The sequence below is a fragment of the Prunus avium genome, chromosome 3, assembly GCF_965620075.1.
Source record: "Prunus avium chromosome 3, drPruAviu1.hap1.1, whole genome shotgun sequence".
NCBI classification, from domain to species: Eukaryota; Viridiplantae; Streptophyta; class Magnoliopsida; order Rosales; family Rosaceae; genus Prunus; species Prunus avium.
In genome coordinates this window covers 29040709-29098068 of record NC_142286.1, presented here as the reverse complement: position 1 = coordinate 29098068, position 57360 = coordinate 29040709, and the positions used below count along the sequence as shown (strand labels likewise).

Below are 57360 nucleotides of genomic sequence, written 5' to 3'. Positions count from 1 at the left end.
GCTTATGGAGTAAAATTTGCTCCCACATTTATTCATATCATAAGCAGTGGTGTCTTTATTGTTGTGATGCCTTTGTAGAAGAACCACTTCCTTTGTCTTATATTATCCGATGTCTTTATGATATTTCGCATTAGTTCTTTTGGTCCATTGTAGTGTCTAATTGTTAAGGGCATCGTTTTATACATATTTTCGATGCCTTTTAACAAGATTTACTTCACTAATTATATATTTCCCCCACTTTACTAATGGTGATGCCATATGTGTAATACACTTAAGTTGAATCTAGGTTTTTGATGTCTCACATTTTGAAAGCATCAGTTTTAAGAATTATACGTATTCATTTGTCCAAACTAGCATAAACTTTTAAGGCATCAATTTTAAGAATTATAGACAAATTAAATCAAGCAATGTACCAAATGCATATTTTTGTTCCCCTGCAAGTAATCTCTTGGAATCCTAAATAAAAATAAAAATAAGTCATCGTATTTCAAAATAAAGCATTACATAATACTTCATTTGTAGTAATAACTACATGATAGAAATAAGGAAATTGCCGCACATTAAAAGCTGGAAAAGAAAGAGCATATAGGCTAGAACACCAACATTGATAAGCTCAGCATAGACGAGTATATTTTGAGGTCCAACAACACTTGATCAATCCATTTGGTTTAGCATAAACTCTCCCCATTTATTTCGCACCACATCGATTTGTTCCTGGGTGTAATATGATTTCTTATTTGTTGCATACTGAAATTTACAGAAAGCTAGCATCAAACTTTGCACACCAAAACAACCCATCAAAATTTAAAAGAGACAACAAACACTTATTAGAATAGCTCACAACCAAATGAGCAAAGAAATACATAAAAATTAAAAGCACCAAACAACCAACAAACACTTATTATTCATTCCTTACAACCAAATGAGAACACAAGAGTAATTCAAGAGAAAAGAAGTAACAACATATTTAACAACCAAATGAGAACACAACATTGAACCAAACTCCTAAGAAATTTGCCAACGTAACAACAATTTATACTAATTGCCACATCAAAAATTCACATCAGCAGATTTCTAAAAGCATACTAATATTTATAATGTAACAAATAAAAACAGTACCTTAGTGCGGAATGAAGGGGTCGTATCTTCAATGATGTCCCTCATGTATCACATGACATAATACCCATATTCAACACCTCCTTCTTGTCTCGGAGTGCCTTACAAACATGAAAATTATAAGATTGCATAGATAGGTAATACAATAATCCTTTGATAATTAAATATGAGCATAGATATGACATAAGAGTATTTGTAGCACTTTCTACTGCGGTACTCTATTTCTTTGTCTACCAATTTTATTATTATATGATTTAATCCCACTTGAACACTCCAAACAACACATAGATAGGTTATCAAATCATTCATTGAAAATTAAAAATAACGTGTTAAACATATTAGGATAGAACAACTTACTTCATGACATCACTTTTCCAATCTTGATCACAAAAAAAAGATCCAAGAGGATCCATGATATATAACATCTTTATCCTCATTCATAATTGTGCGAATCCAGTGGCGACTGCATATTAGCATGTAGGAGTCATATATTCTTTTCAATGTATATATATAATTGATTTTGTCTAAAATATTGTTTATAATATTAACTCACCCAAGATTAAGCAAAAAAAATAAAATTCAAAATTGACCTTTTGAAATGAGAAGATGGGTACACAAACAGAAAACGGAATGAAACTATTAGGGGGAAAAAAGAGTGGATTTCACTAATAAATCTATTTTACCATGACATAATATATAAAAGCCCTTATCGAGCCAATTTTGAGTGAAAAACTCAAAACTAGCCACTTGTTATTTTCTAATTAGTTCTTATAAATTTTAACACACTAAAAACCAATTAGAAAATAACAAGTGGCTAATTTTGGGTTTTTTCTCTCCAAATAGGCTCTATATGAGTTTTTATATAATATGTCACCTAAGAGCACTTCCACTCATTTGCCGTGGCAAAGGGTAAGGGGAGGCAAGGGCTGTTACTATTCATGTGAATAGTGATAGCCCTTGCAAAAGGCTTGTGGTGTTTACATCCATTGCAATGGCAACCACTATTCATATGAGATGTGAGGAGATGAATTTGTATAGAGTTTTGGTGTGGGAAGTGAAGAATATGACTAAGTATTTATTAAAAAAATTCTTAAATTTTTAGTATTTTTTCAGATTTTTTATAAAAAAAATTTAATTTTTTTTTCTTTACTGACATCAGCAAACCCAGTCAACAGCCCAGGCTAGTATTGCCTTTGGGCTGGCCTGATTTACTGAGACCCACAAGCTGCCAGGGCTGTAGAAGTCCGCTGGAACGTCAAATGAGGGCTTGGGCCCTGTCCTGCCCGGACTGGAGGCAACGGTGGAATAGCTACCGGGAGTATTGTAATTTGGCTTTTTTTATAAAAATCACCAAGGACCACATCCGAAATGAGACTATTCGTAATCCGCTAGCTCTGGTGTTTCTCTGCCACTAATAATACCCTTCTTCTTCTTCTACTTCGCTAAAGTCCTAGCAGGGTTTATGCTTATCATCATTCACTCACTGGAATTTTCGACCTCAAAAGAGTTTCTATCAAAACGATGATTCTCCAAACGACCTTCCCTGGCCACTCTCTCTGGTCATCGTGCTCCGCTCACAGGCTCCATTCTTTTCTCTTATCCAAACGTCGTCGCAGTAGTCTCTCCTACTGGCATTTCAATCGTCTTAGGCCTAGGCTCTTCGCAGGTGATTATTCTCTTCTCATTCTTCCAAGTCTTTGTTTGGTTGCTGAGAAAACTCAGAAATAGCTTCGCTTTCATGTATCAATTGGAAGTATTGAGAATTGAACTTAATAAATCAAATAAGTGAACATTAACATATTTGAATTAATTAAAGTTTTTTCATTCTAGTTGGGTTTATAAAACTGTCTGTTTTATTTCACTTCCAATTTTTCAAAACCATTCTAGTCGCAGTTAGGTCACATTGTGATGAAGGCGGTGAATGCATTTATCATTTCTTGTTATGTTTCAGTTGCCGCCTCCGAGAATGGTGTTTTCACTTCTCCAGAGATTGCAAAGACCTTTGATTTTACCTCAGAAGAAGGGATATACAATTGGTACATTATTCTGGACAGAGCCCTTAATCATTATTATGTTGTCTGATACAATGCTATCGTTCTACTGTAAATTTTGATTGTAGAGGCTTGTTGTATGTTTGACGGACTGCTGCTTCTCTGCTGTTGTATTGCTTCTTTGTTCGTATTAATAACCTTATTTTGTTTCTTATCCTAAAAACAAAAAATATATCAGCCCCCCTGAGAATTTAGATAATATTTCAAAATATCTTTTGGTCTTTGACTTCCTCTAATCCAATAAAATTATTCTGGAAGAATACTATGGTATTGTACTCCTTATTTCGTAAATTCCATTCATGTGAAAAATGATCTAAAAATTTGAAACTGAAGTTTTTTGTTGGTGGGATCAGAGATGAGTTTTCCCATTTGTTGAACTGGAGTGTTTGTTTCCGGGATAATATTTGGGTTGGAGTCCACATTTGTCATCTTTCTTGAAGTGATCACATTACCAATCTTTCTTGAGGTGATACTAGTGCAGTGCACCAGACATCTTTTTCAAACTATTTCCATATTGAAGCTTCCCTAAACCAAGGCTTAAAGAAAAAGAAGTATCCCCTAAAAACAAGGTCTCTCGTCTGCACTTTCAGTGGTTAGTTTTCAAGTTTTCTAGTGATGCTTTGAAGTGCATTATGCAGGGCTGGTCCTGAGACTTATGAAGGTTCAAAGTTTATGTCAATTCTTTTGATTGTTTTTTCTTTTGTGTACTTCAGTGTATAAAACAAATGGCTAGTTTTCCAATCTACACTTTTAACTCCACACGCCCCTTATTGATGCCGTATCAGTGTGTACAAATCTCTCTGGCAGTGTAATCATGATTAGAGCTTATTATTGAATTTTGGTTCCTATGAAAATCCACAAACCCTATGTGTCCAGAGTATATGGGTCTCTTGTGGCCCAATTTTTCTTAATTACCTTTTAGTATGTTCCTAGTTAGAATTGGTTTAGATTATTGTTCCACACTAGAACTAAAGATTAAGTCCCTCGGTGATAAAAATTTCACTTTCATGCTGCATTGGCCTATACAAAATGGTATTTGCATCTGCACCTATTAAATGTAGTGTTTGTCATTCTTTAAAAAGAAATTGTATTGCTTCATGCACGTGTTCTTAATTCTTGTTTTGCCTGCATTTTCACATGCCAGTTTGCAGATTTGATCAAGTAGTGCTTACTATCTATTTGTTATGTAAAATCATTGCATATTATTTATGAACTCATGTGATTGTTAGGTGGGAGTCTCAAGGGTATTTTAGGCCAAACCTTGACCGAGGAAGTGATCCTTTTGTGATTTCAATGCCGCCTCCAAATGTTACTGGTTCCTTGCACATGGGACACGCGATGTTTGTGACTCTTGAGGTTGTGAAAGGTGTTCTTATGAATTGGTATTTTATCATGTGGATGAACCCAGACCTAAACTGTAACTCAACTGCTGCTTATGTCTTGTATTCATTTTCCATTAATTACTGCTGTAGGACATTATGGTTAGATACCATCGTATGAAGGGAAGACCCACACTTTGGCTTCCTGGGACTGATCATGCTGGTATAGCAACTCAGGTTTGTCTCTGTACCATAAGCCGATGTTTCCAGATAAGTGTTTCCACTGATTTCACATTTTTATTGCTATGCCTCGCACCATCTTCATTTCCAATTTTCAGTGATCTACAACTGCTTTCATTATTACAACTTCCTTTATAATTCTTGAAGAGTTGAAACGGCTTTGATCTGATTCCTTTTTTTTTTTTTTTGAGTTTATGATTGGGATTTGATCTTCTTAATGATAACTTTGTATGTCAATTTCTGATTCTATATTTGTTCATTGGCTTTGATTTTGTCTTACTTTGTACTTTTGGTATGACTTGGTACTAAAATTGTAACTTGCTTATCTTAGTTTGATATTTTTTTTTGGCTCATACTACTATTACTCTTTTCCTACCAGCTGGTTGTAGAAAAAATGCTTGCATCTGAAGGAATTAAAAGGGTTGAATTGGGTCGAGATGAGTTTGTGAATCGAGTTTGGGAGTGGAAAGAGAAGTATATATGCTTATCTATCTTACATTGTTTATCCTTTCTACCTTTGATTATGAGTTCTGTATTGTCGTTAACTTGTGCATGCTCATATTTTTTACATCATGAAAGAAAAATTGTTGTTTCCTTGTTGCAACACATTGAATTCTTTGTACCGGTTGTTATGCCCTTTATAAAGCAATTTTGGTTGAAAACCATATTTCGACCTGGACGTTTTCGAGATGGCCCTAGTACACTGAATCACTAATAAATAGATACTTTCGTCTATGGCACATCTCCTGAACTTATTAGTTTTCTCTTGCGGTTTTATGCATCATCTCTTCTAAATATCTAGTTATTTCTTTATTTTAGAGATGACTTTTTGGAGAGTGGGCACTTCATGAAAAATGCTAAAAGCAAGCTAGGATTGTATGGAAGTCTCATTTCACAAGTTAACATTAGGTTGGGCAAAAAATGGAGTGACTTATGAAGAACTCTGGAATAGAGTAAAATTTTGGGCTTCTGTTTGGGCATCTGTCACCGAACATTTTAAGGATTACCATTATCCTATTATCTTGAGAGATATGAGAGCTGTCTTAAGATAAGTATACTTAAGAGGTTTGTTCTAGCCTTTTTTAGGGTGGTGTAGCTTCAGTGGTTTTCTCTTCTCTCTTCAGATTGTGGATTCCTCATCCACTCTTTGTGATTAGCTTTTCTACATTAATAAATTGCCGTTTCTCTTCAAAATACCTCCCTTGCAATCAAGCAATGTAGAAAAAGAATGATCACCTTACTCTTACTATTTATACATGCAGCGTGAATCAATGACCATGATCATGATATTCTGCTTCTGAAGATTATTCACAGTTAAAGATTTTACCGAAAAGTACCTTAAATCAGTCATTCATGCCAAAGGCATGTGTATATTTGAAGAATTAACTTGAATCAAAATCTTGTAGCAGTTATGATTCTATTGTTCTGAATCCTCTCTCATATATTCAAACATTTACAGAACCATATAAGAGTAGATTTGCAATTTACTAATCTATACTACATATAATTTCCAGAAAAAAGGTGAACTGCATTTATTTATGTTTAACTGAAAATTGTTATTTCCAATTATACTTGTTATTTCTTAACAGATTATTTATTTATTATATCAGGTACGGTGGAACCATTACAAATCAGATCAAAAGACTTGGCGCATCTTGTGATTGGAACAGAGAGCATTTCACCCTTGATGAACAGCTAAGTCGTAAGGCATTTTTCTATCTGGTTGAACTCTTGTCAATCAACAAAGTATGTATGAGATAGTTTACAACATTGTCATCGGGGTGGGGTGTATGTCATGCAGAACAAAAGATTTAATGATGCCTAGGGAAGTGTTTCAGAATGAGTCAAAGAGTCAGAAAAGTCTAGTTCCTATGATTAGTAACTACGGGATAAGGTAATTAATGAATTATCTAGGGAAGTATGCAAACGTTTGTTTGTTCATAGGGACCAATGTTTTAAAAGGCAAGGCTTAAGCCTTTTGAATATGAATTATGTATACTTTTTTAAAATAATATGGAAATTATAAAATTGTATAAGAAGTATTAGAAGCTGAGTTATTGTAGAGCCAAAGAGATGGAAAGTGAGAAATATAGGTCTTCATGAACTTAAACTACAGTGTTCTTTAAAATCTATGAGCCTTTAGTGAATGGTGAGTTTTGTTTAAAGGGGAAAAAAGACAACTTGAACAGATGCCCTCGTTTGTCTTGAAAGCAAAAGTTAGGGCACACAGGATTCATCTTTTTCGGGAGGTATTCTTCAGCTGCCATGGCGTCACTTCAGTTGCAAAGCTGTACACCTTGCACTGCCTTGCGCTGGACACATACACCTTCTGTGCAATCTGCTAAACCACTCTACCCCTTGCCGGTGCCTCACCTTAATGCACTGCCACAAGGCACACCTCAAAAACGCTTTTCAAAACCTTGCTAAAGACTAAGTAAAGGGGTAGTTAAGCTTTAAAGGTCGCTAATGTTGTAATAAGCTAGTAAATATTTGTATTCTCATTTTTATTATTTTCTCCGAAAAGATTGAAACTTTATATGAAAAGAAAAGGCTTATTTGGTCAAGGCTCATATCCTTTTACTCCTTGCAGGAGCTGTCATTGAGGCCTTTGTCAGACTTCATGAGAAAGGCTTAATCTATCAAGGTATAGCCCCGAGTTCCTCTTAAAGTTGTTCCATAATCCTAGCTCCTGAAGAGGTTTGTTGTGGCCTGGTCCTTTTTTAATGGAGTTCAGTAGGTGGGTTTGTTTTGCTACTGAATCCCCTAGTAAATAGTTTTTGTTATTATGCACTTTAGTTTGTGACAACTATTGTTATTATTTGAAGTCCTTCGCTTTAAGTTATCATAACGTGTGGGGGATGCCTGGTTGTCTACCATAAGCTGCAGTATATTTAGTTGAGTTTTGCTGTTAAATGATCCTTTTTCTTTAATTCTATGTGGGGTGACCATTTCAGGAAATATATGGTGACATCTTTGTACTGCAAATATACTACTAGCATAGTGTTGCATAGGTTTTTGTGTTTACGAAAATTTGAGAGGATTGCATTAATTGAGGATTTTTACATATTAATCCGAGACGAAACTGGTAAGTCAGAATTTCTGTTCAAATATTGTATGTTGAAGTCTACAGTTATGAACTTATGAACAACTTGACGGTTCTTCTCTTATGAACAAGAGCAAAAGTAAAGATGTAAAGAACTAGCTTTCTTCTGTCTACAACAGTTATGTTGCTACGGTGACAGAATCAAGCATTTCTAGTAATAACAGTTGAAGTGATGTTCAGCTTATTTTTATACTTTTTGTTTTTTTCCTGAAATTTTCCCTCTATGTTTTGAGTTGATTGTGGAGAGTCACCTGTAGCTTTATCATTGACCAGCAAGTGTGACTAGCAGCCAAGTAAAACTGATGCATATTTTTTCCCTCAAGGGTCTTACATGGTGAACTGGTCTCCTAGTCTACAAACTGCCGTTTCTGACTTGGTAAGTTACTTCTGGTTTCATGTAGATGTTACTTTTTAATCTTGATAGCTTATGCTTTAAAATGCAATATTTGACGTGGTTCTTTGATATATTTGATCAGGAAGTAGAATATCATGAAGAATCTGGTACTCTCTATTATATTAAGTATCGTGTTGCTGGAGGCTCAAAGTAATTCCCAGCTTACCATTTCTGATCCCCTTATGAAATGTGTTCTTAATCTTTCAGTCTACTAGAATTTAGAAGCAAGTGCTTTCTCTTGTACTATTACTGTATGCTGATTCAAAATATTCAGTACACATATCATTGCTAGTGTTATAATTTACAAGGTAATCAGATCTAATGTTAATCTTCTCAACAACTTTATCTCTCAACAGAAGAAAACTTATTGACACAATAACTGTGACTTCTCAGAGATCAAACCTTGCTAGTTTATTTTGTGATTTGACAATCAACTAATAAAAGAACGAAAAAATGATTGTTCTTTACATGATTTTAGAAGATTTTTAGGAGCCCTTAGGTCTGACTATGTGTGGTGTGTGTCTATGAGTGATATGTTCTAACAATTTTCAGAGGGTATATTATGCACTCTGATTGGTACCTTCCTGTACTCAGGTCTGACTATCTGACAATAGCAACAACACGCCCAGAGACTTTATTTGGTGATGTAGCTATTGCTGTGCATCCTGAGGTGGGTTAAATTTCTTTTCCTGGTATCCTGTAGGAGTTTAGTTATGGATCAACCAGGTGATGACAATTTTTTCTGGTAAGTAATGCTTAAGCAATTTAGACAGGTGATAGGTTCGCAACTTCAGACATCACTTTTGATTTTTGGGATCAACATCTATTTACCTAATCTTTTATATAAATTCCAAACCTAGGCTTTGTTGCGAAGAGCTACATTAATGAATAGTGCTTAGTATAGTTATAAATTCCAAAACAGTTTCCTCCTTCAACACACCTTAAATCTAGTGAGTTATCCAATCCTAGGCACCAAATGAGCCCTCTATGTTGAAAGCAAGCGCAACCTACTCCAAATATGTGGCCCAAAAGGACAATGTTGGAACATATGTTTGGATGATTCACTCGCTGCTTTGTTCCACATACACCAATGAGAAAAAGAAGAATAGGGCCTCCTTTATGGATCATTTTGGCTGTTATTCCCTTGAACAATGTTGGTCTCTATAATATTTGGCTATGTTCTTTTTCCATGCTTTGAAATAATGGAGTTCTCCTTATCCCATTTCATAGTTTTTCTTTCTTTTCCTTTTAGCCAAAGGACAGTAACTTGCATGTTTCTGAACTCCAATCGCTATCATAGCTGTTAGTCTGAATGAAATATTTTATTTTGATTTTGATTTATTCTTGGTAATATCCAATGTTTGACAATGTCATGCAGGATGATCGATATTCTAAATATATTAATAGAATGGCTATAGTTCCTTTGACATATGGCCGTCATGTCCCTATCATCTCTGACAAGGTAAAGTACCTTGGACTACTTTTCTATATCATCATTGTATTTGATGTTGTTATTTTATCGTTAGTATGATGCCAATTAGTCCTGATGTGGGATCTTTGACTAGATATTGTGCTGTAATAGTATTGTCTAGGGACATTTAGAAGCAGAAAGTTAATATAAGAGTGAATTTATTAATGGAAGCCTCATTAAATGGGGCTGGATCTGTGTGCATTTCTTTGCATTAATTAATAATTATGATAGAAAACGAGTGCAAGGTTAGAACTCAAAAAAAGTAGTGATGAGGGTTTAGGGTTTAGGGTTTACATTAATTTTTTTCCCCTTGATACTGAATATTTTCAGTTTTTTCACTTGCTGTAAAGTTCAACTTGGCAGAATAAGCTTTCAATATTCTCCCTGCTAAGGAAAAGAAACACGAGTAATTTTTGTGGTTATGTCCTTGCAGCAGTGAGTTTGTCTTTAATTAGAATCCTGTGCGCATGAAAAGTAAAAAGGAATAATGTTTTCATTAAAGGAGATGAAGATTGATTTCTACTCTTGCTATGTTTTTGCTTTATGCTCCGGGGAAGGTTTTGGGTTTGTAGCTTGCTGTACTCTAATTTTGTCTCACCCATGAACTGGAGTGTGAAGGGCCTTCATAATGTCTGCTGTGTTCTGCCCCATGTTATGTGCTTCAAATTGACATATCTCCCCTTGGGAAAATTCTATCTGATATGCTAACTGAATTCAGGATTTTATGCAAATTACGCCATATTAAATTATACTGCAGACGTTGGGCCAATGGCCTGGAGTCCTGGACTATATTGCTTTACTTCTTTTATAAGCCATCATCTGTAATCAGAAAAAAAAAAACAAAAACAAAAACATCCCCGGAAGATAGATATTTGTTTTTGTTGATAATTGTACTTTGCTATTTGTTGAATCATTACCCTTTAGCTAACTGCCTGCTTCTCATACAAGTCCAGGTAAATAACTTGATATGTGGAACATTAATTGTTTTTCATCTGGCAGCATGTTGATAAAGACTTTGGCACTGGTGTGTTGAAGATAAGCCCTGGACATGATCATAATGATTACAATCTTGCAAGAAAGCTTGGTCTTCCAATACTTAATGTCATGAACAAGGATGCAACTCTAAACAAGGTTGCCGGACTGTACTGGTAAATTCTGTTTCAGTTTTCTTAGATTGTTGAACTTGAATTCACTGGCGAAATTTTTTAATCTTATATCTTTTATTTGGTAATGAAACCTATGATTCTGTTAGTGGACTTGATCGGTTTGAGGCCCGCAAGAAACTTTGGGCAGATCTGGAGGAGACTGGTTTGGCTGTAAAGAAAGAACCACACACTTTACGAGTTCCCAGATCTCAGCGTGGTGGAGAAGTGAGTTGATTGTTTTTCACGTTTGGTATTTCAACTTCCAAATTCTGAAAAGATTAATATAAATTCTCTATGAAGATTTTGTTCTTAATTATATATACTTTTCTCCTTCTTTTGGATATCAGGTTATAGAGCCACTAGTAAGCAAGCAGTGGTTTGTAACGATGGAGCCCTTAGCTGAGAAAGCCCTTCGTGCTGTTGAAAAAGGAGATTTGAAAATCATACCTGAAAGATTTGAAAAGGTATGCAGTATTTGACCTCATTTGTTACTGTAGAAAGAGAAAAGTTAGTCAGTGGGAGAGAGAAGTTAAGTATGAATAGTGAGTTAATTTACTGAATTATCCTTAATTTTTAAATCTTATTATTAATCTTAAGGAACTTAAGGGCGACATAATTGACATTTTGTACTCTTCAGTTGAAAAATAGGGTTTTCTTAAATAACATATAGTTCAATTAAGCATGTGATGGAAGTCACTAGTTCTATGCTCGAAGGGTCTGATATTCAATTCCCAGCACGAGTACAGATATATGTGATGTGCCATGTGCTGGTTTGTTTTACACCTCTAATTCTTTGTATTGCATCATGAATTGAGTACTTTATGGCATTAATGCAATGAGTGTTCAACCCCATTAACTTGTAATTGGTAGTGGCTTACCCAGAAAGATTTGCTAGATTGTTTTACTCACACCTGCGCCTTCTTTAAAATAACAGATTTATAATCACTGGCTATCAAATATTAAGGATTGGTGCATAAGCAGACAACTGTGGTGGGGACATCGAATACCAGTTTGGTACATTGTGGGTAAAGACTGTGAAGAAGAATATATTGTTGCAAGGAGTGACGATGAAGCTCTTCGGAAAGCTCAAAAGAAGTATGGAAGAGATACAAAAATATATCAGGATCCGGATGTTCTTGACACATGGTTTTCAAGGTCTGTTGTTCACAAGATTGCCACTTATTGAAATGTATTTTCTAGAAACTATGAAAGGTCCCACTTTATTCTTTTACAATTATAAAAACTGTCGAATTTTTCAGTAGGTCCTGAAAAAATTATCATGTTGTGTGCTATGTAGAATATAAAAAGATTTTAGGACTAGATTTTAGGGCTGGCCCAAGTGGTGAGCGGAGGTAGGAGAAAGTCAGGACTAATGGAGTTATAAGTTCAACCTGATCTTGTTAGCAAAGACAACAACTGAATATTTCAAATTTACCCAATAGAATGCTTATGCTCCATCATGCTCAATGAAATTAAGAAGCTTCTCTGCAATAGAATTCAAGTTTTAAGTTCATGTATGTGTTGATGGCAGTGGCACACACTATTTTCATCCATTTTATCGTATCTCATGAATTTTACATGTTTAATCGATGCATTATTAATTGGTTTAGCATTTCCTAATGTTTCATACAAATTTTCTTGCTTTGAAATCAAATTCCATTTATTTCCATAAATCCAAATTACCAATATTTTCATGGAGACTGACATTTTCATCCTTGGTAAGGACTTTACTATTTTCTGTTTATATCATATACCTTAAACTTTGAGGACTCCAGCCAGCACTTCCAGGATTTGAGATTTAACGTGCCCTATTTAGATGCTATGTAATTTGACTAAATAAATCTTTTCCTTTTCACAGTGCACTGTGGCCTTTCAGTACTCTTGGGTGGCCAGATGAGCCAATCGAGGATTTTAAGCGGTTTTATCCTACTACAATGCTTGAAACAGGGTATGTGCATCCCTTGCTAGTATTTTCTTGCCATCTTTTCTTGTTTTCTCATCTATTGCTGCAACTCTATCATAATTTGGTCAAATAAGTAGTCCAGTGTATCTCTCTCTCTCTCTCTCTCTCTCTCTCTCTCAACTCCAGTATATCAGGCCTTCTACAGAACCCCACTTTGTCTGCCTCTCAGCCTTCAAATACCTCTCCTTCTGGACCTAACTTCTAGACCGCTACTTCCTCAGCTGGTCTAACACTAGCTTTCCCACAGTTCTCTCACCTGCCCTTCCTTTGCCTGCCAAGTCTAACCATCTTCTGCCCTCGATGATGTGGTGGCTGGATGATGAGGTCTCTCCCATTTGTACGCTGTTATGCTGTTAAATGAGAGAATTGAGGACTGATATGATGTTGTGGAGGTTGAACAAGATGGGAGTGTTTGCCGCAAAGTATTTTTTTCTGGCATTCTTGGGGTGTGAGCAATGGGTTTTTTCCTTGCATTGCAGTTTGGCGTGCTAATCCATCTCCTAGGAAAAAATTGGCAAATATTCTCTCTGATTACCAATGAAATAATGAATGAAATAATTTACACCGCCACAATTAGCCTTCTTCGGCGCAGAATAGGAGTTAAATCTGTTTTTGAGGAACCATATGGTAATGGAACTGCTTTTGGGTGCTGCAAGTTTGGTTTTCAGGGTCATGATTTATATTTTTATTCGTAATAAGATAGTGTCCATGTCACCTTTTCTTTTCTTTTCTTTTCTTTTTGGTAATTTGATAATTAGTTTAATAACACCTTTTATTTTCAGTGGTAGATTTATTATGGTTAGGTTATTGCAAAAGTTTGGAAGGTTTGTTAACTTTATTAGTACTATTAAACTTGCTTACTTGAAAAGTTGTGGAAGTTGATATTGTTGCTTGCATGTTTGAACAGGCATGACATACTATTCTTTTGGGTTGCGAGGATGGTCATGATGGGAATTGAGTTTACAGGGACAGTTCCATTTAAATATGTTTATCTGCATGGTCTCATCCGGGATTCACAAGTGAGTAGAAATTGCATGATAAATACTACTACTTCAATGTTGATATTGTATTTAATTTTGTCATTTTAACTAGTCATTGTTTCTTGAGTGTAGAATTATTTATTCCCATACTCTCCCTTGCGTCCCTACTGTGAGGATCCTCCAAATTCTTTGTTGAAGAAGTTCCTAATTATTTGAATGCCATTAATTTATTGGTTACATTATTTTTATGATATGTTGGGTATTCCCCTTTGGATTGCAGATTTTCTTTTACTCTTCTATGTTCCAGATTGTCTCCAACCAAATTTCTGAGAAGACACTAATTGGTTTTCACAATTCATGCAAGATTGATTCTTAAATAATGAGTGTTTACGCAAAATGGTGTTTTGCAAGTGGTGGACCAATCTATAAACCACTGTTTCTTGCATTCTTTAATGGAATAGGAGTTGTGGATTTTTATTTATTTATTCTTGCAATGTCTTGGCATGTCTACATGAAGTTTGTTTAAAAGAGTACTCAATTAATTTGGAGCGCTGTTCTCCTTGGGTGATCTGGTGCTCATGTATGGAAAGACTTTATCAGACTGTTAAGGATTGAAGCATTGCTTGTTTGATATTTAGGCTAATATGTGGAGATTACTTTCCATGTGGATGACTAGTTTTAGTGTCGTCTGAGCTTTTATTTTTGTACTTGGTTTTACTTGTTACTTACATTTGTATACTATTCGTGTAAATTGGTTACACAAATAGTAGACAGCAAAAAAGAATGTGGATGGTCAAACATTTCTTTGTTGCAACCTTGTTTGTTCCTTCTTGTTTACAGCATTAATTCTCTAATGCATTTGTAGTCTACTCTTATGTTAATTTTGGTATTCTGATGTATTAAACAATTTGTGTAATTATTATTTCAGGGTCGAAAGATGTCTAAAACATTGGGGAATGTCATAGATCCTTTAGATACAATCAAGGAATATGGCACAGATGCTTTAAGATTTACAATTGCTCTAGGGACTGCTGGTCAGGTTTGTTTTGTTCTGACTTCACTTATGCATCAATTCTGCATGTCACTTATACAGACATTGTTGCTTTAAAATATATATATATATATATATATATATATATATATATATATATATATATATTTTACTTCACTTGCTGACCAGAAATATATGTATGCAGTCTTCCACTTTTGCATGTTAATGGTTCTTAGCTTGTACCAATTACCTATCTGGCTGATTTAGTATTCTTTTCTTTCAGGACCTTAATTTATCCACTGAGAGGTTGACATCAAATAAGGCCTTCACTAACAAACTATGGAATGCTGGAAAGTTTGTATTGCAGAATTTACCCAGTCAAAATGATGCATCAGCTTGGGAAAATATACTTTCTTACAAGGTTTGTTTTGTTCTCTCAATTTGTACTGTTATCGTGAAAATTATGCGCTAATGCTTTGCTTGTGGAAAATTGTACTTTTGGTTTTAGTGAATGATGGTATTGGTATGTCTGCATGTATCAGTCCTTTACTTGTGAATTACTTTTCAATTAACCACAGAGAATGATGGCATATGTCTTCATTTGTGAATGTCTGTGCCTGCTTGTGTTTTACTGAACAAAAGTGAAAAAAGCAAATGCTTGAAATACTGCAGCCTTAATGAGCAATTCTTGTTTGTATTCCTTTCTGTATTCTTGCATTAGCTAAAAGCTTTCCTTAGACCCTTATAGCTTAAAAACAATTTCCTTGAAACTGCTCCTGCTTAGAAAGAGATAAATTACAATTTCAGCCTTCGTGGGTGCACTAGAATATGCTGAGGTCATACTCAATTCTTTGCTTTTCACGGTGAAACTTTTTTTTCTTTCTTTTTATCGTTTCCTACATGGATTAAGGAATGGATGGGAGAGGCTAAATGAAAACAGAACTCAATCTCAAGTCATACCAGAAAACTCAAATTGCATACTTTTGCCTGCTTAGCAATGGATGTTTACTCTCTTTTTAAGGATTCACCAGAAAATGCGCCACCTGTGATTAGTTTCTTGTTATGGTGAAAGGTTCTTGTATCACAAAATTAGCCCCAATCTCATATATGTATCTGTAAAGTTATAACTTCCTCTTTAAAGATTCACAAGAACTTAACTTGACCTGATATCTCTAAAGTTAGCTCCAATCTCATATATGTGTTACAAACTTGTCTGCTAATAATTTGAACAGTGGCACATCATGTCTGAATGTGTCTGAATGAATTTACGAATTCTCAATTACCAAAGCAAATGGGTAGAAGTGTATTGTTGGTGTTTGATGCAACTATTTTATAATTAAAAATTCATGAAATGATTTCTGAACACTACTTATCTTCCAAGTTGTTTAGAAGTTACCTCACTTGCTGTCCTCATAATCTTTCTTTAAGTCATAATATCTTTCCACTTTTCTAACTCTCTGGATCTTTCTATAAAATGTATTAAATACGCCAATAGCACGCTGGCTGGTTGTCTCATGGAATGGGAACTAAATAGATTATCCGTACACATGTCTTAGTCACTCAATCTCTCCATGTTCCATGAGATGGGAAATTATTGCAATTACCTGGTGCTATATCAGATCATGGCCCATCATTGTATCTTGTATTTCTCTATTAAATATTGGAAATTTTGATCTTATTCTACTTTAACCGTCATTACACTAATATTATAGAATGATAATCATTACTTGTATTGCTTCTTAAATCAAGACATGCTCTTTCAGTTTGATGAAGTGGAACTCTTGGGCAAGTTACCTTTGCCAGAATGTTGGGTGGTAAGATAATTGTCATGTTAAGTTTTTGAATTGCCTGTTGATTTTACTTCTTTGTGTAATCACTCACTTTTCTTCCTTTTTCAGATCTCAAAACTTCATTTGCTTATTGACACAGTCACCGCAAGCTATGACAAATTTTTCTTTGGAGATGTAGGAAGAGATACATATGAATTTTTTTGGGGTGATTTTGCTGATTGGTAAGTTTGCAATTTTTATTCAAATATTTTACATCAGAAAATAATCAAAAGCTTTATGTTATGTTCCTACATAGAAAATTAAAACTGTAGGAATACAATGCCAAAGGCATTTATTGAGAATAATATACAATGTTTTGGGACTATCCGCCCAATTCCAATTGGTTTTAGGTTGGATACTTGGTTGGATACTCTAACTTTAACATGATATTCATGGAAAATCCGTGTGTCAGGTCCAACGCCTGCTTGTGCTCCACATCTCCCACCACATGTGAGGGGGTTCGTTGATAATATAGAATCCCATATCAGGAATTCTAAGTGTTGCATGACAATATACAATATTGATTGGATAAGGTGAACTGGTTTTGTGTTGGATACTACTTTGACAACATTCATTGGATATGGTGAACGACTACCTTGTGTTTCTGCTTGTGGACCACTTGTCCTGTTAGACAAAGATGTTGGGTTTCACTTTATTCTAATAAAGTCTTGGTATCTTGTCCAAAATAAAAACTTGCCTGACTGGGCATGATCAGTTTTTATATATTCCTTTATGTAAGAGTAATCCAATCTCTTATATGTCTTAAAGGATTTTGAACCTCCCCAAAGAAAACTTTGAATCATAGAAGGCCCAATTTATGTTTGTGGTCAGAGTCTTTTCTGAAAGTTTGCCTTTATTGGTTACTGTGGCTGACAACAATGCAGATTGGTTTTATGGTTAGGAATTTTTCTGGCATGTTGATTTTGTGACAAGAAAATCTCTACTAGGTCAGCTAACCAGCTGGGCCTAAATTTGTATGCCAACTTATAACGTTTCTATGTCTGGTATGATATGAGGATGATAATTACAGGATATTCTTACCAAAAGCGTATATTAAAAAATCCAAAAAGGGAGAAACTATTTGCTGGGATTTGTTTGGATCTTTATATTTGTTTCAAGAAGTTCAAACTCTTAATATTTGTGGCAGCAAGGGATGTGGAGGTGGGTCTTTTGTGGGATGAGTTCATTTTTCAGGTTCCCTTTGGGCTTCGGTTCTTAAGAGTTTAACTATCAGTCTATATTTTATGATTGGAGTAGTTGTCTGCTGTCATGACATATTATGAGGTCTAGCTCTATTTTGCATAGCCTAGCTAGACTAGTGGACAACTTGTCCCCTGTAGTGTACTGTTCTATTTTATCATTGGAAGTGTGATTCTTATTAGACAAAGAAAGGAAAAAAGAATTTTAGCCCCTTTTTTTTAATTTTTTTTTAATACCTTCTGCTAACTCAAATGCACTGATGTTCCTGTTTGCGAACTGTTAATTTCTTTCACTTATGTAGGTATATTGAAGCCAGTAAAGCTCGTCTTTACCACTCCGGTGGTGATTCAGTTGCTTCTGTCACACAGGCAGTTCTATTGTATGTTTTTGAAAACATACTTAAATTGCTACACCCCTTCATGCCATTTGTGACTGAGGAGCTCTGGCAGGTAAATTGATTTACTGTATTCAACACTTGTGTGGAACTCAACTTCTCTACCTAAAAGGTCCTTATTGGTTTCTTTAGGCTCATTTGTTAAAGGAAAAAATATATATTTCTCCTTGAACCATGTAAAGATTTCTACCGAGAAGGAATGGAGATAATTGTCTTAGGTTATTCTTCTCCTTAAGATTACGTACAAGGAAAATTGCCTAGGAAGAATTCGTAATTACATGCAGAATAATATAGTAAAGAGAATAATCATATATGATATACCTAATATGTAGGATTCTTGGTGTCTCTGAAGTCCTCAGAAATTCATTTCTCAGGATTATTTTTCCTTTTCTCATTTAGTAAAACTGGTTGTTGCGAATTGGAATAGATTTAGGTTTTCGGAAGATGTTTGGTTCGCAGAGTTGTCATTTCTATCTTATTTCTCAGCTTATATGACATATCCTTGAAACATTATGTTGTCATCTCTTCCATAATATCTCATTCTCCTTCTAGGATCTCTCTTGGGATTTTACAATTTAGAAGGAATTTGAATGACTTAGAGCTCGAAGATTTATCATATTTGCTGTCTCAAATAAATTATGGTTCTCTGAATCAGAGCCAGTGCGGCAATATATCTTGGTCCAGACATTCTTTGGGTAATTTTTCGTGAAAATGGTTGATAAATAATCCATTGGACCTCACATTTAAGCCAATTAAGATGATCGGAAGGCTGGTGTTCCCACTAAGTTGCAAGTTTTCACTTGTTTAATATTTCATGGGAATTTAAATAGCTGTTAATTGCTACGAAGAAAGTCCCTTGAATGCTTATCTCCACATTGGTGTGTTCTGTGCTAAATAGAGGGGGAAAGTGGATCACGTCTTTAACATTGCCTGTTCACAAGACAAATTTAGGCATGGTTTTGTTTTTATTCATGTGGATAGATTCTCTTTTAGCTTCATTTTGCTACGATAGTTAACTCTTAAGTGTATGCTTTCAATTTAGGTTTCTCTGTTTTCACCTCCATTGTACTGTTATCTATAATGTTTCTCTATTTTCCATTATAAAATGAATGGTTGATTTAATATAGGCACTCCCATATCGAAAAGAAGCTCTTATAATATCTCCATGGCCACTGACTTCACTTCCAAGGAAGAGCAACTCAATTAAGAAGTTTGAAAATTTACAGGCTCTGGTGAGTAAATCTTTCTTCCTGTTTCTCCTTTATTGGCTCCACATCCAAGTCTAGCTGGCACTTTTAGATCTCTTGTATCTTTTCCTTGTAGTCAGTCACGTGGATAATTAAATCACTCAAGTTTGCTTCTTTGTGTTTCTTAGACTAGAGCCATCCGGAATGCTCGAGCAGAATATTCTGTTGAGCCTGTAAAGCGTATATCAGCCTCAATAGTTGCTAACGAAGAAGTCACTGAGTACATAGTGGTACGTATCCATTTCTCCAGCCATGATTTTGCATAAGATTAAAATGTAAGAGCTGATGAGGTGCTTTTCAAGTTTGTTCCTGTATTATTTTGCACTTTTGTGAGAACGAAATGAATAAACTCAGGGTGTAACGAATTGGTGGATCATTGTTCGAACCTTCAGTGAGTGTAGGGCCATAGACTGAATCATTCTTGAGATGTGTGTCCTGGGCCAGATTAGTTTGAGTTCACTGATGCCAGCATCAGAAATCATATCATAAAGCTGTCCATGCCCCCACTAGACTACTATGGGCCAGGTTTTGCTGGCCCAAGCATGGCCCTGCTAGAGCAAAAAGAGTCGGGCTTGGTTTTAATTTTTAAGCATTAAGTTTTGCATATAATCTTGGAGAGTTCGTGCGTCTGAAGTCTCATCAGCAACAAAAGGAAAGGCATGCGGATGAGCTCGGATTTCAATTTTTACAGGAAAACCCTTAGTTTAGAGAAAAAGAAATCGAGATGACTAGTTGTTCTGTCTTTTCTTTTGATAAGTTTATTATTTCAATTCATATATGTTTTTCTTGTATATTCCGTGCATACTTGCTGTCGCAGGGCCATGTCCAACAATTTTAACTTGGGTTGACTCAACTATTTATACAATTATTTGGTTTGGACATAATTATCATTAGCACTAGCTAACTTAAATATTCTATTTTGATGCAGAAAGAAAAGGAGGTTTTAGCACTTCTCTCCAGGCTAGATTTGCAAAACATCCATTTTACAGATTCTCCTCCAGGCACATTTCTTTATGGATTATTTTCCATTTGGCCAAGGGACAGAAATATTCGTGTTTATTTTCATTTATCAATGGCTTTTTCTATGATCTGATGTTGAGCCATATATTTTGGTGGATTTCATGTATTTTACTTCAGGGAATGCGGATCAATCAGTCCACCTTGTAGCTGGTGAAGGACTAGAGGCATATCTCCCTCTTGCTGATATGATTGACATTACTGCCGAAATCCAACGCCTATCTAAGAGACTTTCCAAGATGCAGACAGAATATGATGGACTTAAAGCTCGGCTCAGTTCTCCTAAGGTATGAATTCTGTTTACTAATGTTTAAGCACTTGGGTTTGGTATGCAGGGGGGGAGTACTTTACATGTCTAATTCTCTAAGGATCCATTCAGCTAAACGATTGGATTTAGATTTGATAATAGGGGTAATTTGTTAAAAATTAACAAAAATTAAATATAACCTAAAGCATTAGGTAAGATGTATTTGGAATAACTAGATATGAAAAGCTACCTATACAATGGTTCTCTTAAGAGGATAACTGTAACTTATGGAAAAATGCAGACATCAATAAAGTAGGTTGGAGTTGGCTTCTTAGTTAAATTTTTTGCTTCAAATGTTGAAAAAAGAAACACTAAAACTGAGTTGTGATCTTTCTTGTTATGATGCATGCATGTACTCTTGAGTCCTTTCTTTCTTTTTCATAGTACCTTGGCATGCACATATCTCATGTACCTCTCACGATATCGTCTTTGCTCATGCAGTTTGTAGAGAAAGCTCCAGAGGATATTGTCCGTGGAGTCCAAGAAAAGGCGGCAGAAACAGAAGAGAAGATTACTCTCACCAAAAACCGTTTAGCTTTACTCAAATCAACAGTTGTGGTTACATAATCAGACCATTTGTGATCCCATGCTCCATTTTTTGATTGGATATATCCCATGATCCATATGGGATTTGCATCTTCTGCACTGTGCAGTACTGAGGTTGGCCAACATTATTTTGACAGCAATCTATTACCATCTAAAGGATCAATGTGCAGTAAACTTGGCTTCAAATTAACTAGTCTGGAGATAGCCTTTTTTTTTCTTGTAGCACCGAAGCGTCCAATAGATGCTTGGCCATTAATTTTTTTTTCCCTTGTAAATTTTATATGCTACTCAGGTTGTTTGTAATATGCCATTTTTCTTACAATGTAGGTTAATATAGTTGAGGCTCTAGCCATTTTTGTCCTCTTCACAACTTAAACCAGAGATTGGAGGTGATCTTCCCAAATTTCAGCTGTTGTGAAAATAATCTAAAAACTTGGGCTGATAAATGTGCGCCTAGAGTTCAACGTTATTAAGGGATTTTCAATAAAGCAAAACATTTATATAAAAAAAAAAAAACTCTGGCGATTAATGTTAGGCACTTCAAATCTTATGCTCTTGTTGATCTTCACTGTTGTTAGCGTTAAACACATGAAAGCATAATCACTTAAACTACAAGTTCTGTGGCGTTTACTTTATCTTTAAAAGGTATACAGAGAAACGAAAGTATCCGTGAATTTACTATCTAGGTTTTCAACAATGTTGATTTTTGAATTGAAAATATCAATTTAATATACCAAAGTCACGAAATCAATCTCTAATGAAAAAAAAAAATAGTGAAATCAATTAATTGAATTTTGAGAGTTGAAGAACCTATATTTTAGCCCAGTGAAAAGGAGTTCGATCTGGTCTGAATGTTCATGAACTGTGAAAAACTCGCATCCCCTTTATAGTATGTTCATGGGCAGATGAAAAACTCGTCTGCTCTTCTAGTTTAGACTATCACTTGTATTCAAAAAGAAAGAAACCAACGAGTCAGCCACGGCACAGTGAGTCGCTGACCCACTCCGCACCCAACCCAACCCCAATATTATTCCGTAGCGAACTCTACCCCAAAATCTAGCCATGGACTCAATTAAACTCTCCTCCGCTACTAAGCTCCCCATTAAACGCAAAAACCCCGACCCCATCCCCAACCCCAACCCTAACCTTCTCCCCCCCACCCTCGAATCCACCGCCATATACGACTACAACGCCGTCGTTTTTTCCGCGGAAGATGGGCAGAGAACACCGCCGTTCAAGTACCACCGAATCTGGACCGAGCCCGACGAGCTTCTCTTCCTCCAAGGCCTCCTCGACTGCGTCTCAGATGGCTTCTCTTTCCCCAAAGACCTTCACCTCTTCTACGCTCGATTCTCCACCACCGTGTCTCAGCACTACACCAAATCCCAGCTCTCCGAGAAGCTCCGCCGCTTCCGGAAAAAGTTCCGAGTCGTCTCGGCTCGGCTCGCTCGCGGCCTCCACGAGTCGCAGCTTTCGCCGCATGATCGCGCTTTGTACGACCTCTCGAGTAAGCTTTGGAGCTCCGAGTGCTGGTCCACTTCGCCGTTTGGTAACAAAGCCAAGAGCGACGAGGGTGATGATAATTTAATGGTGAATCAGAATCAGAGTGTTTTGGATGATCTTTTTGTGGAAAATGATTATGGCGATGAGGTGAAGATGATCAATTTATCTAGGCCCATTGCTGGGCTGGCGGCGAAGACTGTTTTGGACGTGTTCGATCAGTCTTTGAATGAGGTTCGGATGGTTCTTGTTCAACATTTTCTGCTCTGCCCCGACCATGTTGGTTCGGTGTCGGACTTGGGCTCTGGCTCTGGCTCATGTTCCTCCAATGAGGGTAAGACTGCACTGGACTTGGAGCGGCAATGGCAGCTCCAACGGCTTGCTGAATTGGATGTATTGTCTCAGAGATTGAGGTTGGTTCTCGACAACACGATTCGGGGCCAATGAGTTTATCTAAGTAATTTGTATAGGAAATTGACATATGTAATGGAATTGCTCTTTCGAATTTTGTACATTTCCCCTCATAATATACAAGGATTAGGTTGACTTAAGTAAAATTTTGTGTTTATATATGTTCTAGGTTAGAGGCTGATTTCCTCTCAACAGAGGCATTCTTCGGATTCGTAGGGTTGTGTTTAGTTCCTTTAGTGATGGTGTGCTTGACGTGTCGTTAGAGATGATGGGAGACTTGGCATAGTGCAAAGCTGCCATCTTAGTTTTTTTAGTAGAGTGGCTCAGGCACGGAACTAGGAAGGGAAAGTGTGTTTTCTGTAGTTGACGATCATTTTTCTCAGGCAGAAGGTATCTTGCCATGTGCTTTAAGACTTGTGACCTTAACCAAATAAGCAGATCCCTTGGTGCTGATATTACCCTTTTGAATAAGAGGGCACCGTTTCCTTGGCTACAATGCGAGTTCGTCTGAAGGAGGCTTTTCATCTAAAACGAACCTAGATCAGTTAATTTCCCTACACACATTGTGTGCTTAAGGTTCCGGATGGTTCATATTTGAATACAAGAAGAAAATATTTGTTCTCTGACTCCATGGCTCATGTGTTCTAATTTGTGCATGAAACAAGATGGGACAATATCATTGCCACAAAATCACTTACAGAACTCCATCAGAAAAATTAGAGTAGGAAGTTTACGAAACCAAATTAGTTTCTATTCATACCATCAACTTTTTTTTCTTTCTCCTGCCCTAGTTTCTTGCATTCCAATTCAATGATGCATGCCTCTGAAAACATGGGTGAGCCATTGAGATTACTGTTATGCTTTTGAGCAGGACCAATTTTACTGTGCTTTTTTGTTGCGCCGATGCTATTGTTTGGGAGACCACAATAACAAAATGTTCAAATGATGAAGTGCAATTTGGGTGTGCAAAAAAATGGCATTGGCACAAATAATTATATCTTATCAGTACAGATTCTCTATTGTTCCTATAATCAGACTCACTTTTTCTTCTTTACATGCGCGACATTTCTGCACAAATTTCACGATGAATATATAGTATAGATAAGTAGGTTACATTTACAAAGAGGGTTGAGAGAGAGAGAGAGAGAGAGAGAGATAAAATCAAAATGAAAGAATAAGAGGTGAATTGAGAGTATGAGAATCTTTTGAAATAGTAGGACATTGGAGTTTTAAAAAAAGGGGAAAATATGTGCGTCCAAAGAGGAGCTAGCAGAACAATCGACAACTTTTAGGACAAGAAAGAGCATCTCGGTGGGGTATATATGTGGGGAGTGAAGCTAGTTGGCGGATGGCGACCAAGCTTGGCTAAGCCAGTCAAAAAAGATACTATTATTATAGCAGAAGCAAATTGTCTGAGCCCGGGTTCGAACCGGGGACCTCTAGTGTGTGAGACTAGCGTGATAACCGACTACACCACCCAGACATTCTTGTTAGAGATTACTCATTAATTCAATTTATACGCGACTTTACGTTCTACTAACATAGCTTTTTATTTTTTATTTTTAATACTAGTCATAGTCTAAACTACAAGATTATAGAGTTTCTCACACTCAAACATTTAGTTCCAATGTTCAAATCTGTGGTCTGTAAGTCAAGGTCCTTTTATCACTGGACTAGATCCCGTTTACATAAGGTAACTTATTCAATCATAACATATAGAGGTACGTTCAAATTCCAAACACAAAACGAGAGTATTAATAAGCAGCAAACTGTGAAAAACGAAATAGAAATGACTACAGAACACATTTGATTCTCACTTGGGCCAGCATGGTCCCTTCCTTCTCTAGTGCTTTAACCTTTGCTACTTTTCTTTTCTTTTCTTTTTTCTTCTTTTTGCTACTTGTTTGACATGCACCAAGCTTGAAACTGCACATTTAACAAGTGTCCCCAAAATAGCTTCTGCTTCTGCTCCAAGCAGACACCACAAGCAGAAGACAAGATACCATCCAAACTTTGAAAAAGTTGTTTGCGACTGCCTGCCCAAAGTAGAAGACAACACTTATCCATAACATGCAATGCAAAGCTACCCCCTGCACCTTTCTTTCGTAATAATGTGATCAAGTTTGCACCCACCACCACTTCTTCGCCGTCCGATCGGGGAAAGCAAAAAGATTGATGATTTTGATCACACATTAGATTAGAGACAAAGTTTATGTGGGGCCCGCGTATTAATTTGTGATGCTCTGCTCACTGTGAAGAAGAAGAGGATGAGGAGGACGACGAAGGATGTTGTCATTGGGGATTTGGGACAGCGATTGGCGATTAGCGTAATTTGCCAACTCAAAAAGTTGGCCCTCTTTGCTGTGGGCGGAGGGCCCCACCTCAAAACCAACAATACATTTTGTACATATATATATAAAAACGATATCCTCGTTCGTTCATGTGGGATCCGGTTTTATTCCCCTTTTTGCCCCTGAGGTCTTACTGCAATTACAAAGCTGCCATGAATCAAAGGGTTGGTAAAGTTGCTACCTATTTACAACTTGGTGGGTTGCACATTGTTTTCCATTATTCCGCTTATTTTGAAAAAATTCATCAAATCATATCACAAAACAATAATGGTAGTAGGTATTGGTTGAGGTTATTGATGAGTCAACCAATATGTCCAACCTTGTTCAAATCACACATTATGATTTGGGGTGTGAAGTCAAACAATGCCCAATCTTCAAAAACTATACACTATGGTTGATGAGGGCTAAAAGTCAAAACAATATATCTAATCCCATACGCTATGGTTGAGTCGCATATATGATGCGTGTGCAATGTAATAACAGTTGTATAAAGAAAACGTGAAGATTGAAATGCTTGAAAGTAGATCTTTCTAACCACACAAACTTATTGTACAATACATTTTGTATACCTTTTATTATTTATCAAGACATTAATAGTTGGGTAGCCAATGCCATTTTAATTTAGAAAGTGAGAAGGACCACCTTGGATCAGCATGAAGGAAATAATAATAATAATAAAAAGAATATCAGAGAAAAGAAACTAAATAATGAAATTCATGTTGTTCTCAAGTCCAAATACTTAATGTCCATATAAGATTTATATATAAAACATTCTTGCAAGATAGCTAACAATAAAAACCCACAATTTCGAAAGCAAAAAATATCCAAATTGGATACAATTGGACACATCTAGAAATGAGAACGGAAAGCAACATTTTAGATAAAGAAGTTGTCGGATAAAAGGCTATTGGATAAATAAGTTACCTAAAAACCAAATCTATTGTAAAAAAAACACAATTGGATTAATTCGATTTTAATCTGTTTTGAACACTCTAAAATTAGCATCCAATCCAATTGAAATTGAATTAAATTGATTTGGTCAGTTTGATTGGTTTGGATTGGATTTTGCACACTCATGTTGGGCTTAAAGGTGGCTGAACTTGTGCATTGCATTTTTTTTTTTTTTAGAAATATTTTTATTTACCACTTTAGTGTACCATTATCACTTTTCTCAATATTTGACACGTGTCTATGTGCCTAATCATAATTAACTTTTTACTTTGTATTTGTGGAACTATGATTATGCTCATAAACACGTGTCAAATTTGAGAAGGATGGTAATGATACACATTGAGTTAAAGAGATGAGCAAAAATATATATATTTTTCTTTTTGAATATTGCACTTGTATCAAATTGACACTTTAATTAGAGATATATATAAAATCTTTTTTGCGTTAAGACATTCAATAATTTTAGGAGATAAAGATCATTGATGCCATTGTAATCCTAAAACAACTCTTTTATCCGAAACGCATAATGGCATTTACGTTATATTGAGAGTGAAATAAGGCCAAACCCGTCAACACCATAAATAAAAATAAAACCCACGTGTCCTTTGACACCAAGTCCCTTTCGTTTCCTCCCTGTGTGATCTCGACAGTACTTCTTAACTCTCTCTCAGTCAAGAGTTTCGCAGCAGAGAGAGAGAGAGAGAGAGCGAAGCTAGAGAACGAGAGGGAGAGCAATTCCTGAAGCATGGACGAGAATTCAGCACTAATCGAATCAATTCTCAGAGAGCAAGAGGAGGAGGAGGCAGAAAGATATGGTAAGAAGGTGAACAATGAGCGGACCCAAAACGGCGACGCTTACGGCTGGCAAACGGTGTCGTATCAGAAGCGAAACCGAAAAGCCTCGTCCAAGGCACTTCCGGTGGACTCTAACGGTGATCTCCACATCGGAGCTTCCTCCGCCTCCGACGTGTTCCGGCCGATCGAGCTGCATTCCGAGGAGCGCCGTCGGAAATCTCTGGAGGTTCAGGCGGCCGCCGCTGCCGGAGATTCCGCCACCGGCGGATCGAAGCGGAATTCCGATGACGACGATGAGGATAGCGATGCTGAGGTGTCTGGGACTGTGGAAAATGGCGAGGTGAAGAAGGTGAAGACTAAGAAGCCGAAGAAGCCGAAGGTGACTGTGGCTGAGGCGGCTTCGAAGATCGACGCAGATCATCTTGGCGCTTTTCTCGCTGATATTACTGTGAGATGCTGATTGCTTCTGTTGTTTTTTCTTTTGGTAAATTGGGGATTTTGTAAAATGTTGTTATGGAAAATGGAAATGTGGCTTCTTTTTTGTTTTTCTATATTGTTTCTGATTTTATTTTGGGTGTTGGATAGGCTTCGTATGAAAAGCAACAAGACATACAGCTTATGCGTTTGGCGGATTATTTCGGTCGAGCATTTGCGTCCGTCAGTTCGGCTCAATTTCCATGGTTGAAGACGTTCAAGGAATCCACTGTGGCAAAGTTGGTTGATGTGAGTTTTTGCTTGTGTTTGGTTCATATATTCGATTTTGAATTTTTGTCTGAAAAAAAGAAAATGAAAAAAGGGCTTTAATAAAGCATCAAACTTTGGAGATATTGAAGAAAAGAAGGGCTTTTGATCGCATCCTGGTGTTTATCTGCTTATTCTGTGTATTGAATTTTACATGCATGTGGGTTTTGGATACAATGTGAGGGTAGCTTCACATTATCTGGTTCATACTCTCTGCTGATTTCTAAACCCCCATTTTCTTTCATATGGATATTATGGACGCTATGTTTGAGATTAGATGCATGTCATGTCTCATGATTGATGATTGTGACTACATGCATGTCGTGTCTCATGATTGATGATTGTGACTACATGCATGTCATGTCTCATGATGGATATGGTTACACCATTGGGTCTGTAGGCATATGATTTCACCTTTAATGGCTGATAATCAGTAAATTATATCTTCCTTTTTGTTTTGTTTATTTCTGGTTGGTGGAATTTATAAATATTTTTCACAGGGTCTCCTAATTTCTAATGACTATATTATTTGCCTAAGCAGATCCCTCTTTCTCATGTATCTGAAAATGTTTATAAGACATCAGTTGACTGGATCGGCCACTGCTCTACTGAAGCACTTGGATCCTTCGTGCTATGGTCATTGGACAGCATTCTTGCTGACCTTGCAAATCATCAAGGAGCAGCCAAGGGATCCAAAAAGGTGGCCCAGCAAGCACCTTCAAAGTCTCAGGTAACTTTGGATTGTAGCATGTATCAAATTCCCATTAAAGTGTCAGGTGGTGTTAAAACTTATTTGTGCCTGTTTTCTATGCCTTGGTGGTCTGTGGAAATTTGTATAAGGTGGATAAACTAATTACTACTGTAAACAGTTTGAGCCATTGATTTTAGCATAGATGGACTCTAGTGGCACATCTTAGGAAAGACATACAATATTAAAGAAAAATGACCTTGGCCATCTTTCTTATTGAAAACTATAGGAGCAGATTTGCTCTAAACTTTTCAATCCATATTTTTGAGAGATACATACTACACCACCCTTCGTAGGACTTTACCAGAATATCATGTCAAGTGAATATTTTGTAGAATTTGCGTAATTGTATATATAGCAAAACATAGTGTGGTATTGTTAGTGCTATGTGTGCTGGCATGATTCAATTTTTTTAACCCCTTGTTTCTAGAATTGATTTTATTTGAATTTGCTATTATTCTGTGTAATTATGACTATTCTTTGTTTTCTTCATTTTCATTCTTGTTTTCTTTTCAAGTAAGTTCCTTGTTCAGTGGCTGCATCCCAGAGGAGTCTTCTATGGGCTACAAGTATTAATGAACCTTCTTTAGTTATCATATAATCCCATTTCTATGGCTCATCCAACTTTGTTGCATATATCATCTGATGCCATGATTGGCTGTATGTTTGCCTAGTTTTGTCAATGCTTTGATTTGGAGCATCCATCGACGTTATCATGACAGTGTTTTATGATCCTCTGAGGTTTGTTTGATAGGGCTTCCAGACCTTTGTATGTGACTACATTTCCTCCCACTTTTATCTTCCTGCGCCCAGTGCCCTTGATAATTCATCATGTTCTACTAAATTTAGTTGAACTTGAAGATGGAACATTGTATAAATTTGGTATAGTTCTATCTTTCCTCTATCATGTTTTGAAGGCTGACTCAACTTTCAATGTGGAAAATTTGATATCTAATATTGGAAATAGTCATAGGAAGACAAGAGTCTTTTAAAATAGCACCAATGGGATTTCAGTTCATAACAACTGCCTACTGAATTATGTATGCAACAGTAAATAGTTTTTAAAGCTCCACACCTTTCCATAAGCTTCATTTTTTTTTCCTTACATTACATTGGTCAAAATTCTCACAGTTTAGATTATATATCCTCAAACAGAGTGAGTAATTAGATGTAACCTTGGAACTGCAGGTTGCCATATTCGTGGTTTTAGCAATGGTGTTGCGGCGAAAACCTGATGTATTGATTAACTTACTTCCAGTGATGAAGGAAAGTCCAAAATATCAAGGCCAAGATAAGCTTCCAATCACAGTGTGGTTGATTGCACAGGTAATTGTTTTTACCTAATGTTCCTAAAACAGTGGTTTGTTCTTTTCTAAAATATGAATTTTAACTAGGAAAAACTATGTTTATACAGGCTTCTCAAGGAGATCTGGTTGTGGGGTTGTACACCTGGGTTCATTTTCTCTTGCCTATATTGAGTAGCAAGTCAAGTAGTAATCCGCTGTCTAGAGACTTGATTTTGCAATCGGTGGAAAGGTTGGACACCATTTAGATTAACATAAGCTCTATTCCTTGATCTTACGTATGTACACGTCTGGCTTCCTTGTCACAGAGAGAGAACTATCTTCTTTTTTTTTTTCTTCTGGTAGTAATTCCTGTTTTTTTTTCCTCCGGGTGAATTATCTCAGAATTTTGTCTTCTCCGAAAGCTCGTCCTATTCTATTAAATGGTGCTGTCAGAAAGGGGGAGCACATAGTGCCACCATCAGCCCTTGATCTGTTGATGAGAGCTTCTTTTCCTGCACCTTCTGCCCGAGTTAAGGTGTGCCTCTTTTAGGAGCATTTGCAGAATTGCAAAATTTTCCATTTAAACATGCTAATCAAGCATAACCCCCACCCCCCTCTTACTCCCCTAAACCAAAAGATTAATGTCTGAAACATTTTGGCTTTGCTAAGGCAACTGAGAGGTTTGAAGCTGTTTATCCAACCTTGAAAGAGATTGCCCTTGCTGGTTCCCCGGGTAGCAAAACAATGAGGCAGGTCACACAGCAGATATTGAAATATTCAGTTAAAGCTGTTAAAGAAGGTAAAGCCAAGCACAAAGAAACTGATTTTCCTTTACAAGTATTTCCCCTTTCAAATTGTGTTTGGAAGTAAAAATAGTATGAATTTTGGCCTATTCTCTATTGGAGCTTGATGCATGGAGCATTTTGCAGGCATCCCTGATCTGTCTAAGGAAGCAAGTGACATTTTTATTTGGTGTTTGACACAAAACCCTGAATGTTACAGGCAATGGGTAAGCATTTGGATTATTGTTCTTTTACTTTTGCAAATGTTCATTAAAGGCATTGTACAAACAATTTTTTTTCATCAACTTGTCACTTCACTGTGAATATTTGGAACAGGACATGTTTTATCTGGAGAATCTTGATGCAAGTGTTGTTGTCCTGAAAAAGCTATCTGACGAGTGGAAGGAGCACGCCAGTAAACATACTTCTCTTGACCCCTTGAGGGAAACCTTAAAGAGTTTCAGGGAAAAGGTAATCATACCCAGATATTGAAGTGATTAACTTGGTCTTGTGATTTCATTTTTCATTTATTAATCCTGCCTTGCATGCCTTCTTTAACTATCAACTCTACTATAATGAACTTGATTTCCGTTTTGGGTATAGAATGATAAAGCATTGGCAGCAGGAGATGATTTTGCCCACCATTCACTGTTGAAGGATGCAGACAAATATTGCAAGCTGATTTTGGGACGATTATCTCAAGGGCATGGATGCATGAAAAGCATGGTGCTTGTGTCTGTTGCCCTGGCTGTGGGCGCTGCTATCATGTCACAAAACGTACAACCTGAGGACCTCAAGAAACTTGCAGCCATGTTCAACTTTCCCCCAACTCTGTAAATGGAGTTACTCACTGGTATTTGACGGCATAGCGTTTAAATTATGCCTGGCATAGGTCAGCTAAAAAAGGGTGGCCCATAACAGTATAGGCAGAGGATGAGTTGAAGTTCAGCGTTTGACCAACTTGTAACAGGTCTCAAGTGGAAGTAAAGGTATAAGCAGCCGCGAAGCCCATGTCCGGGTTGCTATTTCACAGGGTGTTTGGCTTATCTAGTTTTCAGTGTCAATGTGTTGAGTGGGTTGTTTTCCTTTTCAAGGGACTAAGTTATAGTGGCTTGTGTTTTCGGGTTTTCTTGTTATATTTTCTCATAGTCTAATAAGTCTGTTAAAATGTGGACATGGAAAATGGTCATAAAAAGGTGGAAATGAATGATGGAATAAGTGCTTGAAAGAAAAAGTGCATCTTTTTTTTCTTTTATCATTGTATTTTAACTTTTGACCCTTACCAAATCACTTTATGGGTGACAAAGAATCTTCTCTCAAGTTCCTAACGTTACGATTCCTTGTCTGTCCTGATTGATAATTTTGGTTTGGCAGGGTCACATATAACGTGATGGTAAGGGTCACATGAAATAAGTTTTGTTCTTTTCATATTATTGGTGCTTAGTTTCGGCTGAATTTAAGCGGTTCCTTTCACGTTAACCAGGAACCATGTTAGCAGTTGAAGTTAGAAACCAGAATAACATATGTTAATACTAGTACCAATACAAAATTAGGGTTCAAATACTAATCACAGATTGGCTGCCGAAAAGGAACCCTACAACATGTCATTAAACTATGTTTAAACTATAGTGGACTGTTGATAGACCCAAAAAAAAAACCATATTTTGAATATTTATTTTATACAAGCGATATTCCACTTTAAATTATTTATACTTTGAATATTTATTTTATACAAGCGATATTCTACTTTAAATTATTTAAACTACGGCGAGAGGAATTCGAACTCTGTGCAGAGTTGCGATGAGTATATCCGCTCTAGCTAACTTGGCTAAGCTCATAAATGCAGTTATGCCTTTATTCATTATTGATTATCTTGATTTGGCCTTTGTTCTTGATCTTGATATCTTCTTTAATATGCTTGATTGATTCTATTAACATTTGCTTAATACTAATGTCATATATCTGCAAGGAACTTATAAAAAATAAAAAAAATAAAAAAGCAGCGAATTGGATACCTCTTCTTGTGGTGCATCACCCACGATTACAAAATGATGATGCGAACCACTTTTCTTCTTCCTTTTTTAAATATTATTTATATTTATTTGGGCTTGTCCGATATAGGTCCCTACAATTTCTATTTCCTATACATATACTCATCATTCTATAAATCTATGTGTAAAACCCAATTTCAAACTTAAATGACCAGTAGGATATAATAAGTCATAGTATTCCTATGTTTTTACATCCTTGCCATCAGACTTCATATTTTATTTATAATTTATTCCAAGCATTTCATTAACTGCCATAATTGTAATTAAAACTCCCTATTAATAGCATAGCAATCACCCCATTTCTTTTGGTTGCCATTCCCTCTAACACATCGCCCCCTAAAATTGCAAACCAAAAAATAAATATGTAAATTACATATCCAATAATATACATATGAAAAATATAAATATAAATATATATGTATAAAAATATAGGTATATTATTTACCAAAAAAAATAACAAAAATAGGTCAGTTACTTTGTAATTGAAATTTCCGTACATTTTTCATAAATTAAAAATAGGTACACAATAATTTATAGAAAATAGGTATGTCGTATAATTGAAATTTATGCACATTTTTTTTATAAATTAAAAATAGGTACATCATTTAGAAGAAAAAAAATAAGTTCATTATACTAGGTAAATTGTTTTACTAGGTATACATTATTAGAGAAAAAAAATAGGTACATTATTTAGAGAAAAAAATAGATACAAAATTTAGCAAAAAAATAGGTTCATTATACTAGGTAAATTGTTTTACTAGGTACATTATTAGAGAAAAAAAAATAGGTACATTATTTGGAGAGAGAAAATAGGTTCATTTAAAAAAAATTGTTTTCATAAACCAAACAATAAAAAGATGATCAAATTATTTTTCATAAAACAAGTAATAGGTACTTTATTTAGAGAAAAAAAAAATAGGTACATTATTTAGAGAAAAAATAGGTTCATTAAAAAAAAAAATTCAAAAAACAAACCCTAAACAATAAATAGATTATCAAATTATTTTTCAACATAATTAGAATGTATACTATTATTCATAAAACTATAATAAAATAGAATGCTAGTCGTATAATTCATAAAAGGAAAACAACATTAATTCTTAAATTTAATATTGAATTTAAATTACTAATAAGTTAAATAGATTACTAGTCGTAATTCATAAAAGGAAAACAACATTAATTTAAAAATAGATTACTAGTCGTAAAATAGATTACTAATACTTTAATATGGAATTTAATATTTAATTTCAAATAAGTTTCTAAATTAATTCCTACATCCATTACAACTATTTGGAGATATTTCCAAATTCAACGTGTGTCATTAGTTACACCCCCTCATAACACATTAACTTATAAATAAGGGTAGTTTTGGAATCCGAAAAATACAATAAATCAGATTTTAAGTTATATTAGGTAACTTGCTTAGTTGGATCCTAGTCATCGGGTATTATTTGAAAAAATTGGGTATTTTAAATAGAAAACTAAAGAAAAAGGTTGTAGGTGATTTAAAATAAATTTTATGGGTCTAAGCTCAATTTACTATATTTATTTTGATACTCATGTCGAGTCTTTCTTTAAATAATCAACTCATAATTATGCTTACCAATGTTGCCATGTTGGGTGACGTCTCAAAGAGGACCTCTTGGCACTAAAATAACAAAATGTACCAACTATTTTAGTCGGTGGCTTGAATTAGATCAGAGCAAGTAATCAAAAACCATTTATGCATGTTCTCTCACATGCAACATGCAAACCGTACTGCCAAAAGGACCACCTCACATGAGATGAACCAGATCTCATCTATATGTCTAACAAAACTAAGAACAAAATATCCATGTGCCGATTATATATATATATATATATATATATATATATATATAATGGAGATACATAACCTAGTTTTCATTATTGTTTTCATTTTTATATTAATTTCTTGAGTGTCTATATATTTCTTTGATTCGAAAAGAAAAAAAAAACTTGGTTACTTTAAACGATCTATATATTGAAAACTAATACGATCGATAATCAGAGTGCATTATAATCAGAAACGAAAACATATTCTTTACAGAAAGATGCGTTGCTTGATAACATTCACGGGGTATTACTATGAAGGAAATCCGGAGTGGCTATTTCAGTTGATTTGAAAAGACAAAAAAAAAAAATTACAAAATGAAGATTTGGATTTATTAGGAAAAAAGTGAAAAAGTTGACACAAAAAAAAAAGCAAAATCCAAAAATAAACCATAGACACGGCGCCTTCAACGCCCACATGAAAAGCCCACATGGACTTTTTGGTGCGCAGTCGCCCATTTCACGCCTTAAACCACGCAATCCTCTTCTTCCATTCTATTCCTTCTCATAATCATTTTGGATTGGCCATGCCTACACTTAAATTCCTATAAATAACCCCACAAATCCTCATTCCTTGAAACCATAAAAATCTAATCCATCTCTCCTTCTTGTGCTTTGTGTTTACAGTACCAGTTAGTGCTCACTCAGAGAAATGGCAGGACGTCCGTACACCGCCCTTTTGCTGCTTGTTTCTCTGCTTCTTCTACTCACATTCTCTGATGTAGCTGAGGTACGTTCATATCATACACCATCATCTATTTATACATTGTCCAAGTTTTTGATCTCTTGGGTACCTTGATATCGACCCTAAAAATCCAAAGTCGGTCGCTAACTGTAACCGTTGGATCAAATTCAACGGTTCACATTCAAAAAAGTAACGTAAACGGTTTGAATTTTGGTCATAAAAAAGTTTAATCTAAATTTGTTTTTGTTTTTGTAATTCATGAACAGGGTTACAACAAGCTTCGTCCTTCAGGTACATAAAATGAACTTATTTAACTAAAATTTCATGAAAAATCCATTATCATTATGATAAAGCATGAAACATCTAAAATCTTGAAAATTGATTGTTAATTTTGCAGAGTGCAAACCGAGATGTACTTATCGTTGCTCGGCCACATCGCACAAGAAGCCATGCATGTTCTTCTGCCAAAAATGCTGCGCCACATGCCTATGTGTTCCTCCAGGCGTTTATGGCAACAAACAAGTTTGCCCTTGCTACAACAACTGGAAGACCCAAGAAGGACGACCCAAATGCCCTTGAAAAAGAATATATATTTGAAAATCTTCCATCGTTTTCAAATTATATTAATTAGTATTAAGAAGCCTGCCATTGATTCTATATTTATGTGACAATGGTGCATGGCAGCAAGCAATTATTTATTTAATACATTAGGACGACCCTAATGTCTATATATCTTAGGCTCTAGTAACCTAATGATCTTGAGCCCACAATACTTGTGTTGTGTTGGCTTTGTTTTATTTTCTGTTGATTCAATTTTGTAACTTCGCTATGAAAATTATGAAAGAAATTGGTCACAAATCTGTGAAATTATATGAAATCATGGAGACATTACATGAGATTCTCAACCAAAGAACGTTGAATGATATCGGGAGGAGTCTCATACTACAAAGATGCATGCATCACTTAAGTTAAAGCATAACGAGATAATCTATGTGTCACTAAATTGAGTTCTCTAGGAACATTCAAGTCGGATAACAGCACTCTTCCATCCTCATTTTTGCATTCTAATCTACACACAAAAGTATAATGGATTTATCACTTTTTGCTCACATAGATCTCAAGATTTATAAATTTCTGGTAGACTAAAAAAAAAAAAAGACTTGTATAATCGTTAGGCTTGGGTGGGGTCATCCTAAGTTGTAATCTAATGGCTATTAAGGCATCTTAAGTGAAAGCACAATGACTGGCTGTGATGTGCGTGGCAGCCTGTCATTGCAAAAGATTATAAAATCCGAAAGAACCCAAAACTGTTGTAGACTGTAAAATTTGATGCTAACACGTCATCGTTTGGCCTTATTGATTTGCAAAATTTAAAATGATAAAAGGACTAGAATGAAAAATAAGCCAAAACACGTTTTGGTTTGGCCTTATTGATTTGATGGTTTGGTTTGAATGATGCTGTTTTTTTTATTTTTCCTCTCCAGCCAAATGATTATTTGATAGTACCCTACTAGGAGAGTAACGCCCGTCGATGACAAGTTAAATCAGGTAGTGAGCACCAATGAAGGTTGGTCAGAGTGGAAGGGGCTCTGGTCATTTAAGCAAGTGGTCTCGGGTTCGAGCCCTTGTGGATGCAGAAAACTTTCTTAGGAGTGGTCCCAGCATATGCGACCAACAGTACTTCGGAGGATTAGGCCTGGATTATGCCTAGGGATACCTTGGGAAACCAAAAAAAAAAAAATTAGGTAGTGAGCTTCACTCTTATCGGGAAAAGTAAAAAGAAAACTAGATTTTAACCTTCAGATTAACCCCTAGTTTAAGAACATTTTATGTCCAACGTTAACGTGGACAAATTTAGGATTTCAAAATGAACTGGTTTATCTTACAAAAAAATTCGACGGCACGAGTGAATTTAAGTGTTAACAAAAAATGATATACCTAGTCAAGGGGACATAATGAGTCGTAGCTCTCAAAATGCATCTATTACATAAAATATAAACTAGTAAAAAAATAGACAACAATAAATAAATATGTATTACAAATACCCAAAAAAAAAAAAAAAAAAAAAATTTGAGTTGCACCCTTAGGAGTCCAATTTTCCAATTTTCCAATTTTCCTTGTACCTCCGTGTTACCTATCTACTTTCTTGACATCTGTCCCTACACTTAACTTCTAACATAACATTGTTAACCATTTTAATAAAATAAAAACAAAAACAAAAACCAATTATAAAAAAAATAAAAACAAAAACCAATAGCCACCATAGCCCCACCCAACCTGGTCAGCCAACTCACTCATCCAACTTGGCAGCCACCCCACCTCGTCGGAGGAGAGTGGTTGCCGCCGAAGAGGTTCATGCTCGCATAGACATTTGAGACATTTGAGTTTATGCCCATGAATTCTCGAACTTAGAAATCCGATTAAAGCAAAGCTCGAACTTTTATCCAAATATCCATGGCTGCCTCGAAGATATCTTCGTGCATAGCAATGGCGGTTATCGATGCGGCTTCCATGTCCGCGCTCTCTGATTGCACCTACGCCAACTCTCCCTTCCGTTTTAATCCATATTTTCATCTTTTTCTCCTTTCGCTGCACTAATGGACTAGAGCCCTAATGCGAAATCGAAGCTTGAAGGTGAAGAGCTCAGAGGGTTGGGATGGTCCTGAGGCTTTAGAACAAGCTGCTTAGAGAGTCGGGGTTGCCGCCGACGAGATGGGGTGGCTAACCAGGTTGGATGGGTGGGTGGGGGTAAGGCTGTGGTGGCTTTTGGGTTTTTCTTTTTTATTTAATAATTGGTTTTAATTTTAGTTTTAATTTTATTAAAATGGTTAACACTGTTATGTTAGAAGTGTGTAGGGATAATTGTCAAAAAATTAGATAGGTAACAAGAAGGGCACAAGAAAAAGGGAAATAGGGAAATTGGATTCCACCCTTGGAGGCTTTGGACTACATCACAGTTAAAACTTGGGTGGGCTGGGCTGGGCTATGGTTATTTCTATTTGACTACATAGAATTTTTTTTGTCAAGACTACATCACATATAAAAATTTAAAAAAATTCTATTTGGGCCCATACAGCCCAATAGCTGGATTCATCCTTGAACGTCAGTATACATAATCTATATCAGATTTTAAAAGTTTTTAGTAGTATTTTGCTTAATTACTCCATGGTCCCTTCAGAAGCATAAAAACTTACCTATAGCGGGGATAACACTGTTTTGCTATCTCCGGCCAATAACACAATGACACATGAAAAAGTTATCCTACATGTCATTGCGTTATTGGTGGGGGATAGAAAAAAGTGTTATTCCCATTGCATGAGAGTTTCTCTCCTCCGGAAGATATTAGATATGTCCTCGGAAGTCACTTTACCGCAACTTACTTCTTAAATTGACTTTTTGTGTTGTTAAGCTCATAATTTCATACATATACATGCCCAATTTACTTACTTCTTTTGCTTAGTTCCTATAATTCTAAGTTATTTCCCTCCCTTTGTGTGTTTTGTAGGCCAATAGAGCAAGAGAGCATAATTCATGCAATTCAAGCATGTTAAGGCCTAATTTGGATGAATGGAAGAAGAGCTTAAAAGACAAACTCATTTTGGCTACAGCCCCCTGCCAGTCCAGTTCCGTAGGTCATATTGCAAGCTTTGTTTCAGCAACCTACACAGCTCGGATGAGGCAGCATTCTTCATGAAAGTTGTTCCAATGGGTGTGTACTATAACATATCCAAAATTCAGCCCCATTGGATAAATATGGAGTCTGTTACCTAGCAAACACAGAGCCATGCTCAGGATGGATTTTATCAGCGCGCAAAATGAGTTAGCAATTTGTTTTGGCCTTAACTTCCTCCTCCGACCTTGGATTGGCCCAAATGATATATGGCTGGAAAGAAGACATTCTGAACTTCAATTTCGAGTGCTTAAAGTCCTAATTTTATTAAGAGAAACCCAAGTTGTAAGCCCTTGAAGTTGCTGGTTATGCTGACCTCAGCATGTGCTGGTTGGATGCTTGGTCATGGTGAGCTAGGTATGAGCTATCATTTCTGGTTGGAAGCTTGGTCATGGTGACATGAAGATGAGCTAGGGCTGCTGGTGGGATCTATTGGTGAAGTGCATCAACCAATTCAGATTTTATAATGCAAGTGTTGTATGCATTAGTGAAGTGCATCAACCAATTCATCTTTTATAATGCAAGTGTTGTATGCATTAGCCATATTGAATTCAGATTTGTCACTCCCCTCTCCCTATAAATACCACATCCATTCCACATTCAAGACACAACAAATCCTGAGATTCACAACCCCCACAATTCACTCCAACCATCCTCAAACACTCTCAAAATCCCAAACACTCCAACAATCACCAAAACAACTCCAGCAAACCTCTCTTCCATTTCCCTACGAATTTCATCTTCCTTAGCCATCACCACTCACTCAAACTCATCCCAAATCACCTCCATATCCTTCATACATCTTTCTAGAAGTGGGGAAGCTCTTGGAGAAGCATTAGAAGTGGAGAAGCACTTGGAGAAGCCTTGGACACCACAAGAACTTCAGAAAAAGGTTTTTCTACTCTTATTGTATTCATTATGTTTTCTCATTTCTGTTCAAGTCTCTTTTCCATTATGAGTAGCTAAATCCATAACTAGGGCTTCGATGTAACCTAACATGAATATTCTGGGTTTATAAGTTTGGAGTTTCAAGTTTGATTCATGATTCATGTTCTTATTCATTATGCTTATAAGTTAACATGCTTGTTTGAATGATTGATCACCATTAGAACTTGTTTGTTAACTATCTTGGTTTGAATTAAGAGTATACACCATGCTTTAATTCGAATTGAACTATGAATAGGAAGAGTATGTATGGACATTCGACAACAGGGATTAGATACATACTTGGTTGTTTAAAATGTTCTTCTATGCTTAATGGGTTCCTAATGCTTAATTTTAGGTTAGACAACAAATGATCAAATTAGGGAATTAGGAACACAAGGTTAGGACCAAACACCATGGCCTAATCATACTTTAGCTAGAATCAATCTTTGAATATGAATTAGACTTGTTACTTGAATCTTTATAACCCAGAATTGAATTGTTATGGTGATTCGAATGCCCTAGTCTCAAAATCTGTTTTCCAACTCTTAAAACCACTCTTTGTTACATTTGTTTACTTGTTTTTGTTTGCAATTTCATTTTGCTTCTTTTGTTCAACAATCACAACCACTCTTGTTTTAAATTCTGTTTTAGACATAACCTCCTACTTTCTTGAATTTGGTAATCTAAGTACATAACTAGTTTTAACTTCTCAGTCTTCGTGGGTACGACCTCGTACTTGTCTTGCTATACTACTAATTGCCCCGTACAATTGCGAGTTAACATAATATTAACAACATGTGTCTCACTTTATCTCATATAGTCAACGCTACCTACATATATTGTATCGAATTGAGATGATGCTCGAGTGATAATTACATAAAAGACAAAGAACCTACCTATGTGACCTCATATATGGATGCACTTCTATTAATATATCGTTAACTAAAATTTATCAATGGTTTTGGGTTGTAAATGGTTTGCCGTCATAGGAAAGCCTTACTATATGATAGAAAAAGTTTTAAAACAATAACAAGTTTGTTGTTTTTACTTTAGGTTGTGAATGTTTGATATGGTTATAAAAGAAATCAAAATTACTGATTTGTAGCCCACTCATTCTCACCCTTTCGTGCTAATTTTTCACTAAGAAAAATAGAGGTATGATAGAGGATTAAACCCTACATACTATTATGTTATTTCCATTAAATGAAGCTTGGAGTATTTTTATTATTATTTAACGTGGGATTCCATTAAACTGAAGAGAGCAAGATACAACAACAAAAGAACTAGCTAGGAAAACAAGGGAAAAAAACATGGCGCTGCACTCATGTCAAAGATGTTGTTCACGACAAATGTTGGAGCATGAATTCTTACAACAAGAAAACTATTCCCCATGTTCTCGATAGTAATTCGTACTCTTCTAAAAACTCACTAGAAATTCACCTTTGATGTCAATATTCTATAAGTATGAGGAGGGAGGCACCTGCAAAACGTACTCCGATGCTCAAATTACTCCACATTTATTGTCTCTGTTGAAGTGCACAAATTAATTCAATAGCTGTGAAGCCCAACTTTTATACCTGCTAACAACCTTAGGATATAAGCTCCACTTTGCACGTTCTACACACACCTTCACCATCTTCAAGTCACAGAGAGTTGTCCAGGCTCAACCATTACCATGTTCGTCTTGCTCCACACTTAATGAGGATATGGGAACTTGAGCGATTGAATATTCAAATCTCGAACTTCTCAAATAACAAAGTCGTATTGGATGAGTCAAATCCTATATTGAATGATATATACCTAAATCCACATTGGGTTGTACGCATCTGAACCCATGCTGGGTGGTGCACATCTAAACCCATATCAGGTTATGCGCATCTAAACTCATATCAGGTTATGTGCATATGAATTCGTATCAAGTTATGCGCATCCTAACTCTCAGCGAATTTAATGCGTAACCCTCAAGTGGGTTTGTTAGGTTTGTAGGCGAGTGAATAGCAGCTACCATATAAAAACTAGAGAAAGGAAAGGAAATTGGGATAATATGTTTTCATTCATAACCTCCAATAATGGAAAGGAGTTGGTTTTAACAAAATCCATAAGACAGAAGGCATGACCCTAACGTCAACCATAAATATCTAGCTGGAAATAGGAAATACAATACTAGAATGGAAAATACGTTTACTACTAAGGGCCTAATAAGGGAAATAGGTTCTAACACAACACAAGCTTATATCAATCATCCTCTATCAAAATAGGTAAGTCCTCATGTATGAAAAGCAGAAAACATTATTGAATAACTGATGCATCCTCCCAAGTGGCATCATGTTATCCATACTATTTGATTAGCCAATGAGTAACAACTACATTGTGGCGTTTGGTAATGCCACGTTGTAAGATAGCTTTAGGAGTCTATAATACTTGACCATTGGAATTCATAAGAAGAAGTAGGGAAGCAACAACGTTGGTTCCAACTTTGGGTTTCAAAAGAGAAATATGGAAAACATAGTGCAAGTGTGAATAAGGAGGAACTTTAAGTGTATAAGCAGCTGTCCTAACTTTGAAAATGATCTCAAATGCTCAATAATACCTAGGACAATTTAGGATAGTAGGTGCTACCCACTGAAGATTTCTGGTAAGGTTGCAACCTTAGAAAAACCCAGTCCCCAATGTTGAATTTGCGCTCGGAACGCTTATGTTAAGTGTTATGGCGGCATCCAGTCTTGGGCCAATTGAAGGTTCGCACACAAATGACAAAGAAGTGTGTCACGGTCTCGGAGGGTGTTGTCTACTTGATCAACAACAAATGAACCTAATAAATAAGTGGAACCATTGGGAGGTGGGATCCATACACCGCTTCAAACGAGGTCATTTGAATGGCAGAATGAAATGTGATGTTGTACCACAACTCAGCCCAAGGTAGCCACTAGACCCTATACTTTGGTTGATCACCTAAAAACTGTGCAACTAGTGCTCATGGGTGTTGTTCATCACTTGGGATTGGCCATCCAATTGAGGGTGGTATGCAGAACTTCAACAGAGTTTGGTGCCTTGGATAGAATAAAAAGACTCCCAAAATTGACTAATGAAGATAGGGTCACGATCACTGACAATAGTTGAAGGCAAGCCATGAAGGCGAAAAATCTCACGCATAAAGATTTCTGCAATTTTATGGGCAGAATAATGATTTTTGAGTGGGACAAAATGTCCATACTTGGAAAGCAGATCAACGACAACCAAACCTGCTTTATGACCATGGGCAGCTGGAAGGCCCTCAACAAAATCCATAGCAATATCCCTCTAATTTTGTGATGGAATAGGTAAAAGATGCATCATGGCAGAGGGTTTAATAGTCGAACATTAAGTGCCCTGACATGTATTACAAATGGAGATATGGTGTTTGACATCCTTTTGTAGGTGAGGTAACCAAAAATTGTGGAGACTGTGCTTATAAGTACGAAGATAATTGGAATGACCAGCAACCGAAAATGGATAAAACTCATTAAGGATGCAGAGGCACCAAGGCGAGGATGGTGCCATATAAATACAATTCTTATAATATAGTAGGTCACCGTAGAGCGAAAAATAGGGATGAGATTGCGCAATGCATCACGTTGGAGGTTTTAAAAATAGATGCAGTGGCGAGATCAGATACATATTTTGTTGGATATCATTAAGGCAATCAATAATGAGCAGAGAAAGACCCATACGTGACAGAAATTCTAGTTGGTGTTAAAGAGAATCCAACACCACAATAGAAGACCCCAATTGATAATAACAAGTATAATTGTACCCCAACAATTTGAGTAACCATTTGTGCTAAGCAGAAGTAAAAATATGCTGCTCGAGGAAGTATTTCAAGGTTTGATGATCCATGAAAATGGTGCAAGGTCTTCCCAATGAACTTGTGGTAGTAACTCGCAAGACCAAGATACACGAGTGGACCCTTAATGGTAGTTGGAACATGCCAGTCCATAATGCATTTGACCTTGGTAATCGATGACCACAATTGGAAGGTAGAATGAGCATTAGAAAGCCCAAAGAACATTATTATGAACTCATAATGGCCTTCATGTGTCCTGAAAGTAGTTTTATGGATGTTCTCCTCAAGTTTTATATATGCATTCTTATCTGGCGGTAGCCGAAATGCAAATCCAGCTTAGTGAAAATGGTAGCGCCAGTTAGTTTCTCAAGCAACTCGTCGATGATCGGAATTGGAACTACTCCTTGATAGTTGATATATTCATATTTTACATATAGAATATATCTCTATTTGCTTTGTTTTCGTGTGAAATTGGTTAGTTTGATGTGTTTAGTTAAGATTTTGTAGGCTAGTCATCTTTTCCAAGGGTTTGGAGCTAAAGTTATGATTTTGGAGGCTTAAAGAACCAAAATTGGTTAAGGCATCAACTCAAGGAACTCTAAAAATATCATTTTGTCATTTCATCAAACACTTGGAGCACATATGTGCAAGGGTCAATTTATAACCCCCAACTAGTCTCAATGACCAACGCCAAAAAGTTTGAGTTAGAAGGGTTACCACCATGTCTGGAGCAAAAGATATGTTGGCTTTGTCTAGTTGTATACTTGTGTTGTGTCATCATTTGTGGAACTAGGATTATCTCCTTGATTTTGCACATTTTGGCATATTTCTTGCGACTTCAAGCATCGATCATTGATAGGGTTCTCCTTTTTGTTTTGAGTAAAATATGTTTGTCTTTATTGTATGACAATATGATTTATACATTGTCTTTTTGTGTTTAATTGATTTTTCAGGCAAGATTTGGGGAAGGCTTTACAAAGAAATCATAGCTTCAAACGCTTGGCAATTTAGGTAATTTCTTGCATATAAAAGGTTATTGAGCTGTGTAGTAGTAAAGAAGATGATTATTTTATTGTGTATTTGGTGTAATTTCACTACTTCGTACATGGCAGAATCAAGTAATATGTGGTATCATATTTCTTTCCCCTGTCATTCCTTGTTAATGGATAAATAAATTAAAGTTTGTAGAGCATTTGTTGTAGTTGACATTTATAGTCTAATGAAAGCTTATGATTGATTTATTGTATCCATGTTTTACATGAATTTTCATCGTTGTGGCTTTCTTCATATATCCTATTCCACCATTGAAGCTGATTTTGTTAACATTATTTTAGTTAAATATACAAGTATGCTTAAAATATTTTTATGATATCTAGTTCTACTTCATCATATACCTCTTGTAATGACTATAAGGTCCGGTTTTGTCTTTGTGTAATTAGATGGATCTGGACTTGGAATTTTTTAAGTTGTTATCATACCTAAAGTCTTGGAAGGAGAAGGTCATTTTGATGAAAGGTCTCACTGGTGCCGGAAAGACCACCATCTTGAACAAGATCCATACTGAAGGAGTCTTGACTGAGATCCTCACCCCTAGTGAGGCCCCATCCTTTGTGCCCTTTTTATAATGATCTTTTGTTTCTGTTCGGTTCATTTTTACACATGATTTTTCATGTTATTCACCCACTATTTTGAGTTAGTTCTTGACATTTTATAGCTTTTTACTTCTTTTTTGTGTTTTAATAGGTTTTACTTTGGTTTGTATGAAAATGAGCTAAAAGTGCATTATTTGATATAAATTCTGTTTTTGTTCATTTTCGTAGGTCAACTTCGTGGCCTTGGATCAGCATGTTCCGGTCCTTGGATGAGGTGATGATCTTCATAAGACTTGTTCCAATGGATGTTGACTACAACATATCCAAATTTGAGCTCCATTGGATAAGTATTTCCTATCCAACCAATCCAGCATGTTACCACAGCTCTGGAAATCCGAGTTGGCCAGTTTTCACCTCCACTTAGTGTGATCTTACTTCTACTTGTTACCATGCCTTTCGTAACAATATTTCACTTTAGTTAAGTGGAATTTTCTGAGAGTATATTTGTGAGGACAAAACTTCATCATGAGAGGAGACAAGAAAACAAAGGCAAAAGTGTGCCATGATGAAAAGGAGGAGAGAGAGGAGCATAGAGAGGAATCAATTGACTTTGGGGCAGCAGCTAGGCAACGGATCATTCATTCAGTTTTTATTACAATTTGCAGAGACTTTCTAAAAGCGGGGAGCTAGAGAGCTAGAGGAGGAAGACAAAGTCATCCAAGCAAGAAGTGGAAGAGATTTCCACCATTGAAGACCTTGAGCTTCCACCTTCACAAAAGCTGTAACTTCTTTCTAGTTTTATTTCGAATTTGTGTTTGAAATGATTATGAGGAACTAAAATCCATAGCTAGGGCTTAGGTTGAAGCCCTAAACATGAATACCTTATTGTTTTGATGCTTGAGTGTATGAATTTCTAGATATTGTTGATGAATTCCAATTCACCAAATTAATCTATCCTTGATGTATGTTCTTCTTTGATTGATCACCTTTGAAAGCATGCTTCTTGAGATTGTTGGGATTATGTGTATCCTCATGTTATCCTAAGCAATAAATGGATGAAGTAAGAATCATCCATGTGAATTGGTTTCTTGAATACCTAATGTAAACATCATGCTATTAGGATTCTTGTGATGTTCATATTCTCTTTGAACTTAATGGGTTCTCCTTGTAATTGAATCGAAGTACGAACCATACCTAGGTTCGGTTATGAGGAGGGCACAAGTATTGTAGCACGAACCATGCACTTTACGTATATTAGAGAGAATCAATGCGTCTTGAGCCACGACCCATGGTCTTGATTGCGAACATCTTCATCAACACGTTTAGAGTTCATCACTTGAGTATTCATGAACTTGGGTAGAATTGTTTAGGGTGGATTCCGAAACCCTAGTGTTTGTTACATTTTGATTTCACATCTTGATAATTCATCTCTTCCATTCTCATTTAAATTCGAAGTCCATTTACTTACATGCAATAGAAATAGATCACTTGAACTAAATCAAAACCCCCCCCAATGTGTGTGTGAGTTGCGTGTTTGACACGTTACGTGTCTTTGTTACTGAATTTTATTTCTTTCTGTAATTATTTTGGACTTTTGGTCCGCGCTGTGTTCTTCCATTTTCTGTGCTGAATCCAACCGTATAAAGAACGTGAATTTTGGACGTACGGTTGGAAAGTTATAGGCAAAACACTGGACAGAGGTCGAAACTGAAAAACAGAGAAAACGAATCTGCCCAAAAACGACCGGTCGCTTTTACCTGACGACCGGTCGCTTTTCAAGTCAAATTTTGAGTTTCGAATCTGCCCAAAAACGACCGGTCTCTTTTACCTGACGACCGGTCGCTTTAGCACTGTTCATAGGTGATAAATGGGTGATAAAAGGGTGGTAGAAAATGCTGTTTGTGTTTTTGTTTAGTTTTCTTGTGTTGTTTCATTTCTTTTACACTTCTTTACTCATTTTTAGTTTCCATTTTGCATTTGTGCATTTGTGGTGTGTCAATTAAGTGTTCTTTACGTACTCAAATTAGAACTTATAGGAAGCCGACAAGTTCTTCGTGGGATCGACCCCGTACTTACATAATCTATACTTCAATAGATTCGTGCACTTGCGGGTATTTTTAATTGGTTGTTTGCACATTAATTTGTGTCCTCTTAGGAATGCAACAATTTTTGGCGCCGTTGCCGGGGAACTGGCACGGTTGCTTATATATTTTGTTTGAGTATATTTAGAGTACTTAATTTTATTTTCATTTTTTTTCTTTGTTTGTCATTTCATTTTATTTGAGTTTGTTTTTGTTTTCTTCTTATTGCAGGAACATTTTGCTTATGTCCCTTCTGAATTTGGATATTTCATTAGATTGCACTGTAGAAGATATCCAAGCTCAAGCTTTGAGAGAAAGGAACATCCAACTAGCTGTGTCTACTCCATTGCCTTTTTCACTCTCGCCATTTTCATCATCACCAAGCTCACCAAAAGTCGAGTCACCTCCACCTTCACCAATGGCGGCAGCAGCTGCAAATGCGGAACTTACTATGCAAGAATACTCTTCACCGCCAACAACTGGACAACCATCTTGCATAGTATATCCCGCAAGCACTTTGGAAAACTTTGAGTTGAGATCGGGCATGATACACATATTGCCTAAGTTCTTGGGAAATCCTGGAGAAAATCCTAATGCACATATCCTAGACTTCGAGGAAGTGTGTTCCACAATAAAGATCGAAGGCATGAGTAGTGATGAGATAAGAATGAGACTTTTCTCATTTAGTTTAAAGGATACAGCAAAGGAATGGCTTCACTATCTACCTCCAAATTCCATCACAACATGGACGGATCTTGCTTCAAAGTTCTTGCAACATTTTTTCCCAGCACAAAGGACAAATGAACTCCGAAGTCAGATTACAGGAATTCTGCAAAGGCCGGGAGAAAGCTTCCAGGATTATTGGGACCGTTTCAAGAAGCTTCTAATCACTTGTCCGCATCATAACATACAAGCTTGGCTTCTAATGCAACACTTCTATGAAGGACTTTTTGAAGCGGACCAAAATAATGTGAATGCAGCTGCAGGAGGAACTATAATGACCAAGACTCCAACAGAATTGCGAGCAATATTTGATCTTGTTGCTGCAAATGCTCGCCAATATAATTCAAGGCAAAGACCAGTCAGAAAAGGGGAATCCTATGATGTAAGTACCCTTTCTAGTATGGAAGCTCAGATTGCAAACCTAACCAACATGGTGAAGAAATTGGCACCGGGATCATCCAAGGTTTGTGCATTTTGCTCCACAATTGGTCATGACACTGAAGATTGTCCCTTGGCACATGAGGAAGCAAATGCAGTGGGCTCATTTCAGAGAAATCAGTGGCCTAAGAATGATCCTTTCTCACAAACATACAATCCGGGGTGGAGAAATCATCCAAATTTCAGGTGGAGTGACAATTCGAATGTTCAACAAGGGCCAACTCAACCATCTCAAGGGCCAACTCACCCACCTCAAGGTCAACAACATACTCGCCCACCTCATGGTCAAATGCACTACTACAATCCACCACAACCACCACCTCAACCACAATCTACAGGAAAATCTTTGGAAGAACTTGTTGCTTCCATGGCTAGAAACACAGATAGTTTCATCACTGAGACAAAAAGCTACATGCAGAGGAATGACACCCACATGCAGAAAACGGATAAGGCCATTGCCAATCTAGAAAATCAAGTGGGACAAATTGCTCAAGCTTTGAGTCAAAGGGAACCTGGTATGATGCCTAGCCAACCAGAGATTAATCCAACTGGGCGTGAGCATGTTCAAGCAGTTACCTTGAGAACTGGTAAGGTAATTGGTGAAATAAATGGTTCTAAAGATTTGATTCACAATGTTGATGACATGCAGGTTGAACAAGTGGCTGAGCCTAAAGAAAAGGATGAAAGCAACAAAGAGAGAGATAAGCAAGCAGCTTCTTCATCCGAGTGGATCCCAAAGCATGAACTTGCAAGAAGGGCAAGAAAGGAGAAGGTAAGTCGTGAACCTACTGACGAAGAAATCTTACGTGCTCCTTTTCCTCACAGGCTTATGAGTTCTAAAAAAGTTCAACAAGCCAAGGAAATATTGGAAACCTTCAGAAAAGTGCAAGTCAATATTCCTCTCCTGGATGCAATCAAGCAAATTCCGAGTTATGCAAAGTTCTTGAAGGACCTTTGTACCAACAAGAGGAGATTCCAAGATCATGAAACGGTTGCACTAACGGAAGAAGCTTCTGCTGTTTTGCAAAGGAAGCTCCCTCCCAAATTAAAAGATCCAGGAAGTTTTACAATTCCTTGCATTATTGGAGATAAATTGTTTGACAAAGCTTTACTTGATTTAGGTGCTTCAATTAATCTGATGCCTTATTCTGTTTTTGAAGCCCTTAACTTAGGTGATCTTAAACCAACTTCTGTCAGCATTCAATTGGCGGACCGATCAGTGAGATATCCAAGAGGAATTTTGGAAGATGTACTTGTGAAAGTAAATGATCTCATTTTACCAGCTGACTTTTTGGTGCTAGAAATGGAAGAAGCTCCTATTCCGGGTGCGGATCTTCCATTGATTCTTGGCCGCCCTTTCATGGCCACTGCAGATACTGTGATCAATGTTCGACAAGGAACATTGACAATGACAGTTCAAGGGGAAACAATAAAGTTCAAAGTATATGATGCCTTCAAACTCCCCAATGATGAACATGAATGTTTTCGTATTGATACATTGTGTCATATTGTGCAAAATACATTTAATAGTACTCATGGTACAGATTCATTAGAAAAGGTGTTGACACAAAATCCTCAAGTTGCTGAAATTGTTGATAATGAGTTACTTGAGGCTGTGAAATTCCTTGATGCATGTCCAGCCATACCACGTAAGTACACTCCAAATTTTATACCTTTGCCAGTCAATACTGAAAAGCTTGTTCCTTCTCTTGACAGGGCACCCGAGTTAGAGCTCAAACCATTGCCATCCCACTTGAAGTATGTTTATTTAGGTAAAACAGAGACATTGCCCGTGATTATTGCTAGCAATCTCAATGTGGAAAATGAACAGAAGTTGATGCAAGTGTTAAGAGAACACAAGAGAGCAATTGGTTGGAGTATTGCGGACATCAAGGGCATAAGCCCAACAAGATGCATGCATAGAATTTTATTGGAAATTGATTCCAAACCCACAAAGGATGCTCAACGCAGGTTAAACCCAATCATGACAGAGGTAGTCCGAAAAGAAATTATGAAGCTATTGGATGTGGGTATAATTTATCCTATTTCCGATAGCAAGTGGGTAAGCCCGGTCCAAGTGGTTCCTAAAAAGTCAGGAATAACTGTTGTAAGAAATGAGGAAAATGAACTTATTCCTTCTCGTGTCAAAACGGGATGGCGTGTTTGTATTGATTATAGAAAATTAAATACCGCCACCCGAAAAGATCATTTTCCATTACCATTTATTGACCAAATGCTTGAACGTCTTGCAGGTCACAGTTACTACTGCTTCTTGGATGGCTATTCAGGATACAACCAAATTGCCATCGCTCCTGAAGACCAACACAAGACGATGAAGTGCTCCACTTCATTGATGTACCTGCTGGGATGCAACACTGAGTTGGGAAGGTAAGTCCCTAAAAAAAAAAAAAAAAAAAAAAAAAAAAAAAAAAAAAAAAAAAAAAAAAATATTTATAAAAAAAAAAAAAAAAACGACCGGTCGTTCTTCCATCGCGACCGGTCGCTCTGCGCGAATTGCTGAAGATTTGATTCAGTATAAAAACGACCGGTCGCTTTTGCCTTGCGACCGGTCGCTCATTTGGTGTTTTAAAAAATAATAATAAATAAATAAAAATTGAATCTGTGAAGAAACGACCGGTCGCTTTTCACAACGACCGGTCGCTCTTCGCGCAATTCTCTTATTTTGAATCTGTTTCAGAACGACCGGTCGCTTTGCACTTGCGACCGGTCGCTCGTTGCGTTTTTTTTATTTTATTTTATTTTTCTACAACCGCCTCTGTTTTTCTTCTTTTCCCTCTTGTCTCTTCTCACATTTTTCCCTCAAGTATTTCATCAATTCTTGAGAGATTTGCAGTTAGGGTTCCAAGCCATCCAAGGTAAAGTTTCGTTTCGTTTTTTTCTTGTTCTTCCTCTTTGATTTTCTAACTCTAATTGTTTTTCTTATTATTTTTTTTCTTGTTTCTAACTTGTTTTTCTTTTGAATTGTGGCATATTTGTGCATAATTGTGGTTAATTTTTTTGGGTATAATTGTGGCATATTATAAGTTTGGGAAGTGTTTTCAATTCATTAATGCACAATCAGAATTGGGCGTGAATGCTTCTTCTATTTCATAACATGTGATTACATACATACTAGTGAAAATGCGTACAGTAAATTCCTAATCACATGTTCATTGTTGCATTCTGCGCCCCCAGAGGCTTCTGCTAATTGCCTCTGTCTGTTCTTGCTTGTAGAATCTGCAGCAGCTCTACATGATCTTCGTTCCTTTTCTGCAGCATCTCTACATGCTGGTTGGCGCTGTAGAGCCGCTTCTGCAGGTCCGCCACCATAGCTTTCAGGGCCGCCACTTCCTCACTCAGTGCCCCGCACTCCCGTGTTCTCGCCAGTAGGCGCATGCCCAAATTTGTGGCCGAGACCGCGTTGAGCACGGTTAGGTTGTGGGACTCGTCCACTGCCATCTGGTCAGACCTCTGCGCCACATGCAGATGATCTGCAACTGTAAGTCTGCTGACAGTCATGCCCTCCGGCATTACTGCCCTACGCGGCACCACCTCAGAGAAGTTTGAGGCCGAGCCATGGTGGTATGAGGAGTTTGGGAAGATATGGTTTGGAGGAGCCCGTGTCTGGCCATTTGGTGGTGCAAGGGACAACTCAAGGTTAAGGTCATCAACAAGCATATCTGGGGATGCCATTGATTTTTCTGTCTGGGCTTTTTGATGGTTTTTCTTGAGTTTGCAGGTTGAAATGCAGGATGCTCCTTCTTTCAACCGAGAAGTGGTTTAAATAGCCATATGCTCATAAGGGAGCCGACACCACTTTGCATTTCCTGCGCAATTTGCGGTTGCGTCCGGTTAAAAGGGGAAGCATTTCTACTTTCGCTTTGCTTTCTTTTCCTCCCTGTTTTCTGGTGCATTATGTTTTGATTTCTTTTTAGTTTGTCGTTTTTGTTTTATTTCAGTTGGGGAAGTGTGATTTGTGTCTTTTTCGTTTGTCGCATTCCTTTTATTCCGGTTTGGGGAAGTGCGTTTTGTTTTTCTTCTTTGTCTTTTGCAACTTTCTTTTATTTTATTTCCGGAAACGAGAAATTTAAAATTTTTTTTAAAAAAAAAAAAACAAATACACGGAAAGGGCAAAGACAACCAGGCACACCACTAATACATTAGAAATTATTCTTTCACAGTGCTCGGTGTCTCGACCATTGGACCTTTGAGTTTAGCCTTATGGCTATCCTCTTCCGGGGCTTCATGCACAGCCTCTTGGGGCTCATCACTCGAGCTCCCAAAGATCGCACTCTTAGCTTGAGCGTACCTACTCTCGCGATCTGTTTTCTTGCGTTTACCCGGTTGGTCCAGGTCCTCCAGCTGCTTTCTCATGTCATGGGCGTAAACACTTACCATCTTTGAGAGATTTTTGTTCTCTTCCCGCAACGCCTCTAGCTGGTGTCGATTCACCTCCACTATCCTTGCCCTTTCCCTTTTTAAACTTTTAATAATACTCTGGCACTCCTCCACCATACTTCGCTCCGCCGCCAACTGACCTCTTAGCACCTCCACCTCATGGGACTTCGCAATTAGGCGATGACCCACACTTGCGACTGTTGCCGAGCTTTGCACGCTTAGTGCCAGAGCATCGCTCACGACCCGGTTGTCATCCCTTGATCCCAGCACCCGTATATCCTTGGGAGTTACTAGATTTCTAGCAACTCCAAGGGCAACATCGTTGTCCAGCAGTATCGAGTCATTCACTGTCACGTGCCCCCGTGCAGAGGCAAAGTAAGGCATCCACACTGGTGCCACTGCTTGGCCCCGAGTCTGAGTCGGTGGAGCTAGGTTGAGGTCCAGCGAGAATGGGTAGGAAGAAGCCATTTGAACTTTCTTTTCTTTTGTTCTTTCTTTTCTCTGTTGTGTGTTTCTGCGTTTGTGTGTTTTTCCCCAACTCTTTCTCTTCTTCTTTTATAGAGTTAGTTTCTACGTAACCCTAGACACGGCGCTTCTGCGTTTTGCGCGGCCCTTACGGCCTATCCCCTTAGGTCACCTCACCTGGTCCCCAACCCCTTTAATTACAGTTTCGCCTTTCAGCGCTTTTGAGAAACGAAAGTCGTCACGCCTTCCTATGAAGCCAATAATTCTGGCTTGGGACCGTGAGAGAGACCTCTGCTTGTCGACACGTCTCTCACTTTGTTTCCCGTGACTCACAGGTGTCGAGACTTCAGGGCCCACTTTTTCTATTTTACTGAGTCCTCGCTCTTTGTGCTTCTGACTTGGTTTCTTTGTTTTATTTACTTTCTTCGCTTTTGGGCTTTCGTTTGGGTTGGGCTTTCATTTGGTTTGTGCGTTTCATTGGGTTGGATTTCTGCATGTGTAAGACTGTTGTTAGGGCTTACTGTTTTATTTGTTTCTGTTTGGTTTCGTTTTTGTTTTTGTTTTTGCAACCGTGTTGTAGTTGTTTTTCGTGTTTGTTCTTGTATTTACTTGCTTTATTCCCTTTAATTCTTGTTATAACGTTGTTGGTGCCTGAATTCTTTAACATTGAGGACAATGTTTGTTTCTAAGTTTGGGAAGGGATAGCAAGTCTTTTTCGTTTCACTTAAATTCTTACTTTCTTTTATTTTGTTTTCTTTTCTGTTTTGAGTCTTTTTTGTTCTTAAGTCACTTTCCGGACATATATGATGAGATTGTGATGAATGTTTAAATGACTTGATTGAAAATGCTTTAAAAAAAAATAATAATTTGTTATTCACTAAATGGCATCGTTCTAGCATGATATGTTTGAAACCCTCTACGCACTTGCCATTTGTTTCATAATTCTCTAGTTGAGGGACTTGCATGATCCAAAGAATTGTATCAAGCATGAATTAGACTTGTATAACCATATAATGTGAGCTTTGAGCCTTGTGCTTCAATTCATGAGTGTTATACACATATTCTTACTTTTCTTGTCATCTGAGTTGTTGTTTGATCTCATTATTCATTGATTTGGTTGAGCACTTAAAAGTCACTCATTCTTGTGCAATTTGATTACATGACATTTGAGAAATGATATTAAGGCCCTCTTTGGACCGTTTGTGCCTTTCAAGCTAACCCTATGCATGCTTAAGCATGATTTTCCATTGTTAACCACCTTGAGCCTATATGTATGCCTTTTCTTTCAAGTAACCAATTATTACTTCTAGCCCTAGCCTGAAAAACAAGAATTTACCTTTCTAAGGAACTCGTGAGCTTTAATTTAGATGTGTTTTTCATGCTAAGTTTGGGAAGTTTGTTATTACATTTCGAAAAAAAAAAAAGAGAAAAAAATAAAATAAAAATGAGTACCTCACTCAAAGGGTGAAAGAAAAGAGAAAAGTCGTGGTTAAGTGGCAATGGTTTCAAATTCAATTCCATGTTTCTTGGTTGTTCAAATGGAAGGAAGGAGTGTGAATCATAATTAGTGGAGGTATAAGGCTTTGTGGTCTAATTGATCACATATAAAAAATAATAATAATAAAAAAAAAAAGAGTGAAAATCTCAAGGGTGATGTTTCAAAGTCTTTTAGTCAACGATTATATGCTCTTACATTGTGAGTTCCTTGGACTTTGTTGTATCCATATCCTTCATTTTTTACTCACCTTACACCCTTAGCCCCATTACAACCTATAATAAAGACCTAAATTGATCCTAAATGTCATGTGGTTGATTTGCACACATTTTTCAGCTTTTAAGTGTTTAGCATCCTTCTTGAGATCATATTCATGCATGTTTTTCATCTTGCTAATTGTGAGTTAAGTCCCGTATGGTTTAACTCTATTCTCATATTTACTATTGAGTGATGCATTGTAACCCTCTTCCGAGTGATTCATTTGTGAGAGGACAACTTTGGTGAGATTTGAAGTTACATTTGTGCTTGGTATGATTTTTGAAGTTGTGTGAAAACTGAAATTGGAGAATGAGTTCCATTTGGCCATCACACTACTACACTTGAGCATGTTGTGTTCTGAACTTTGCTGCCTTGTGAATGATGTCTAAACTGAGTTTTTTCTTGTGAAAACTTTTGAGTCAGTTGCATAAGTCACTCTCTCTTTGGAAAGTGTTCGGAAAGTTTTGTTTCGAGTCTTGTTTTAATTTCTGTTTTGCTCGAGGACTAGCAAAAGATAAGTTTGGGAAGTTTGTTCGGTTCATTTTTACACATGATTTTTCATGTTATTCACCCACTATTTTGAGTTAGTTCTTGACATTTTATAGCTTTTTACTTCTTTTTTGTGTTTTAATAGGTTTTACTTTGGTTTGTATGAAAATGAGCTAAAAGTGCATTATTTGATATAAATTCTGTTTTTGTTCATTTTCGTAGGTCAACTTCGTGGCCTTGGATCAGCATGTTCCGGTCCTTGGATGAGGTGATGATCTTCATAAGACTTGTTCCAATGGATGTTGACTACAACATATCCAAATTTGAGCTCCATTGGATAAGTATTTCCTATCCAACCAATCCAGCATGTTACCACAGCTCTGGAAATCCGAGTTGGCCAGTTTTCACCTCCACTTAGTGTGATCTTACTTCTACTTGTTACCATGCCTTTCGTAACAATATTTCACTTTAGTTAAGTGGAATTTTCTGAGAGTATATTTGTGAGGACAAAACTTCATCATGAGAGGAGACAAGAAAACAAAGGCAAAAGTGTGCCATGATGAAAAGGAGGAGAGAGAGGAGCATAGAGAGGAATCAATTGACTTTGGGGCAGCAGCTAGGCAACGGATCATTCATTCAGTTTTTATTACAATTTGCAGAGACTTTCTAAAAGCGGGGAGCTAGAGAGCTAGAGGAGGAAGACAAAGTCATCCAAGCAAGAAGTGGAAGAGATTTCCACCATTGAAGACCTTGAGCTTCCACCTTCACAAAAGCTGTAACTTCTTTCTAGTTTTATTTCGAATTTGTGTTTGAAATGATTATGAGGAACTAAAATCCATAGCTAGGGCTTAGGTTGAAGCCCTAAACATGAATACCTTATTGTTTTGATGCTTGAGTGTATGAATTTCTAGATATTGTTGATGAATTCCAATTCACCAAATTAATCTATCCTTGATGTATGTTCTTCTTTGATTGATCACCTTTGAAAGCATGCTTCTTGAGATTGTTGGGATTATGTGTATCCTCATGTTATCCTAAGCAATAAATGGATGAAGTAAGAATCATCCATGTGAATTGGTTTCTTGAATACCTAATGTAAACATCATGCTATTAGGATTCTTGTGATGTTCATATTCTCTTTGAACTTAATGGGTTCTCCTTGTAATTGAATCGAAGTACGAACCATACCTAGGTTCGGTTATGAGGAGGGCACAAGTATTGTAGCACGAACCATGCACTTTACGTATATTAGAGAGAATCAATGCGTCTTGAGCCACGACCCATGGTCTTGATTGCGAACATCTTCATCAACACGTTTAGAGTTCATCACTTGAGTATTCATGAACTTGGGTAGAATTGTTTAGGGTGGATTCCGAAACCCTAGTGTTTGTTACATTTTGATTTCACATCTTGATAATTCATCTCTTCCATTCTCATTTAAATTCGAAGTCCATTTACTTACATGCAATAGAAATAGATCACTTGAACTAAATCAAAACCCCCCCCAATGTGTGTGTGAGTTGCGTGTTTGACACG

The 57360-nt window shown here is 36.7% G+C and overlaps 4 protein-coding genes and 2 non-coding genes across 8 annotated transcripts; 4 read left to right on the top strand and 2 right to left on the bottom strand.

Annotated features, from left to right (window-relative positions):
- The first annotated feature begins 2480 nt into the window (after nucleotides 1–2480).
- On the top strand, nucleotides 2481–21683 carry EMB2247 (protein EMBRYO DEFECTIVE 2247). Of its 3 annotated transcripts, XM_021956303.2 has the most exons (27): nucleotides 2481–2782; nucleotides 3068–3152; nucleotides 4397–4523; nucleotides 4640–4723; nucleotides 5106–5200; nucleotides 6337–6428; nucleotides 7317–7370; nucleotides 8153–8205; nucleotides 8306–8373; nucleotides 8818–8893; nucleotides 9602–9685; nucleotides 10694–10842; nucleotides 10947–11064; nucleotides 11187–11303; nucleotides 11774–11994; nucleotides 12698–12787; nucleotides 13710–13821; nucleotides 14711–14821; nucleotides 15057–15194; nucleotides 16537–16587; nucleotides 16672–16784; nucleotides 18104–18251; nucleotides 19324–19428; nucleotides 19572–19673; nucleotides 20372–20444; nucleotides 20581–20747; nucleotides 21209–21683. In XM_021956303.2, the coding sequence occupies exons 1-27, from the start codon at nucleotides 2638–2640 to the stop codon at nucleotides 21332–21334; spliced, it is 2904 nt and encodes a 967-aa protein (XP_021811995.2). In that variant the 5' UTR covers nucleotides 2481–2637; the 3' UTR covers nucleotides 21335–21683. The 3 variants fall into 3 exon arrangements, with proteins under 3 accessions (XP_021811995.2, XP_021811997.2, XP_021811996.2); XM_021956305.2 differs by lacking the exons at nucleotides 2481–2782; nucleotides 3068–3152 and having other exon boundaries at nucleotides 4400–4533; XM_021956304.2 differs by lacking the exons at nucleotides 2481–2782; nucleotides 3068–3152 and having other exon boundaries at nucleotides 4410–4549.
- Nucleotides 21684–22143: 460 nt separating this feature from the next.
- Nucleotides 22144–23370, top strand: LOC110755120 (uncharacterized). The gene has a single exon (XM_021956287.2). It carries the CDS (start codon nucleotides 22376–22378, stop codon nucleotides 23258–23260), a length of 885 nt encoding a protein of 294 aa, XP_021811979.2. The 5' UTR covers nucleotides 22144–22375; the 3' UTR covers nucleotides 23261–23370.
- A 1263-nt stretch (nucleotides 23371–24633) lies between these two features.
- Nucleotides 24634–24707, bottom strand: TRNAV-CAC (transfer RNA valine (anticodon CAC)). The gene has a single exon. It is a non-coding gene; the product is annotated as a tRNA-Val (tRNA).
- A 2451-nt stretch (nucleotides 24708–27158) lies between these two features.
- Nucleotides 27159–32112, top strand: LOC110755128 (uncharacterized). Its single transcript, XM_021956299.2, has 10 exons — nucleotides 27159–27769; nucleotides 27907–28044; nucleotides 28604–28792; nucleotides 29999–30136; nucleotides 30225–30346; nucleotides 30499–30631; nucleotides 30766–30895; nucleotides 31026–31105; nucleotides 31215–31349; nucleotides 31482–32112. Exons 1-10 carry the CDS (start codon nucleotides 27272–27274, stop codon nucleotides 31713–31715), a joined length of 1797 nt encoding a protein of 598 aa, XP_021811991.2. The 5' UTR covers nucleotides 27159–27271; the 3' UTR covers nucleotides 31716–32112.
- A 3237-nt stretch (nucleotides 32113–35349) lies between these two features.
- On the top strand, nucleotides 35350–36361 carry LOC110755183 (protein RSI-1). Its single transcript, XM_021956358.2, has 3 exons — nucleotides 35350–35510; nucleotides 35732–35756; nucleotides 35863–36361. Exons 1-3 carry the CDS (start codon nucleotides 35433–35435, stop codon nucleotides 36042–36044), a joined length of 285 nt encoding a protein of 94 aa, XP_021812050.2. The 5' UTR covers nucleotides 35350–35432; the 3' UTR covers nucleotides 36045–36361.
- An 11999-nt stretch (nucleotides 36362–48360) lies between these two features.
- On the bottom strand, nucleotides 48361–48467 carry LOC148295901 (small nucleolar RNA R71). The gene has a single exon (XR_015834918.1). It is a non-coding gene; the product is annotated as a small nucleolar RNA R71 (small nucleolar RNA).
- Nucleotides 48468–57360: the final 8893 nt, after the last annotated feature.

Excerpts from the sequence above, each read along its gene's own strand:
- EMB2247 (XM_021956303.2), top strand. The coding sequence starts at position 2,638 with ATGATTCTCCAAACGACCTTCCCTGGCCACTCTCTCTGGTCATCGTGC. Across the intron at positions 9,686-10,693 it reads TCCCTATCATCTCTGACAAG|CATGTTGATAAAGACTTTGG; the intron begins GTAAAGTACCTT and ends TTCATCTGGCAG. Across the intron at positions 15,195-16,536 it reads AAAATATACTTTCTTACAAG|TTTGATGAAGTGGAACTCTT; the intron begins GTTTGTTTTGTT and ends ATGCTCTTTCAG.
- LOC110755120 (XM_021956287.2), top strand. The coding sequence starts at position 22,376 with ATGGACTCAATTAAACTCTCCTCCGCTACTAAGCTCCCCATTAAACGC.
- LOC110755128 (XM_021956299.2), top strand. The coding sequence starts at position 27,272 with ATGGACGAGAATTCAGCACTAATCGAATCAATTCTCAGAGAGCAAGAG. Across the intron at positions 28,793-29,998 it reads AAGCACCTTCAAAGTCTCAG|GTTGCCATATTCGTGGTTTT; the intron begins GTAACTTTGGAT and ends TTGGAACTGCAG. Across the intron at positions 30,632-30,765 it reads CACCTTCTGCCCGAGTTAAG|GCAACTGAGAGGTTTGAAGC; the intron begins GTGTGCCTCTTT and ends GGCTTTGCTAAG.
- LOC110755183 (XM_021956358.2), top strand. The coding sequence starts at position 35,433 with ATGGCAGGACGTCCGTACACCGCCCTTTTGCTGCTTGTTTCTCTGCTT. Across the intron at positions 35,511-35,731 it reads CATTCTCTGATGTAGCTGAG|GGTTACAACAAGCTTCGTCC; the intron begins GTACGTTCATAT and ends ATTCATGAACAG. Across the intron at positions 35,757-35,862 it reads CAACAAGCTTCGTCCTTCAG|AGTGCAAACCGAGATGTACT; the intron begins GTACATAAAATG and ends TTAATTTTGCAG.